At 48.9% G+C, this 71,327-nt stretch overlaps 2 protein-coding genes across 2 annotated transcripts in view; both read left to right on the plus strand.

The window, feature by feature from the left end:
- Positions 1-5,608, plus strand: part of USPL1 (ubiquitin specific peptidase like 1) — a gene marked incomplete at its 5' end in the record, with an annotated part of 11,937 nt that extends 6,329 nt beyond the window's left edge. Inside the window, 4 exons of the mRNA XM_084261388.1 lie at positions 268-397; positions 1,495-1,620; positions 2,277-2,437; positions 3,614-5,608. Of these exons, the coding sequence (XP_084117514.1) occupies positions 268-397; positions 1,495-1,620; positions 2,277-2,437; positions 3,614-5,520 (2,324 nt within the window). The 3' untranslated portion in view covers positions 5,521-5,608. The remainder of the gene's footprint in view (positions 1-267; positions 398-1,494; positions 1,621-2,276; positions 2,438-3,613) is intronic.
- A 13,967-nt stretch (positions 5,609-19,575) lies between these two features.
- Positions 19,576-32,771, plus strand: ALOX5AP (arachidonate 5-lipoxygenase activating protein; the record flags this gene model as incomplete). Its single annotated transcript, XM_084273975.1, has 5 exons — positions 19,576-19,690; positions 29,176-29,275; positions 30,466-30,536; positions 31,486-31,567; positions 32,609-32,771. Exons 1-5 carry the CDS (start codon positions 19,621-19,623, stop codon positions 32,769-32,771), a joined length of 486 nt encoding a protein of 161 aa, XP_084130101.1. The 5' UTR covers positions 19,576-19,620.
- Between the last annotated feature and the right edge of the window lie 38,556 nt (positions 32,772-71,327).

Genomic DNA, 71,327 nt, shown 5'->3' on the forward strand with positions numbered 1-71,327 from the left:
ACATGCTTTCCATTGTGATCAGTTTTTTTGTCCCTTAACTGTTTCTGACATTTTAGAGAGCATTTTCTTGTCTTTGTAACTATGGAATTGCCACTGATAACAACCTAACAACATGGGTCAATCCCTTTGATGTGAGGATTAGAAATAGAGCCTTGAAGGTGTAACTGAAATTAAAATCATAGCAGTAAGCTTATCTTCTTCCTTTTGAAAGTGCTGAAAGTTGATTTCAGATACTCAGTGACTGTTTTTTCTGCCCCATCTTTGAAGGTAAGGAGGAGAGTCCAGTGTTTGCACTACCTCTACTTTTACAACTGGATCAGCAAGCTGAGAAATTATTCTTACATTCATTTTCCTGGAAGTTTGAATGTCTGTCTTGTGGCTACAAATACCAGAACCGGTGAGAGTTTTATTTACATAGCCTCTATATAACCATCCTACCTTCCCTTTCTACATCTGCATATAATAGTTGGTTTTCTTCAGATCTCCTGAGTTTTGCACAGTCTAAGCTTGTTGGTGAAGCTTTACATGATACTTTTTTTTTTCAGGCTAAGATTTGCAAATAATTAACTGCTATGTCATGTCTTAGGACATGACATATACTATTATTATTCTACAATACATATATTATTATTATTATTATACAATACTATTTTAAAATAGTATTAGAGGGATGTAGTTTCTTGAGAATTGGTTTAGTTCTGTGTAGCTGCAGGTACAAGCTAGTCATTTAAGCTCCTTTCAGAGTCAGCAGAAAAAGAGACACACTTTCAGAAGACAGCTCACTTTACTTGAAAAATGCCTGTTTCTCTCCACTGTGTCAGGTTTATACCATAAAATTCTAGATTCTCAAGTGAGATAGGAGTGATGCTAACTGATACAGCACCAGCTAATCTGTAGTCCTGGTTAATAGGAGCTGTTCAAGAGCCTTTGTTACATACTGTGTGGTTTTTAAAACATTGGAAAATCTAGGTTAGGTCCTTTCTGTGTCTCATGAATGAATAAACTGCCTTATTTCACTTTAATATCCCGTACATTGTATTTCCATACAATATAACCTCTGTGTAATCTCTGCTCTGAATGTACTGGGCTTTGAAAACAAGACCTTGTATAACATAGATGCTGAGGTAATTTGTTACCACTTCCTTCTCTCCTTGACATTCCCTATTAGCTAGTAAATTATATGGTTCCTGGTACAAGCTCTGCCTTACACTGGAAAGGAAAGGGAGATAACATGCTAAAGGAGAAAGAGGAGGCAATGTGAAATTGAAGGCCACGAGCTACCAGAACAAATGGTGACTGAGGCTGTTTGGCAGAACTGAATTCAGCACTGACTTTGATGTGACGCAGTCACGGTTGAGTTCATACAAATGGCATGTGTATATGAACAGAATTGGGCTTTGTCTTAATATTTTTATAGCTTTTTTCCTAGTAAATGTGTATATTTATTGTTTTCTGATCAGCAGCTCTTCTTTTTGTGTGTGTGTGTGTGTCCAGGTTTAGGAAAACGCTAACAACGTTCACGAATGCAATTCCTGATTGGCATCCACTTAATGCTGCTCATATTGGACCATGTAATAACTGTAGTGATAGATTTCAGAGGAGACAGATGATTTTGGAAAAGTAAGTTTGAATATGTGATCTTGAGAATGCATAGAATTCTGATACATTGTTTATTGAATGTCTCACTTTCAAAACCTAACTACTGTCTGGGGTTTACAGAGATTCTAAACTTTACATTCTGATAAATACTCACTTTTTAAGACTTTAGATTATTATTTAAATGCTGACATGGCAAATAGTGCTTAATAAACATGAAACATAGAGCAGTGTGCTGACCAGCACATGTGTTTGAGCCAGGTCGTAAATACTTACTGCCAAGTAGTAAATACACACAACTGATATCCAGTGTCAGCCTCTCTGCAGTCCCTGCTGTTGGTGGACAAAACTGTCCTGTGATCCCCTGTTTACTAGTTTGAATTGGGAACAGTGTCCTTTCCTACTATGGTTTTGGCACAGTTGTGTCATGTTTTTTCCACCTTTTCCACACTCCCCAAATCCCTCATGTGTTAGGGTTTTTTTCATCTTATCTATATAAAAATGGAATATCCAATTGAGGAATTCCTATCCTATGACTACTGTGCAATCTGAAGAGTCCTGTGTGGAAGCAGAATAGTAAGGGCAGGACTGCATACCCTTTGGGATGCCTTCCTTTTTCATCAGGAACTTTTGCCACTATTTTGCTGTGATAAACTGTTTCTTTGTTGTTTCTTTATTAGAGTACCCTTGATATTAATGTTACATTTCGTAGAGGGCTTGCCACACAACAACCTGAAGAGCTATTCATTTCAGTTTGAAGGAGACACCTACCAAATAACATCTGTTGTTCAGTATCAGACAGATAAGAAGCACTTCATAACCTGGTCTTTGAATACTGATGGTAAGAACCCTAAATTCTATTATAATTCTTCATGAGTCTAGATCAAATCCTGTTTCAAGGCTTATTGCACTAGTCTCAGCAGTCCATATTTGGTAACAAGGATTTCTTTTGTTAGTATTCTAAACTTCCTATTAAAATTTTGTGGATAATTGTGGGAACTCTGTTACTGAGGGTGAATGTGCCAGTTTGGTTTAGCTGATTTGTGCAGTGGTGTTCTGTCCTACACTGGACTCACTGACAGAAGGTGTTTGGGTAGAGTTGTTTCCTTTCATAATTTTGTAAAAGTTAAAACACACAGTCTGAGCATGGCTGTGGGACAAGTGGTATTGGTTATTTTGAAGCCAGTTATTAGTCCATTTTTGACTGGAAGTGAGGAAGTGTGTGGAACTACCAGCATGAAGTTTCTTTTAATTTCTGAACTTTACTGCACCTGAGAGGCACATCCAGTTCAGAAACATTACTTTTGGTATGATGGTTGTACCATTGATGGGAACTCCATAATGAATTAAATGTGTAAATATTTTGATTCTGGTGCTTATGTAGAGTGAATGGAGTGCAGTCTTATCGAGTGTTCAGGCAACATGAAAATTGTCTAAATCATACCACCACAATTTAAGAAGAAATAGGAAGAGGAAGCATCTGGAAAGTGCCTAGTTAGGAGCATCCTGTACTTTATATATATATATATATATATATATATCTTTTTAAGCTCTTACAGCTATAAAATATTTGCTTGGGATCTACAAACAATTTTGAGATGATGAGGCAGATTATTAAAATGAGCAGTTTCTCTTAAACCCCCTGTGCCTCCCACCCAGGAAATGTAAAGGTCTGCAGAGAAACCTAATTTGAGAGGTGGTTCTTCCCTCAGACACATGCAGATATTTTCAGGCAAGATGTCAGCATCATTAGCTCAGACAAGAACAAGTTAGGTTTGGTTTTTTGTTGATGTACTCTGACCTCTAATAATACTGCTGCAAATTTGGCTTGTGTGTGATCTTTTTACAGTGGAAATCTCCCAGTTTTCTCCAATGTAATAAAGAATGGAGAAAACCCCCTTTATTGTCTGCTTGTCAGGGGAATGGGTCAATAAAAATATTTGACAAGTGTCTGAGGATAGTGACTTCAATTTAAAAAGTCTCTGAGTCTCTACACTGGTTGCTATTTATTTTTCAGGAACTTGGCTTGAATGTGATGATTTAAAGGGGCCATACTGCAAGAGACATAAAAGATTTGAAGTGCCTCCTTCAGAGATTCATATTGTTATCTGGGAAAAGAAAACATCCCATGTGCCAGAAGAACTGAATTCACAGTTCCAGAGTAAAAATATTGAAGATTTCCCTCTTAATAATGTACCATCAAATTCCACAGTGTTGCACTGTGGTTTCGATACCACTGCAGACAACATACCTGCAGAGCATCACAAAGAGGCTTCTGCAAGAACTCCAGAGAAGAAACAGCAGTGGGTAGCTGAGGATGAAAATGCTGCTCGTCCTGGCTCAGAAAATGTGGCACATGATGAACTTGTGACACTGATACTTGAAGAAATTCAAGTTGACTCAGAAGGTAAATTGCTGCCGAGCAGGCAGATGGTGGGAAGTAACCTTGCTGTAGAAATGGGCACACTGCAACAGCAGGAACCAGCTTTGTCATGTAACTCTCTGCAAACAGGAGTGTTTGCTGGAAGTAGCCTAGCTATGAATGAAAAAGGCATGTTATGTGAAAATCCCAGCATTTGCTTCCCTCTGGAAGAATTGAACCCCAAAATTATTACTCCACCTGTGCCCAAAAACCATGGCCCTGACTCATCTGATTCGTCGCTTGCTCAAAGAACGGATGACAGGACTAATGTACCTATCAGAGAACACAGCTTAAATTCACAACTGCAGCTAAACAAGAAGTCATCACTGGTAGAGAGTATTACACAGAAATCACCTGGCTTGAAAGATGCAAGCCAAATTGGAGTTAATTCTCAGGTTGCCAATCCTGCTGCTGCCAATAATTCCATTCAGCCTTCACACAAAGACCAAAAAAGAGGATTTGTAGGAAGCTGGGTAAAGAAATTATTAAGCAAGAACACTTCTTTCATGCCTTCAAGTGCCTCAGCTCTCAAGAATGAGAGGAGTTACAAGACTCCCTCAGTGCAGAAATTAAGCGAAGTGCGGTTGCCGGTTAAGGGAGCAAGCAACTTTGGTGGCTTTCAAAGCAGAGGTACAAACAAAACAACAGAGACCCCAAAGGCAGTCGTTTCTCAGAGTAATAATACTCATCCCTTACCAAATTTCAAAGGATTTTCTCAAAACACTCGTCTTCCAACAGGAAGTCATGCCACTGTTGAAAACCCAACTTGGAGTAAGTCAGGAAGCGTGTTGGGTACCTCAGGTAAAGCGACTCAGTCCCATTCACCCAGTTGTAACTCTGGGAAGGTGGAAGAGTCAGACAGTGACAAAACAAAAAAACTTCGCCTCAAACTGTTACGAAAACTTCATGCTAAAAAGAAGAAGCTGGCTTGTCTGGACAGGCTGGCAGGGGAGCAGATGAAGCATGAAAAGCCTGTGAGTGGGGATGTCAGCACCCCGGCACAGGCTGAGCCTCACAACGACAGTGAGTTACTGCAGAGCTTTTTAAGGGAGCTGCAGTACCAGATCGATGTTGCAGATAATAAATCTGAATTTAATGGGCACTCTGTATCAGGCTGCACCAGCCAGAACAGCAGTGATGAAATACTGGCTGAATTACTCTCCCCTACTTCAACTGTTGCTTCCTTAGAGGCTCCAAAAAGTGAAGATGAGTGTATGTATATGGAGATGGTGAACAGCAGTGTGGCAGCAACAGTGGCCGATGAGAAGACCAGTGTGCCACGTGCAGCGCTGACAAGTGGTGACCACAACTATTACAGTCCTGTGAAGGACACTGATTCAGGACTTCTGACAACAGGCAAACCCTGTGTGAAAAAACTTCCTTTTGAAAGCCCTACAAGGGAGGATATCCTTGAAGACCTGTTCTCCATTTCAGCACCAACCTCAATGGCAGGGGACCTGGATTTACCTCATTTTGATGAGACTCTGTTTGAAACGTTGTAAAATACTCAGTTTCTTCGTTTTAAGGGTTTTTTTAAAATATTATGTATATTTTGCAACAGAGCACTATTAAATTATATTTTCTAAGTGGTTTAATTGCACACTGGCTGTACTTGAACAATTCCCATTTGAGGTATTTCTGTTCTTAAAATTTTACTGTAGCAGACAAGGTTTTAATGCATTTTATCTTTCTGAGAGGCATCAGGTATGATGATGATGATTTTTAATTAGTGCTCCTCTGAGTCTTACTTTTTGCTGCTAATATGGAAAACTTACCCATATTCTATTGAGTGTGAGAAATAATAAACTTCAGTAGTCTTGATGATGTAACAATGTAGGAAATACTAATTAGGTAGCAGTGATTTATTCTACAGGATCACCCAGCTCCCAACATCGTTTTGTGTGATGTTTAAAAAAAAAAAAGATAGTCCCTTCTGTAATCAGAGGTGTTTACATCCTTTGATACAAAGATCATCTGCAATACTGAACAGGAGGCTGGTGTACTGTTAGGAACTCTACTCTTCTCACAATTACTGCCCTTGGATCCAAGGAAGGATGGATAAATGATAGATATCTCCTACTGAAACGTATGCCATGGCCTGGGTTTTCATCCAAGGTAACTGAAAATACAGTTTGGCAGAATATGCTTCTGAGCCAGGTTATTTTTAAGTAAGATTAATAAAATTTGGGCCAGAGTTTGCAACACTAAAGAGTATCAGATGTAACTTTCAGTTACTCATACGTGTAAATTCACTAATAAAGGTTTCTAAGAATGGAAGTCAACTACAAGTTAGCACCCCTTACCATCCCCACTAGTTTTGCATGGCTGGAGCAGTGCACCCCTGTCTGTATGTGAAGAGTGCCAAGGAAGGGGGCAAGGGCACTAGGAAGAAAGGGATGGAAAAGGTGGCAAGGCAGCAGTGAGTAAGTAGGGGGATTCACAGTTTGGTGTTTCTGGATTTGTATAGCTTTCATTTTACTAGATGGGAGTCTTTCTAAATCCACAGACACGGAGCTGAGGGTATTATATGCTAAATTAGATTAGCTGTACATTTTTATTGTCCTTGGAAATAACAAGGATTTTGTCAGCAAGGCTTTGGGCCATTTTCTGCATTTTTTCATTGATTTAGATCCCCAGTTCAAAACATTTGGTCCTCAGCCTCACTCTTCCAATAGGTGCAGTTGAACATAGTTGTTGGTACAATGCATGGCTATGGGTTTAAATGGTCTTGGAATTGCCTGAACCAGGTTTAAGAAGTGGCACTGAAGTCACCTAACCAAGCGTGTTTATCAGCCTGCACTTCAGATAAAGAATGGTTTCATTCTTGAAATGCAAGTCTTTGTAAAGAACTCAAGCTCCTTCTTTGTTACAAGCCTTGTCACTGGTAGTGTTACAATGGATTCTGGTGTTGCTGGTTGAAGTGTTTGCCTGTTTGTGACTTTCCCTTATTAAAAAAAAACCCAAACAAACTTCCACAGTGCTGGCCAAAATCAAAGTTTGATTTTATCAGTCAATAAGAAGACTCGATGGGGGCTGATAGGGTTTTCTAACCACTGTTTTCTATGTATGTGCAAACCACTAAAAAGCAGCAGGTCTCACTACCCAGACTATCTGATGTGGAGATTTCCCCAGTGAGTGGGGAGCTGACTTTGAAGGTAAATACTGTCTGTGGCTTGCAGCTACCTGCAGCTGCAAAGTGGGTCCTCCTTCACCATGGGCTCAGGACGTGGTACAGACCCAGGGGTGAGTGAAGCTGTGAGCCTGGGGTTGGTGTGATGAAGAATACGCAGGGCTCCGTGAGGAAAAGACCCCACTGGAGGATGGGAAGGTCCTGGTGTAAGCAATGCAATAAGGTTCAGAGCTGGAGATGAAAGCAAGTACAAAACTGAATCTGTTAGTGCTGCGAGTTCTGTGCTGCCTTTTTTTTCTGAAATCATTAGCTAAAAGTGACACTGCAGATGGGTCTGTTAATGTTTCACTGCCTCTGATCCTGTGCAAGGGAGAATTCAGCTGAAAACCCCATCAGCAAAGAAACGCTTCGGTGTGTTTCAGTGATTACTGCACCTTCTGTTTTGGGACTGGTTTTACAATGCAGCTTGTTGTTTGCCATGGAGAGAACGCTGCCTGTTACCTTTCTGTCAGTTAGAAATACACTAGGTGGGCGCCCAGCCAAAACCACCAGTGAGCAAAGTTGCATTTTGGAAGTTTATCAGTATTACAGGGTAAATTTCTAATGGGTTTGTGTACTTCAAAGGGATTATATTTCACATGTTTCTTCCCGTCTTGCACCTTGTCAGTCTGCTGATTTGGGAAAGGCACGATCGTGGCACTTGGAGATTGATGACTTTCGAGTTCAGAACCAGCACAGGGGTGGAAGCAGCGCTCTGATTCAAGACTTACTACTTCATGATGATTTCCAACAGGTTTTATTAAAAAGAAAAGGCTGCCTGCTCTCCTCCCCTCCTTTTGTCGAGCTTTCCACACTGGGTGGTGCTGGGGAGGGGATCTGGGGGGGTGATGGGCTGCTTGGGAAGCAGAGTTTGTGGCAGCTGAGTTTAGGGCAGTTTAGAGGCTCCAGAAGGCAGCAGTAGGAGCTCCCCTTGGTGTTGCTGAGCTCCTGGCAGGAAGCATTTTAGGAGAGGGAGGTACACTGGGTGTCTGTCCACCCTGTGGGATGTTTCTTCATCCCATCCCGCTTGTTGGCAGCCTCAAAACCCAAATTCCTATGGGGAGATGATGGAGACTGAGGAAGGGGAATCAGCTTTTTAAAAGGGTAGACACTGGCAGGACATGGGGGGTGGAGTGAAGCTAAAGGAAGGAAGGTTTAAATTGGATATTAGGGAGAAGTTCTTTCCAGAGAGAGTGGTGAGGGGCTGGAACAGGCTGCCCAGAGAGGGAGTGGGTGCCCCATCCCTGGAGGTGTTCAAGGCCAGGTTGGATGGGGCCCTGGGCAGCCTTGTGTAGCTCCAGGCTGGAGGTTGGTGTCCCTGCCTGTGGCAGGGGGGTTGGAGCTCTGTGATCCTTGGGGTCCCTTCCAACCCAGCCCAGTCTGTGATTCTGATTCTGTGATTCTTCTCTCATCCTGCCTACAAGAAACCAGCCTGTCTGCAGAGGAGCTGCCAGGATGGGTTTTTAGCTGGAAACCTGCTAGAGCACTGTTCTGGAAAAATCATTGTTGTGCTCATTACAAATCCTCTTTTGATCTTGCTGTTTTTCATGGCTGGCTGTTGGCATTTATTCTTATTCCTTTAATTACTCCCTTCCTGACAGCGTGGCGATGAGAGCGATTGTGTCTGTGTTCCTTTTGCAAAGCTCAACAGCTGCTGTTCTCCGGGTGAGCCCCTTCGTGCTCAGAGCAAAGCATGTTACCTTCCGAGCCGCTTACGCAGCTCTAAGCGTGTGCTGAGCTTTAAAGTCCTGGAGGATTCGGTCTCAGAGTGGAGGAGCTTACAGTCTAAGTATAGATCTAAGGTGGAGTGTGGGCAGAGCAGGAGGAGGAGTAAGGTTAACGGGATTACAAGGCTGATGGAAGTTCACAGCACGCCTGGCTTTGCACCACTACGCACAAATGCGGGGTGGTTCTTCAGCGGGGAAGTGATGAAGCTGTGAGGGGCAAGAGAATGTGTTGGAGCCCCTGGGGCTCACCAAAGAGAGTGAATGGGGGGAAAGGAGTTTCAAGAAGCAGGCCTGGCTGTTTTTTCCTGTAGGACTGGTAGAATAACCTGTTGGGACTGGAAGCCTCCAGCTGATGTTCTCTGGAGAGAGGCTGAAGAAAACCTCAGGAGACGTTTCTCCCCAGACATGGGTCTGTATTACTCTTTTATCTAAATTACAATCTAAAGGGGGCATCCAGAATGCCCAAGGCAGGGTTTGGGCTATCTGTAATCCTGTCCAAGTTCGAAGCGAGGCAAGTAGGCAGCTTATTAAATAACCTGTGAGCTGTAAGGGTTGGCGCTATGTTAGGAAACCTGTCGCAGAGGTACATGGTGAAGAAACATCTCCCCTTTCCTCTTTAGAAAAACGAACTTGTGTCCTGGTGACCGGTCCGACTGCAGAAACTTGTAGTGGAGAGCTGAAGAGTGGGAGAGCCCCAAATTATTTTACATCCCAGCTCCCTCAGCCTCAGGGTTCCACTCCATCATCTTGGTGGCCCTGCGCTGAGCTCTTTCAAGGAGTTCTATGTCCTCCTTGAACTGGACACAATACACCCGGTGCAGTCTCAGCAGGGCAGAGTAGAAGAGAGGGACCTCTCTCAACTTCTGATGTTACCGTTAACTGGCATTATATCCAGCCAAAACTTCAGTGGTTCTTGGGTGATCTGCCCAGACCTGTGCTGCAGCTACAGCTGCCCAGGCCCCGCCACGACAACGCTGACGTTGGGTGACAGCATCACACTGGTTTTAATCACAGAATCACAAGGTTGGAAAAGACCTTTGACGATCAAGTACAACCATTCCCATCCTAAGCTCAACCAGATCCCTAAGTACCTCAGCTACCCTTTTCTTGAACACATCCAGGGAAGGTGACTCAACCCCCTCCCTGGGCAGCCTGTTCCAGCCCTGACAACTCTGTCAGGAAAACATTTGTTTCTAATGTCCAATCTGTCCCTGCCCTGGCACAGCTTCATGCCATTGCCCCTTGTCCCATCTCCTGTCCCCTGGCTGAAGAGACCATCGCCCACCTCTCTACAACCTCCCTTCAGGTAGTTGTAGGTGGGGAGAAGGTCTCCCCTCAGCCTCCTCTTCTCCAGGCTAAACAGCCCCAGCTCCCTCAGCCGCTCCTCAGAGGATTTGCCCTCCAGCCCCTTCCCCAGCCTGGTTGCCCTTCTCTGCACTCGCTCCAGGACCTCAATGTCCTTCTGATGGTGAGGAGCCCAGAAAATGCTTCTCTCCACAGCTTTGTTACGCTGTGCAGGCCGCGGGAGCTGAGACTCCACCTTTCAGTCACCTTTCAGGTAGCCGAGGGACGAGCCCATTTACTGAGGGGCAGCTTGTGTGGGGCACGAACCCAACCGTGCCCAGCCCAGGGCCTCCTCCCGACACAGCCTGAGCGCCAGGCCGGGCCGCAGCCAGCCCCGTCCCGCGCTGGGACGCGGGCGCTGCCTGGCCGTGGGGTGCGGCCCGTTGTTGCCTCAACAGCGCAGGCGGGTTCCAGATAAAAGAAACACGGAAAATGACGTCTGCCGTGAATGGAATTTAAACAAAAACTTGGTGTTTCCGCCCGGTTTCGAACCGGGGACCTTTCGCGTGTTAGGCGAACGTGATAACCACTACACTACGGAAACTCCCGCTGACTGCCACCTCCTCAGATGCCGCCCTTGAGGGGTCGGACAGAGCACGTGTGGGCGGGAACGACAGACCTCGGCGGCCGTGCCAGAGGACCCGCTCCGCATGAGGGGAGACGCCGCGACTCCAAGCGTGTCTCAGACAGCAACCGGCGGCATAAGGGCGGCGCGGGTCGGATCCAGCCGCTGCCACACCTGCTGCCCAGGGAAGGAAAAAGACGCCGGGGGTACGAAAAGTAACTCCCCGTCCCTGGGTGGGCTCGAACCACCAACCTTTCGGTTAACAGCCGAACGCGCTAACCGATTGCGCCACAGAGACTCGCTGACTGCTTGGCCCGCCGAGCCGCTCCTGATCCCCGCGGCGGCCGAGGGGGTCGGTGGGGCCGGGGCGGCGGGATCACCCCCAGCGCCCGGCTGCTCTTCTCAGCGCCCTGCGAAGCGGCTCCAGGCTGGAGCGATCCCCGACAGAGCAGCTCTGTCCTCCTGCCGCTTGGCGTTGGCGGGCTGGGTGCTTGTCACCGGCTTTGGTGGCTGTTTGCTGCTTCATCTGAAAGACATTCCACCCCCCACACCCTCCCCCCCGCCAAGGGTTTGTCTTTCCTCCTTGTTCTTCCCCTAAGAGGGAAGGAGCGGGAAACAGGAGCCAGGCAGAAAAAGACTGGGCTTAGGGTTCTGTCGGTTGGTGGGATAGTTGGGGGTGGGGGGGCTGAAAGCCTCTCTCAGGGACAGACCAGCTGGTGAGGAACCTTCCAAGGACGAGGAGGACAACAAGGAGCATCGGCCTGTTACTTCACAGATGGCTGAAGGGCCCAACATCTTGTCTCCCAGTAATTTCAGTACCAAAAGGGCTCGTTGTCACCCGAGACTCGAGGAACAGAAGACAAAATTCATCTCCGGTTACTCAAAGCCCTCTGGTAATTACTTGCAAGAACTAATGGAGAGTGGAAACGCTGGCAGAAATGAGTCAGGGCCAAGGAGACATCTCACAGGGGAGGGAGCGAGGGGAAGACCCAGGGCTCTGCTGCTCAGGCGGCCTCTTTCAGCACTCAAAGGTCTCTAAAATGAATTATTAAGGAGTCAATTCGCAGCCACCCAAAAGGTAAGAAGGTGGTAAGGACAGCTAATGTGAGTTGTAAAAACCAACTCCTGCCAAAGGAGTGTCATTTCCTTCAGGAATCCCAGGTCCCAGAGAGAGAGGAGAAATGCTGTAGGGAAGAGGTACCCTTGGTGGAGAAGGGTCAGGTCAGGAGATACTTAAAACACCTGCATAAGTCCATTGGCCCTGATGGGATATACCCACAAGTGCTGAGGCAGCTGGCAGATGTCATTGAAACGTCACTCTCAATCATCTTTGATCAATCATGGCAGCTGGGAGATGTGGCCATGGAATGGACATGTCATCCCAGTCTTCAAACAGGGCAAGAAGGGTGAGCTAGGGAACTACAGGCCTGTCAGCCTCACCTTGATCCCTGGGAACGTAACAACCCTGGAATCTGTCTTCAGGCACATCAAGGACAAAGAAATCATCAGAAGTAGTCAGCATGGTTTCACCAAGAGACAGTCATGGTTGACCAATATAATAAACTTCCATGATGAAGTGACTGGCCTGGTAGGTTCAGGGGGGTCAATGATATTGTCTACCTGGACTTGAGTTGCCATTGTCTCCTGTAAGATCCTCATAGAAAAGCTGTTAATGCACAGGATGATTAGGCAGATGGTGAGGTGGATTGAAAATTGGCTGAACAGTTGGGTGCAGAGGGTAGCCATCAGTGGCACAATCTAGTTGAAGGCCATTAACTGGCTGTGTACCCCAGGGATCAATACTGCTCAACCTCTCCATTAATGGTCTGGATGATGGGGCAGAGTGTACCCTCAGCAAGTTTGAAGATGTCACTGCTCAGAGGAGTGGCTGATATCCAGAGGGACCTTGATAGGCTAGAGAAATGGACCAACAGGTACCTCAACAAGAAGTGTGAACTCCTGCAGCCGGGGAAAAAAACAACTCCTTGCACCAGTACATGCTGGGGACACCAAGCTGGAAAGTAGTTTGGCAGAAAGGACATCAAGCTCAAATTGAGCCAGCAATGAGCCTTTGTGGCAAAGAAGGTGAATGCTATCCTGGGCTGCATGAGACAAAGCATTGCCAGCAGGGCAAAGGAAGTCACCCTTCCCCTCCACTCAGCACTGGCGAGGCCACATCTGGAGTGCTGTGTCCAGTTCTGGGCTGCCCAGTAGAAGAGAGACATGGTCATACTGGAGACAGTCCAGCAAAGGGACATGAAGGCGATGAAGGGACTGAAGCATCTCTCTTTTGAGGAAAGACTGAAAGAGCTGGGACTGTTCAGCCTGGAGAAGGCTCAGGGTGATCTCATCAATGTATATAAATACCTGAAGGGAGGATGCACTGAGGTTGGATCCAGGCTCTTCTCAGTAGTGCCCAGTGACAGGACAAGAGGCAGTGGGCCCAAAATGAAACACAGGAAGTTCCCTCCAGACACCAGGAACCCCCTTTTCACTGTGAGGGTGACCAAACCCTGGCACAGGTTGCCCAGAGAGGTTATGGCATCTCCTTCCCTGGAAGTTCTCAGAAGCCACCTGGACATGCTTGCTCCTGGTGGCCCTGCTTGAGCAGGCAGCTGGACCAGATGACTTCCAGGAGTCCTTTCCAACCTCAGCTCTTCTGCGATTCTGTGAATTCCTCTCATGACAGGGTGACTGTTCCTGGGGCTGTCAGGGGGCCACCACAGTGACACCACATGGTATCACAATGGCTGTTGAGAAGCTGCTGCTTGGGAGCAAGGGAGGGAAAAAAATGACAGAGAGGAAATCCCCATGAGGTGTCTCTGCAGCACTGAAAACCCACTAATTAATAAGTCCCTGGGAAATCAGGGGGCTTTGCAAACAAGGGGCTGTCCTAGTCCCTGCTCAGTTCCCTGGTCTCCCAGTGTCAGAGAAAATACTGAATCTTTAGATGTGCCCAGGTTAAGAGATGGGTTTCCAGCACCCTGATGGATGGGCTGGGATTCACACTGGTCTCACTACATTGCAGTGACACCCCAGGCTCAGGCCTCTGAAATTTAAGAAGGATAAGCCCAAACAACCACTCTGGGGAAGGCAAGCACCCACCACCTGCCCAGAGAGGTGGTGGATGCCCCGTCCCTGGAGGTATTCAAGGCCAGGTTGGATGGGGCCCTGGGCAACCTTGTGTAGCTCCAGGCCTGGAGGTTGGTGTCCCTGCCTGTGGCAGGGGGGTTGGAGCACTCTGATCCTTGGGATCCCTTCCAGCCCATGCCATTCTATGATTCTATGATTCTATGACAGCTCTGTGTCGCCTGACATTTGCACACTGGAGCTTCACAGGGAGCAGCTCTTATATTATTAGGAGGCACGCTAATATCGGAGATATTAGGGGATATATTAGATATTAGGGGGAAGTTGGAGCTCTATGATCCTTGGGGTCCCTTCCAACCCAGACCATTCTATGATTCTATGATTCCCTGCAGCCGAGCGCTGAGCAGAGGGCAGGAGAGGAGAGATGAGCATCCCCAAAAGATATTTATAGATCTGTGTCCGCGGCCCTTTCCTCTTCCACGTGAAAGCAGTCCTCTGAAAGGATTATTTTGGCTGGCTGTTGGGAGATTTCCAGAGGAGGAGATTAATGTGCGGGAAGCCTCGCGGCGCGACTGGAAAGCGCTCGCTGGCTTTGCACGTTTCCCTGAGCTTGGTGGCTCGCTGTGCCAAGGTTATCTTCCTCTGACAGCAAGATGTGGATGTCAGGCAGCGGTGCAGCAGGAGGAAGGGCTGGGGGCTGACATCAGCTGCTGAAGCTCAGGGTTGCCTACATCTGGAGGCCGCAGCTGGGGGTTACAGTAGATCATAGAATCGTAGAATCATAGAATTGTAGGGGTTGGAAGGGACCTCAAGAGATCATGGGGTCCAACCCCCCTGCCAAAGCAGCTCCCCAGCCCATATTGCACAGACAGGCGTCCAGATGGGGCTGGAATCTCTCCAGAGATGGAGACTCCACCACCTCCCTGGGCAGCCTGTCCCAGGGCTCTGGCACCCTCACTGGGGAAAAGTTCTTCCCCATGCTGGTGTGGAACTTCCTGTGCTCCAACTTGCAGCCACTGCCCCTTGTCCTGTCTCCACAGAGCACTGAAAAGGGGCTGGCTGATTCCCCCTGCATTCCCTGCTTAAGATAATTATAAACTTTAATTAGGTCCTCCCCTTAGTCTTCTCTTCTCAAGGCCTTCTCAACTTACTCAGCCTGTCCTCATAGGGGAGATGTTCCAGGCCCCTAATCATCTTCGTGGGCCCTTCTTTGGACTCTCTCCAGGAGATCCCTGTCCTTTTTAAACCAAGGATCCCAGAACTGGACACAATACTACAGGTGGGGCCTGACCAGGGCAGAGATGCTGGTGCTGTTCCTCAAGGTGTCCATCCCTCCCTCCTTTTTGTTTCTGCCTACCTGAGAGAATCCCCCTATTTCAAATGGCCAAATGGGGGATGATGGAAGGGGGTTTGCACCAGTCTTTCTCCCTGGTGGAGAGTGTTCAGGTGGTGCCAGCTTTGCCTGACCCCAGACAGTGATCCTGTGTGTATCCCACAGAAGGGGAGATAAGAGCCCCCCAGATGTTTAGGTCTCAGGGAGAGGGAACAGTTTAATGTGTGGGTACAGCAGAAGCTGCTTGCAGGGTCATTTTGGCTCCACCTCAGGCTTCCCAGCTATGCCCCAGGTTGCAAATAAATTGCCAGAGTTGCCTTCCATCCTGCAGCTATTCCAGCACCAACAGGTCCGAAAAGATAATACTCCCTCCCCAAGGGGTTTCTGCTCTGCCCAACCATATTTACAACAGTGTTACTCTGCCATGGTAAAGGGATGGGTCGTCTTCTCCAGTGTCACTCACACCCTCTTGATTTCCTCTGCTTTTCCTTAAGCAGAGCCCTCGAGTGCTGTTGCCCTTAAAGTCCCCAGACCTGCAGTTTGTATTTTAAGGCAGCCATACCAAACAGATTCTCACTGGCAAAGCTTTTTTTTCCCTCCCTACACACCCAGAAATCAGTTTAACAAGCCCTGGAATTGATGTGCCCTGTTTTGCCCCACACATACGTGAGGGATGACTTTGGAGCAAGGCCAGCAAAGCGCTGGTGCCACCAGTGGGTCCTGCAGTGCCAGGTGGTGTCAGGGGGCAGGTGGGAATTGGAAGGAGCAGAGCAGAAGAGCAAAACAGGGATGAGAATGAAGCAAGAAGAGCTGAGCAGCAGGAGGGCAAGGAGCAGGATGAGAAGGAAGCAAAGGCATCAACAAGCCAGCCCTTGCAACCTGGCCAGTACATGGCACGGGCAGGGAGTTTGGTTCAACCAGCTGGGGAACCTGCTGGCATAATCTCCTAGTATGATTTTATTATTAGGGTTTTTTTCATTATGGCATTACTTTTCCTGCCCCCTCAACATTAGGCTCCTGCCAAACTGAATCCACCTTTGGGAAGCCTAGGAGAGCAGGGAAGCATCTGCATTTTCGTGGCAAGTTGGAGCCGATATCCAGAGCGGGTCCATCTGCTTTTACTGCCCCTTGTAAAGTGAAGCCACAAGCTGCCTGGGAGGTTTACACCAGGGTAACACAGGCAGAAGGAAGAGAAGGATCAGTGCCCTCTGTGGGAGGACAGCTGGGAGTCCTGCTGCCTCAGATGCCCTGAAGACTTGTGCTGTGTCCTTCACCCTCTGGGGTCAGCGGCTCTCTCCTGCTTGCCCATGTCCATGCACAGGTCCTTTCTTCATGGTCACAGCATTGATTTCCACTTGGACAATGTCACTTTCTTAATTCTGTAACCACTTGTAGGCGATGGGCTTTCCTCCTCAAAATACTAGGAGAAGCTAAGTAAGTAAGAAGTAGGATAATAAGCTAGTAAGTGGAAGCATTAAATACTACCCCTAAATACCAGCTACAGTTCTGTGCTCAGGAGACCACAAACCATAAACTTTGATGCTCTAGTAAGAAAAGACCATTTGGGGTGGGGGGAGAACTTCAGTGTGAATGGAAACGTTCCCAAAGTGGTCTTTTTGTTCTTGCATTTGGATTTTTTTTTTTCCTAAAGTGAATTTGGCAAGAGTTAAAAATCTGGAGAAAATATCACAAGCCAAATCTAAACCTAAACACTGTTTATGGCCTCGCTTCCCACACAGTCCTGTTCACGTAGAGTGCAGAGCAGCTCTCCCAGAAAGGAAGCTGTTTCCTATTAACAGTAGGTCACAACTCACAGTGTTAATCACCTACCTCTCAGCCAGCATGTGTCTGTATATTTGCTTGTACCCAAAGTGCCTCAAGAGTTTTCCATATCTAATGGATACAGCTGAAAATAATTTGCATGTTAGAGGGACTGGATAAAAACACCATTGTGGGTAAATGTGTCTCCACTGAACAAGATAGATTTTGCAGCTTGGCTCCTGCTGGGAACTCCTACCAGGCTGTGTCCCAGGAGAGGTAACCAGTTATAGAATCATAGAATAGAATCACAGAATCGTAGGGGCTGGAAGGGACCTGGAGAGATCATGGGGTCCAACCCCCCTGCCAAAGCAGCTCCCCAGCTCACATTGCACAGACAGGCATCCAGATGGGGCTGGAATCTCTCCAGAGATGGAGACTCCACCACCTCCCTGGGCAGCCTGTCCCAGGGCTCCCTCACCCTCACTGGGGAAAAGTTCTTCCCCATGTTGCTGTGGAACTTCCTGTGCTCCAACTTGCAGCCATTGCCCCTTGTCCTGTCTCCACAGACCACTGAAAAGGGGCTGACCATTCCCCCTGCATCCCATACTTCAGATATTTATAAACATTCACAAGGTCCCCCCTTAGTCTTCTTTTCTCCAGGCTGAACAGTCCCAGCTCACTCAGCCTTTCCTCACAGGGGAGATATCTGTCCATGGTGTGGATTCCAGGCAGTACTCAGACCTTCTGGGTGGTGGAGTGAGAGCCAGATGGGGCAGAAGTTGTCTAGGGCTCAGTCTGGTAAAAATATTACTTATTTAACTTCTGTTAGTGTTCAAACCCTACTAAAGGTACGAATCTTTCACAAGGTTTTTTTCCCTGATCAGAATATTGGCAAAAGGGAGCAGAGTAGTTGGGATCCGCAGGTGATGTGCACTTTTTGGGTGAGGATGCTCTCCAGCTGAGGACAGAAGCTGTGGGACTTTCTGCACCCATCCAACACCGCAGCCTGGGCTTTAACACCGCAGCCTGGGCTTCCAAAACCGCAGCCTGGGCTTCCAACACCACAGCCTGGGCTTCAACACCACAGCCTGGGCTTCCAACACCACAGCCTGGGCTTCCAAAACCGCAGCCTGGGCTTCCAACACCACAGCCTGGGCTTCCAAAACCGCAGCCTGGACTTCCAACACCACAGCCTGGGCTTCCAACACCGCAGCCTGGGCTTCCAACACCGCAGCCTGGGCTTCAACACCACAGCCTGGGCTTCCAACACCGCAACCTGGACTTCCAACACCTCCATCATGGAGCTGAAGCCGAGATGAGAACACATTCAGCCATATTGGGCTACAGAAACCAGGGAACAACAGTGGAGTCTGAGCCTGTAAAATGCTGAATACTGACAGCTGCCATTGTCTTCCAGGGAGTTATTTTTTTGAGGGGGTGGTGTGGGCAGAGGCAGGACCCATCCTTGGTAGTGAAAGACTTATATTTGTGCCTACCTGCGATGCTCATGGCATTTGTGCACTGCCCGTTCAAGTACACCAGATGGATCAGGAGCTTTTCCTTGTGACCTGGCGATGTGGGGTCTCCTCACTGGTAAGGCTGATGGAGTTGTGACCAGGGAAGTGTTGGGAAATACTCCACGTCAGGCTTCCCATGCCTAGCTAACTAACTGTTGGCATAACTAACTTCACATAAGCATCTAAATTCACCAAAACCTTAGGGCATGAGCTATGATTTCACACAGATATATTGACCTTCTATTGATGGAACTTTTGCCTACCTAAGTGAAAGGAAGCCCCAGAGCAGGTTTAAGCCAGAATATAAGGAAGCTAAAAACCTCAGCAGAAGTGTCAACTTTAAGAGACAACAAAAGAAGTTGCCCACCTAGAGACAAAGAAAAGACCCAGTGAAGAAGGGGAAGACCCCAGACCCTAATAGTACCACTGGTCTGAACTGTCACCTGCAGGAAAGGGAACTGTAAGGGTATGATTGCCCAGGAATTAATTTTTTTGGGGAGTCCCTCTGCAGAGACACCCAGCTCCAGCTGTTACAACCCCTGCCCCATCAAAATAAGTGGCTTAGAGCCTGAAACCCTGCCGTGGGAAACCTAGGGTGAGGAAACTTACTTTAACAGAGGGCACACATCTGAGAGCAGCAGCGACACTGAGTCTCACCAAGATTATTTCTCCTCCCAGCTGCTCTGTGGGGTGATCGGGCACTTGCAGGCAGTGACATGATCTCAGCCTGGCCACACTGCCTTTCCGCTGCTCCACACAGCTAGCCGAATGCCCGGGCGTGCTGTAGATAACAGGGCTGTAATTCTGCTCCCTGAGCAGGAAGGGCAACAGATATCTTTCCACAATATGTATCTTCTTAGATCACAGGCAGACTATCTCTCTTCTCCCAGCTTCATCTGTGTACGATGAGTAAGTGAGCCTGTGGCTGCCGTTGCTCTGACAGGCGCCCGAGTGCAGGGTGCTGCCACTCTCCTGTGAAGCCATAGGAAGTGTTTCGTGATTCGAGATAAGAAAGACCTTCACTTCCTCCTTCTGTGCTTGCAGGACTGAGCTGCTGCTGAGGCTGCACCGTCCACCCCGACGGCCCCTTTGCAAAATGGATCAGGAGACCCTGGGAAGCATTGTCCTGCTGGCCATTGTCACCTTGATAAGTGTTGTGCAGAACGGTAAGGCAGAAAAATTCGCATTTATTTAAGGGCTGAAAGGAAGTTCAGTGGGATGTATGCTGGTCTGATCTTTGGATCTCTGGTTATAAGTCTGTGTGTGCTTGGGCATGACTTCGGCTTTAGAAACAATCTTCTAAGCACGTAATTTTGCGTGCTGATGTGCAGTTATCTTGGAAGTCACAGGGTCCTATTCGGCAGTACTCGAGAGCGAGTTTGTTATATATATGTCAGGTAATGAAAGGGTTCCTATGCTGGGGTGCAGGGTGGCAATATGCATGTAGGTTTGATGAGTGGGACCTCCTTTCCTTGCTAAAGACCCTCATGTGGGCATCCAGGGCTGCTCTCCAGCTGGACCCCCACCGCCACGGGCAGGGGCCAGGGCCCCGAGGGGCTGTGATGGGTCAGACCTTTGCACAGAGCCAGGTGAAGGGGCCAAAACTGCACCAGCTCATTGTAGGAGTCTGTTTGGGTGGTTGGTGAGCAGGCAGCTCTCCTGCTTTCCTGCATCTCCAGATCCTAAAGTCCAACAGATCTCAATTGACTGCAATCCCAAGGGCACTGCCCATTTCCTGCCATGGGGAAGTTACAGCTTTTAGCTCTTATCCAGACCTGTACAATCCACCCTGTTACCCAGGGGTCTTAAAATAAAGCAGCAACTTCCTCTTGTGCAAATCTGGTTTTACCTTGGCCGTTGCCTCTTACAAATACTTAAGATTTTAGCAGAAAGTTCTCCCCAGAACGCAGAGAAGGGAGGGAGTTTTGCCCCAGCTGCACTGAGATTGCCCAGGCTGAAGGAGAGTCAGCAGTGGGATGAGGGGGGAGGCAGGACCGAATGCTAGAAATCTTCTGTGGATGTTTCTTTGTACAAATGGGAGATTCCCACTGGGCAGGAACCCCACCTTCAGTCCTAGGAAATGGGCTATTCTTGGGCTGCTGCAGAGAGGGGAAGTGGTGGGAGCCTCAGCGTAAGCCTGGCTGCCAGAGAGCAAAAAAAGAAACCCGACCAGACCAATGATGTGAACTGGTCTGGTTTTGACATAGGCACTTCATGTCTCATTGTTTAACTCCATGCTGGTTTCTGGTAAATGCACAGTGTGTGGGGTCACCAGAATATGGCACGCTGTGATCAGAGCACGTGCTGCAATTAAACAAGTATGTCACCTACACATTTCTTGCTATTTAACCAGGAGACTTCATGTACAGGTTTATTCCTCTCACCCTGAAAGCTGGGCATTTGCCTTCCAGCCTGACAAGCCCTCTCACCTCAGGGAAATCTGTCTGTGAGATTATTGACCCAGTGGTTGCAAATGGGCAGCGTGGTGCTTGGCAGAGGGCTTAGTGTGCCAGGCACAAGTGGCACACAGCCCTAAACCATGACTTCAGACCTTGCATCATCTTGATTTCCTCTTCCTAAACTTTCTGTCTAGAAAGACTATGCAGCCCTGCAACAAATGCAACGATTACAGCAGTAGAAATGCTTGTCAGGGGATGTCATTTGTGCTGAACTCTTGCTCTGGCTCTGTTTCACCAGAGCACTTGGGTCTCTGCTTGACAGTCTTTAAGTATGTGAAGTTGATACCACGTAAATTTGGATTTATATGCATTTCTACTTGTGGTGCAGGGTTAGAAAAGAGTTGGGGTGGATGCTGTTATTACCAAGGCTGGAGGTGGGCTGTGGTGCTGCCCCAGTCTGATGCCCATTTACTGTCACCTTGTTGTGTTGGGAATCTCCATGCCCTACAGAGTGACTCATGTGGCCGGATGCTGCAGTCACAGATGTAGCTCTAGGTTTTGTTCTTGTATCAAAGAGATGTTGCAATTCAGCAGCTTTCAGGGCAAATCAGTGGTCATCACTGAGCAGGACAGAATGGACAGAAGTCAATGGAAAGAGCAACCTGAATGTTTGCCAGCACTTGTCAGGTTGGAGGTTCAGCATGTGGTTTCTGTCGGCATCAACTGGTGAAACAACCAGGCTTGGACTGAACTCTTGTACATTAACTTGATCGGAGTGGGACTGATGTGGTTCAGGGTCAGAGCAGCCTGTGCAGCCCTGAAACCTCAGGGCATCCCTCAGGGAGGTCATGCCTGACCAGCCTAAAGGGAGAGCAGTGGATGTTGTCTACCTTGACTTAAGCGAGGCTTTTGACACCGTGTCTCACAGCATCCTTGTAAACAAGCTTAGGAAGTGTGGGTTGGATCAGTGGACAGTGAGGTGGGTTGAGAACTGGCTGAATGGCAGAGCCCAGAGTGTTGTGGTAAACAGCACAGAGACTGGTTGGAGGCCTGTGGTGTTCCCCAAGGGTCTTATTGAAGATGTTCAGCTATGATCTGGACAAGGGGACAGAACTGGGAGGAGTGGCTGATACGATGGAAGGCTACGCTGCCATCCTGTGAGATCTTGGCAGACTGGAGAACTGGGCAAAGAGGAACCAAATGAAGGTGAACATGGGCAAGTCTAGGGTCATGACCTATGAGGAATAACCCCAGGCACCAGTACAGGTTAGGGGTTGACCTGCTGGGAAGCAGTGTTACAGAGAATGACCTGGGAGTCCTGGTAGGCAGCAAGCTTTCTGTGTGCCCTCGTGGCCAAGGAGGCCAGTGGTACCTGGGGTGAATTAAGAAGAGTGTGGCCAAGTAGAGGGAGGTTCTCCTCCCCCTCTATTCTTCCATGGTGAGGCCACATCTGGAGGTCTGTGTCCTGTTCTGGGCTCCTCAGTTCAAGACAGACAGGGAACTACTGGAGAGAGTCCAGCAAAGGGCTATAAGGATGATGAGGGGACTGGAACATCTCTCGTGCGAGGAAAGGTTGAAAGGGCTGGGTCTGTTTAGCCCAAAGAAGAGAAGGCTGGGAGGGCATCTCATCAATACTTACAAATATCTAAAGGGCAAGTGTCCAGAGGATGGGGCCAGCCTCTACTCTGGTGCTCACTGACAGGACAAAGGGCAACAGGCACAAACTGGAACACAGGAAGGTCCATCTGAATATGAGGAAAAATTTCTTCACTGTGAGGGTGCAGGAGCACTGGGACAGGCTGCCCAGAGAGGCTGTGGAGTCTCCTTCCCTGGAGATATTAAAGACCCATCTGGATGTGATCCTGTACAACCTGCTTGAGGTGACCCTACTTTAGCAGGGGGTTGGACTAGATGATCTCCAGAGGTCCCTTCCAACCCCACCATTCTGTGAATCTCCTGGTACAGCTGGACTGAATTAAACCACTCACCTCTAGCATTGCTCTGCTCACTCATCTCATACCAGCTTGTGAAACCACCCTCCTGCCTTGAGGTCCAGAGTCAAGAGCAGGAAATACAACCATGGTGTTGCAAGTCGCGTCACACTGTACTCCCTGATTTCCACAGTGCCAGGTAAACAGGAGCCAAGTGCTGCTGAGATGGGAGCACAGACTTCATTCCTTCTTTGCCTCAGTCTTTAATAGTAAGGTGAGGTGTTCCCTGGGTATTCAGCCTCATGAGCTGGAGGATGTGAGACAGCAGAACAAAACTCCCATGATCCAGGAGGAAATGGTTAAAGACCTGCTAGGCCAATTAGACATCCACAAGTCTATGGGGCTGGAAGGGTTCCACCCAAGGGTATTGAGGGAGCTGGTGGATGTGCTTGACAAACCCCTTTCCATCATCTACCAGCAGTTCTGGGGAAGTTCCATTTGACTGGAGGCTGGCAGATACTACAACCCAGTTACAAGAAGGGTCAGAGGGAGGATCCAGGAAACTACAGGCCTGTCAGTCTGACCTCAGTCCCAGGGAAGATCATGGAGAGGGTCATCTTGAATGCTGTCACGCAGCACACACATGACAGCTGATTGATCAGCCCAATCAACAAGGGTTTATGAAAGGCAGGTCCTGCCTAACTGAATTGATTACTTTCTATGGCAAGGTGACCTGCTTAGTGAATGAAGGAAAGGCTGTGGATGTAGTGTACCCTGACTTCAGCAAAACCTTGACACCATTTCTCACAGCATTCTGCTTGAGGAACTGGCTGCCACTGGCTTGGATAGGCACACCCTCTGCTGGGTAAAAACATGGCTGGATGGCTGGGCCCAAAGGGTGGTGGTAAATGGAGCTAAATCCAGCTGGAAGACAGTCACCAGTGGTGTTCCCCAGGGTTCAGTCCTGAGTCCAGTTTTGTTTAATATCTTTATCAATGACCTGGATGAAGGGATTGAAGCTCCCTCAGTAAGTCTGCAGATGACACTAAGCTGGGAGGAAGAGTTGATCTGCCTGAGGGTAGGGAGGCTCTTCAGAGGGATCTGAACAGACTGGACCGATGGGCTGAGACCAATGGGATGAAGTTTAACAAGGCCAAGTGTAGAGTGCAGCACATGGGACAGAACAACCCCCTGCAGCGCTACAGGCTGGGGGAGACTGGCTGGAGAGCTGTCAGGAAGAGAAGGACCTGGGGGTGTTGGGTGACTGCAGGCTGAATATGAGTCAGCAGTGTGCCCAGGCAGCCAAGAAGGCCAATGGCATCCTGGCTCATATCAGAAACAGCGTGGCCAGGAGGTCCAGGGAAGTGACTGTGCCCCTGTACTGGGCATTGGTGAGGCTGAACCTCAAATACTCTGTTCAGTTTTGTAGCTCTCACTGCAGGAAAGACGTTGAGGTCCTGGAGTGAGTGCAGAGAAGGGCAACCAGGCTGGGGAAGGGGCTGGAGAGAAAATCTCATGAGGAGCAGCTGAGGGAACTGGAGATGTTTTGCCTGGAGAAGAGGAAGTTGAGGGGAGACCTTTTCACCACCTACAATTACCTGAAGGGAGGTTGTAGAGAGGTGGGCGATGGTCTCTTTGCCCAAGTGTCAGGTGATAGGACGAGGGGGAATGGACTCAAGCTGCACCAGGGCAGGTTCAGATTAGACATTAGGAAAAAGTTCTTCACTGAAAGGGTTATCTGGCACTGGAACAGGCTGCCCAGGGAGGCAGTTGGGTCACCTTCCCTGGATGTGTTCAAAAAAAGGGTAGAGGACAGGTACAGGTGGACTCACTGATCTCAAAGGTCTTTTCCAAGCTAGTATTCTGTGACCTGCAGTGAGGGGCAACCCTGGATGTGATCTGTCAGCTCTGCTCTGGTCCTCAGCCCAGCTGAACCTTGGCCAGCCAGGACTCAACGTCTTGGGCTTTTTTCTGGGAAGATACTGAGAGCCTGCAGGCAATATGGGTTTGACAGGGCTAAAGAGCACAGAACTGGGGAACCACTTTCAGGACAAGAAAACTCACTTGAAGCAGGAGTCTTTACCTCTCCATACGATGGTGAGATGCTGGGCTGCCCTCTGATTCACTGCCCTCACCTTCGGGGTCTGTGTGGTTCTGAGGAAATACAGCCACTGTGGTGAGTTGAAGGTAATCGACCCAGGAGTCTTTCCTAGCTAAGAGGTGGACACCTGTCCTGATTTTTGGCTGGGATAGAGTTAGTTTTCAGTACAAGCTGTGAGGGGACACAGCCAGGACAGCTGACACAAACTAGCCAAAGGGGTATTCCATGCCATATGACATCATGCCCAGTATGTAAGGAGGGGAGCTGGCTGGGAGACACAGTCTGGGCATCAGGTTCTGGGTGGTAAGCTAATTGCTTTGTGTATCACCTGCTTTGCATATTCTTTCATGAGTACTGGGTTGTTATTTTCCTCTCCGTTTGCTGTTCCAGTAAACTGCCCTTATCCCAACCCACCAGATTTACCTTTTTCTTCTGATTCTCCTCCACATCCCACTGGGACACACACACGATAAGAGTGGGTGGCCTCATGGTGCTAAGCTACCAGCTGGGACTAAACCATGACAACACCTCATGTGAGGTGGTTGTCTGAGCTCTTTCTGGAGCCGGTAGTGAAAGTGGGATGGTTTTTCTCATGCCAGAAGCTTTCTGAGGGACAGACTGACCTCTCAAGGTGCCTTTCTTAGGTTTTTCTCTGTAACCCACTGTTTACAGAGGGGAAACATCCTGTTCCCAAGCACTCCTCGATGTCTCTGAAGTAACGTGTGACAAAGTCCCATTCAAAACATCCAGAGTGCAAGTGTATATGATAACCCTACCTCTGTCCTTTGTCTTACTGCCCAACCCTATGCCAAGGATCCTATGGTGGTTTGGCCCTGGCTGGAGGCCAGATGCCCACCAAAGCTGTTCTACCACTCCCCTTTTAAGCTGGACAGGGGAGAAAATAAATATTGAGAGGCTCAGGAGTGAGATAAGGACAGGGAGAGATCATTCCCCAATCAGTGTCACGGGCAAAACAGACTCAACACAGAATAAAAGAAAGAAAACTCTAATTTATTACACTGCACTGCATACGGAGTTGGATAATGAGAAGTACAACCTGATCTTAAACCACCTCCCCCCACCCCTCCCTTCTTAGGAGACTTTATTCATGACTTTGCTCCCTTTTCACCCCACATTGTGGCACAGGGAGGGGCAGGGAATGGGGGCGGTGCGGGGGGAAGTGGGGCATTCCCCACAGGCTTCCCCTTCTGCTTGCGTTTTGTTTTCTCTTGAATGTGACTCAGAGAGGCTCCGTGACCATTGCTGATGGGCTTGGCCTGGGTCAGTGGCAAGTCTGGCCTTGAGCCAGCTGGTGTTTGCTCTGTCAGGCCTACAGGAAGCTTCTGGCTGCTTCCTGCAGCAGCCACCCCTGCAGCCCCCCCCTTCCTCCAGCAGAACCCAGCCACGCAAGACTACCACAGAGCCACATACCATGTCAGAGGTGGCAAGAACTTCCAAGAAAGATGCCTGGAAATCCACAGATAGATTCTTCTCAGAAGACCCAACACCCCCAAGCCTGCCCAGGAAAGCTGAGAGAGCACGGGATAGATGAGTGGACAGTGAGGTGGGTTGAGAATTGGCTGTTGAACGGAGCCCAGAGGGTGGTGATCAGTGGAGCAGAGTCTGACTGGAGGCCTGTGACCAGCGGTGTTCCCCAGGGCTCAGTGTTGGGTCCAGTCCTGTTTAATATCTTCATTGATGACCTTGATGAGGGAACAGCATCCACCCTCAGCAAGTACCCGATGGTACAAAGCTGGGAGGAGTGGCTGACACGCAGGACACTGCGCTGCCATCCAGAGAGACCTGGACAGGCTGGAGAGCTGGGCAGGGAGAGACCAGATGAGGTTCCACAAAAGCAAGTGGAGAGTCTGGCACCTGGGGAGGAATAACCACTGGAATCAGTACAGGCTGGGGGATGAGCTGCTGGAGAAGAGCTCTGTGGAGAAGGACCTGGGGGTCCTGGTTGATGACAGGTTGGCCATGAGCCAGCAGTGTGCCCTCGGGGCTGAGAGAGACAATGGGATCCTGGGGAGCATCAGGAGGAGTGTGGCCAGCAGGTCACAGGAGGGGATCCTCCCCCTCTACTCTGCCCTGGTCAGGCCCCACCTGGAGTGTTGTGTCCAGTTCTGGGCTCCCTGGGATAAAAAGGACAGGGATCTCCTGGAGAGAGTCCAGAGGAGGCTACAAAGATGATGAAGGGCCTGGAGCATCTCCCCTGTGAGGAAAGGCTGAGTGAGTTGGGGCTGTTCAGCCTGGAGAAAAGAAGACTAAAGGGGGACCTTATGAATGTTTATAAATATCTGAAGTATGGGATGCAGGGGGAATGGGCAGCCCCTTTTCAGTGCTCTGTGGAGACAGGACAAGGGGCAATGGCTGCAAGTTGGAGCACAGGAAGTTCCACAGCAACATGGGGAAGAACTTTTCCCCAGTGAGGGTGCCAGAGCCCTGGGACAGGCTGCCCAGGGAGGTGGTGGAGTCTCCATCTCTGGAGAGATTCCAGCCCCGTCTGGACGCCTGTCTGTGCAATATGAGCTGGGGAGCTGCTTTGGCAGGGGGGTTGGACCCCATGATCTCTCCAGGTCCCTTCCAACCCCTATGATGTTATGATTCTGTGATCCCACAGGCTGTGCACCAGGATTGTCACCACCCATGCTTCCAAGCTCTTGTCCTTGGTGACAGCTGTCATGCTGAGCATGTCCATGGATGGCTCTTGGCATCGCAGAGTCTCTCTGCAGCAGCATGCTGGCATTTGGGAATCACAGCATCACAGAATTGTTTTTATTGTGAGGGACCTTTCAAATTGTCAAGTCCAACCGTCACCCTAACCTGCCAAAATCACCATTAAACCACATCCCTCAGCACCACATCTAACCATCTTTTAAATACCTCCAGGGATGGAAACTCCACCACTTCTCTGGGCAGCCCATTCCAATATATAACAACCTTCTCTGTGAATATTTTTTTTCCTAAAAGCCAATCTAAACCTCCCTTGGTGTAACTTGAGGCCATTTCCTCTTGTTCTATCACTTGTCACAAAGGAGAATAGGTCAGCCCCCACTGAGAGATCTCAGTGGCTGTGCTGCTGGATGGTGTCTGCTCTGGTTCCTCTAAGAGATGACCAGTGCACTGCACTGGTGGCAGTGGGAGGGTCTGCAGCCTGGCTCAGAGTGGAGATGCTGGCTGAAAGCACTGTGGGTGTCTCAGGAGAAAGGCTGTATGCACCCAGGGAAATCACTCGATGTTGGAAGGCAAAAAGTACATAAGCTTTGAGGGATGGTAATGGAAGTACAAAAGACCTCCTGGTACCATCAGTGAGGAGGAAAAAAGGGAGGTAACCCTTCAGATTCCAGGGATGAAATCTTGCAGCTTAACAAGTTTACTTATATTGTTATAGCAATATATTTCCTGACAGGTTATCTTTTATATGTATCTTTGGTAATACTCTAAACCATAGAGTGATTTGGGTACACCAAAAAGGGATGCATGGGAGTACAAAGCCTGTAGGCTGTCGGGGCTCTTTCTGGGGTATTTAGACACATGGTTGATGGTCTCTGGTTTACTGTCATCAGATAAAACATGTTTGTCAAGCTCATGATACATTACCTCGAGGTGCTGCATTTTTGCCACAGCTAACCCCCCAGCACAAGAGTGTTGCTTGGAAGGTGGATACATGCAATATGGACACAGAGCATTCAGCCATCAGGACCAGGTTTTCAATGGGCCTTTCTGGAAGGTGAACCATCCATGCAGGATGTCCCTGGTTTGGCAAACGGGTATCAGTAGGAGAGAAGAGACTCCCTTGTCTCTCTGCTCTATTAGAGAGTGAGGGTTGGGTTTGGCAGCTCTGACTGAAGGCTTTTTTCCCTCCGGGGGCACAGAGGGCTGAGTCTGGGATGTACTGCAGCAGACAGAGGTGCACTGCCAGAAGAGCAGTGTGGGGATGAAGCAGGGCTCAGAGGTGAGAGAACCTGCTGCCAGTCATATCCTAACACACGGGGACGCCTGAGGTTGCACCACACTGCAACCTTGCACAGAGGGATTGGTTATGCCTTAGTGACAGAGCGAGCACGCCGGCCACATCCTGCACCTCCACGCACCCACGTCCTCTCCTGCCATCCAGCCTGGATGCTTATGAGAACAGAGCTGAGCCCACAAAGCCCAGCTTCTGCAGTATCTCCATATTTCATCTTAGATCGAATATTCTGTGGTTTTTTTAACAGCTTTTTTTGCTAGCAAAGTGGAGCATGAAAGCAAACACTGCAATGGCAAGGGGTTCCAGCGGCCAGGATCCTCCGCCTTCGACCGTGTCTACACTGCCAAGTGAGTAGGCAAGCCCTGAGGGGACAGTGGGGGCAAAGTGGGGTTGTTCTCTCTTCTTTAAGGTTTAATTGAATTCCTTTAGGGGTCTGGAGGTGGCCTCCAAATACCCTCAGATGACAACGTTGTCCTCAATCCCCTGCTGTGTGTATTGTGTTCAGACCCGTAGTTCTCCAGTGTGTTTGCTGGTGAACCCAGCTCCCTTCGGGGTACCCTGTGCTGTATTTGCATTGGACTTGCAGCCCCTCTGTCCTTCAATTTGGGAACCAGTTCACTCAGCAGTAGCTAGTGCTGGAAATGTGATAAAAGTACTGCAGCTTGCAAGGGAAGAGCAGGCAGAGAGATGCCAACGTGCTGAGGAGCAGGCTGGTGCCAGAGCTGTACAAACCCTGGCAGCTCCTTCAGCACGTGGCTCTCTGCTTCTCCACCACATCCATACCTCTTGTCTTTGACATCTCTTCAGAGAGAGCAGAGGGGGAAATTAATTCCAACCCAGAAGAACATAAAATATTTTTTATTACCCATGAAGTCCTGACAACGAGCTTGGAACTGGATGGGACGTCCAAGTGCTGCCCTTCCCAGGTGGGCAACCTCTGCCAAGGGCAGAGTGCTTCCCCCTTGGAAAGCATTCCCAGCTGAAGGCAGCAGCTGGAAATCACTCCTGTTGCCCTGCAAAGGCAAGTTAACTCTGTGGGATGCTCCTATTTGTGGGGCACTTCTCCTTTTGTTGGTTTTGTGCAGCTTTCAGTGCCAATAACTTGGTTAATATGACTTAATTACAAGGATTTTCCAGGCCAACAAAGCACACAGTGTCTATTATCCGTGCGCCACGATCAAACAGGTTAGAGGAGGAAAGCAGCTCACAGATGCCAGGCATGTGCACGAGGCAGTTTATTTTCCTCATCAGGCAGGACAAAGGCATCCATTCTCTGAGTGAGGAAACAGGGAAGCAGCCCTGTGGGTGAGGCAGCCACCGTGTTTGGGCACGGACACGCCAGCCCAGCCAGCCCTTGGCACCTGCCTGCCCCAGGACAGCTGCAGGTGGGTCCAGAGTCTCCCACCACTCTGGGCTGGAAGCTCACCCACGGTGACATTGGCACAGCCCACATTCACCATCCTTTGCTGGTGCAGCACGTTGATTTTGTTTGCATTTCCCCCATGTCCTGATTTCTCTCTGACAAATTCCTTTCTAGCCAGAACTGCGGACACACGTACCCAACGTTTCTGGCCATGCTCTGGTGCGCCGGCCTTCTCTGCAGCCAAGGTAACACATGGGAGGGCTTCCCCTCTTAACCCCACACTGCTGTCAGCAAGAGATGATGAGAATTTTGGGGAGTATGCTTCCAGGGTCTGTATTCTCCTGCAGTGGTGGGGCCAGTCTCACCTGTCTGTTCTGCAGCTACCCGTGCTGTTTAATTAGCAGCACGCTCCCTGACTCAGTTAATGCCAACAGAAGTGTTCCCAGACACAATTCCTAACAGTCTGGGCCAGGGATGTTTCCCATATAGGCATTACAGATGAGACACCTCTGTTTTGGGTGGAAGATTTACTATGTGGATGCTGGATGCCATGTTGCTCACACCCAGGACTGGAAAGGGGCTCACTCATGTGTTTGAACTGCCAGAGCTGCCAGCCCTTCCCAGCGCTGAGAGCAGCCCAGGAGTATTTACCTGCATTTCTAAATATGATCCCCTTCAGTGCAATTTGAGTTGTCCTAAAGTTAAGCTGAGTACTTTCCTGGGGTCCATGGCAACTCCTCCTGCAAGAGAGGAGTTTCTTGACCAGAAGGACTTTTGCCTGCAGGTTTGAGAAAAGCTAGACTAAAGCCCCTTTTTATGTGCTCAGAAATTACTATTGGATGTAGTATATCCATCCACCTGCTCCTAGAGAAGGGTGTCTATCCGCTGCCTTTTGTTTCTGCTGAAAGCAGTGCCTGAGCTGGCACCCTCCATCCTGAGCCCAGCGTGACCCACGCTGGGTCTCTGCAACTGCAGGCAGGATTGCACCCACCAAACCCTCCGAAAAGCTGGTGTGAGGGCAAGGCAAGTGCCCCTTTTCCCACGTGAAGATCTCTGCCCTGCTTCCAGTGCTCACGCCTTAGCCCAGCGCTGCAGGTTCCCTTTTCCTGATCCAGCCCAGGCAGCAGATGGGAACAGTATGTACAGTGAGACCCAGGCCAGTGTCTGTAACACTTTGTTTTACCTTTTACCCAGCTCCTGCTGCCTTTGCTGGCCTGATGTACTTGTTTGTGAGGCAGAAGTACTTTGTGGGCTACCTGGGGGAACGGACTCAGAGGTAAGGACTTGCAGAGCCTCCTTGAAACAACTGGGATGCAGCAGCAGCAGCGCACCCAGGATGCTTTCACTTCCACAGGCACAGCAGCTCGTGGTGCTGCCTGTGACAGCTGCTTGCACAGGGTAGCAGAGGAAAACCCCCCTTCCTTTTCTGGGTGCACAGTAGGAGCTGTGGGAGATGCAAGGGTTGCAGCAGCACCAGGGTCAGGGGAGCTGCAGGAGGAACAGAGTGGCTGTGTCAGCAGCTCCTGCTCGTGGCCCCTGCAAACCCACACATTTGCATGTTTGTGCTGCTGTTTGCACAAGGTTGCCTTTCTACACTAGTAAAGCTCATTACACACCTGTGGAACAAGGTTGTCCCACAGCCTGTTGCGGTTGGGAAGATACAATTCCTGCTGAACAGCCCCTTTTGTAAGCAGCAGCCTATGCTGAGCACAGGAGACTGAAGAAACAGATCCTGAAAACGGCATTTATGAGCTCAGAGCTGCCTTGCAATGCAAGACTGAGCAGAAATTTGCCCTCTCTGTCTCAGCCCCCTCTGACTTTCAGCTGGTCTCAAGAGCAGAGTCTGGTCTGAGAACTTCTCATGTGAGAGATGCCTGGATCATCTCCCCTATGAGGAAAGGCTGAGTGAGCTGGGGCTGTTCAGCCTGGAGAAAAGAAGACTAAGGGGGGACCTAATTAATGTTTATAAATATCTGAAGTATGGGATGCAGGGGGAATGGGCAGCCCCTTTTCAGTGCTCTGTGGAGACAGGACAAGGGGCAATGGCTGCAAGTTGGAGCACAGGAAGTTCCACAGCAACATGGGGAAGAACTTTTCCCCAGTGAGGGTGCCAGAGCCCTGGGACAGGCTGCCCAGGGAGGTGGTGGAGTCTCCATCTCTGGAGATATTCCAGCCCCGTCTGGGGGGCTGGGGAGCTGCTTTGGCAGGGTGGTTGGACCCCATGATCTCTCCAGGTCCCTTCCAACCCCTGTGATTCTGTGATTCTATGAGGTGACGTGCATTAACGAGCTGCTTTCCCCTCTTTCTCTCTCCTCAGCACTCCCGGGTACTTGTTTGGAAAGCGCATCATTCTGTTCCTGTTCCTCATGTCCGTGGCTGGAATACTCAACTACTATCTCATCTTCTTTTTTGGAAGTGACTTTGAAATCCACATAAAAACCATAACCAACGCAATCTCTCCATTGCTGCTCATTCCCTAGCTCCCTGCAGCGCCGAGGGGGTCAGTGTGCTTAACACATCGATACCCAGAAGCAGCCATAATTCAACTGTTTAAGAAATGAACCCGTAACCCTTTTAGATTGCTGTAAATCTCATGCTCCATGGGCTTTGTAGTTTGATTTAACCTTGCTTCTCCCTTCAGGAAAGAAGATTTATTGTGATCACTCGGCACGCCCGAGGAATGGTAACAACTTCCAGTTAATTCTTTTGAGTTTTTTTCCATAAACTGCAGCTTGCAAGCTGATTGCATGGCTGGAAGGGACATTGTATGCTTGCTTCTCAGCTGCATTGTACTTAGCTTACGTCTCAAAACCCAGGAGCCTCTCAGCATCATTCCTGACCGATGGATCCCGCAGTTATCCTCACACACGACCTTCCATGAGCATCCTGCCCATGAAAAGGCATGGGCCAGCCCCTTCACCTACCCTCTCCAGCACACTTGTTGATGACCAAGCCCCCCTGCTGCTGCAGAAGGGTGGCAAATTGGCCCCTGTCTGGTCTTCCCTGATAAATATTCATGTGCGTAAGGCTCCCAACACTGATCTCATTTACAGTTCAGCCTTTTTGTTCTCCCAGAGCTGTGGAAAAGGGGTCTTGTGTAAATGAGGAGCTGCTGCACTGACGGCGGGGTTGGTTTTGTTTTGCTTGGCTTTGTTTAATAAAGCACTCTAAAAGGATGGAATCTGTTTGCTCCCATCTCCTTTCCCCTGGCGTGTGATCCCAACGGCTCCTCCGCCGGCTGGTGAGCGGAGCAAGGAGAGCCACACCGGGCTCTTTGTGCAAGCTGCTGATGGCTCTGGGCACAGGACCCACACTTAACAACTCCCTTTCTATCAGCAAGTTCAGTGTTCTGCCTCTGTCCGTGCCCCTACCAGTCCCTGCCAGGGAGGGGTTTGATTAGGGAAGCAGCCTGAGGTAGGCAAACAGGCTGGCCCCATCTTTTTTAAACATTGGTACCCTATGAGCGCTTAAGCTCTTAAGCCTGTCTGATTACCACATGCAGGATGGATAAAGCTGTATTTTATGACTCCTCTGGGAGGGACAGAGGCTCCTCACTACGTGAGAAGAGGGTTTGCAGAGCTGCTGTCATAAGGAAGGCATAGAAACCTGCCTGCCTTTGTACTGCTCTGGCAGAGGGGTTTGGTGATGCCCGATGGAGCTTGTGCACAGTGGCTCTTCTCTGCACCTGACCATCTGCACTGCCAAAATCACCCCCACCCCTTCTTCCTTATCTTCCACAGGAATTTTAGATGTGAAAGATTAGTAATAAACATATCCATTGTGTGGTGATTAGCTAATAAATGTTCTTACTGGTTGGTATAGGTAATTAAAAAAATCTAATCTGACCTCCTAACCTATAGCTGCTGAGGCACCTTATTCCCAGGCACAGCACCTACACTCCTTCCCCCCACTCCTTCTTGAATGACTGTAACAACCTCTGAACCCTGCTTCACACTGTGTTTCGCTGCTGCCCTGTCTCCATAGCTCATCAGCAGCCACACGTCCTTGGTGGTGACCCACCACCCCTCTGCCCTGCGGTGTCAGACCACCAAGGCTGCTCAGGAGGAGAGAGGTAATCTCTGTGGCCTGGAGTTACAGAGCTCTTCTGCATTGCTGGCATCAGCAAAGGTTCACGCTGCCACCACCATTATCCAGCTCAGAGGAGGAGATAGTTTACCAGCACCTGTTAGTCTGGTCTCCATGAGGTCTGAGACTTGTTTATGGACACCATGACCTGTGGGAGCTGGCTCTCCCAACCCTACATGTTCACCTTGTAGGTCTCTTCAGCTGGATGAGTCTCCCCTGATGCCTTCTTGTCCTCTATAGCAGGAAAGAGCTCACTTGAACTTCTCCAGATGACTCCTACTGGCATGAAAAGAGGCACTCTACCAACCAGCAATAAAGCACAGAGGATTCAGATGTCTATTTTGGATCAGATAATGTATCCCAGCAGTCCCAGTTGACTCAATGGTTAGTTTCTACATAGCTGTATTTAGGTAAGATCAGGTCATCTTCCTAGGGATCTAAGGCACATCTTTTGCTGTAATCATTTATTTTGCAAGAATATCTCCTACTTACTTCCTCAAAGCCTTTCTGATGAAAATGTAGGCAAAATCTGTTTGTCATCTGTTTAGAAATGGAAATGGTGATGGTATCAGAAAAACAGGTAGTGCAGAAACGAATGGCTATGTAAATTCTCCATGGCCATCACTGTGTTTGCCACGTTGCATGCAAGCCTTGTGGCTGCACTTTCCTTCCCACTCTTCCTATGACAGGAAGGAAACATCGATGTTATTTGGGCTCTCCCCACTGTGTTAGGCAGCTCTGCTTGGTGATAAAGCTACTCTGATCTGGGTGGTACCTTTTACCAGCGCTTTGCTACTCATAAAGCCACAAGCAGAGACTCGTTCCAGGGGGGGTTGCACTAGATGACTTTTAAAGGTCTCTTCCAATCCAAACCCTTCTGTGACTCTGTAGATCCACACACAAAAATACATACATGTTGTCACGATCCACAACCCAGACAAGACTTAGTTTGGCAGAGATTAAACCCCCTTGAGCTCCAACTGAACCTCAGATCGCTCTGGGTGGCTGGGGGTGGCGAGGCTTAACCCCTGAGTGACGTCCAGTTACTGGGTGTTTTATCCGGATAAGTTCTCAGTTCAGTTCTCAGAGAACAGAATTAAGACTCAAAAAGGAGTCAAGGTTGAGGTTGCTTTATTTGGCCCACAACAAATGTGTAGGGAAAGGGTGGAAGAAAGAGAAAAGGGTAGAAAAGAGAGAGAGAGAGAGAGGGAGAGAGAAAGAGTGGACAAGAAGAAGAGAAAGAGAGAAAGGGAGGGGGGTATATCTACCACCACGAGGCTACAGCATCCTGTCCTATGGCAGAATATTCTTCAGTGTCTCTGGGTCTGATGGAAGGGGAGAGCGTTCCCTCGTTTGTCCCTTGATGTCTTCATTCTCCATTGCTTCCCCTTCCTCCATGTTGCCTCGTTCCATGGCAGAATGCTCTCTTTTTGTAGTCACCACAAGCTTCCCCCTGGCTTGTGGGAATGCTTCAGGGTGGATGAGGGAATGTCCAATGTATGAATGGCTGCTCATGTTTCTCCTGATAGTGGAATGCTCTCCTGATGTGTGAATGGCTCCTGATGTCTGTGTCTCTCCTGATATCCTTTGGGTGGCTTGTGGAATAGTCATTAGGTCCTTGGAAGCCTGAGCCAGTGGTGGTGATGTAGTGTGCTAGTAATGAGGTTTGGTTATGTGAGGAAAAAGGGGGGGAGTTGGGGGGGACAGCTCTGTTGGCAATTATTAAGGTATATTTCCAGTACCTTACACATGTAAAAGATGCACAGACACCCCATATATATATGTCACATATACTCAAACTCACACAGACCTACTCAGCTGCTGGTGGCAGAAGTGGCGGTCCCCTCTGACAGCTCCTGCTTGCAGGCTCCTGGGCTTGGCACCCATGTTTGACACAGTGCCCAGCACACCAGCTCCTGCTCTGGAGCTGAGACAGTACTCAAACCACTGTCACTTTCCTGTCGTGCACTGGTTCTGCACATCATCCCGTTCGCCGTACTGCCGTGCTGGGGCTCTGCTCCACCAGCCATGCCCCCTGTCCTCACAAGGGCGTGTTGCTGTCATGCCGTGTGGCTGTTGGGGCATTGAAATAAACATGTTATTTGGGTGTGTATACTCATAGACACACTGTGTTTACTTATATCTGTGTGTATACATATGTACATATATATATAGAGAGAGAGAAGGTGCTGAGTCACATAAATGCTGGGAACTCTTCAGCAGGGAAGCAGGTTGCTCAGGCACCAGCCCTCTCGCAGCTTGCAGGCTGCGTACATCAGAGGCTGCAGGGACTGCTGGAAGCCAGGCTATGGCAGGATGCTTTTGATCCGCTGACAAAGGCCTGGAGTACACACACGATTCCTGCCACGGCAACGGCTGCTGCTTCCATACAGCACTACAACCCTCTAGCGGGAACTCGGGCCTATTGGCACGCCGCTGCTTCAGGCCGGGGCCTGAGTTGTTCCTTTGAGGGTTGAAGCATGACAGTGATGTAACAGACATCCTCATTTCTGAACAGCCTTGTTGCTCTTGAGTGATTTTGTTCCCCCACTTTTAAATTACTCTGGCAGGTGGGAGCCCCGGTGCTGAAGCAGGACCCCCCCCGTCCTACCCATCACAAGGTGGGCAGCCCTGCTTAGCCCAGGGTCTGAGCAAGCAGGTAAAATCCACATGGGAGAGGAGATATCTGTGTGCACAACCCACCAGGGTTTGCTGAATTATTCCCCAGCTTTCCAGAACTTACAGAATCGGCCTGGGCAGTATCAGCTCGGTCTGAGTCATGTCTACACCAGGCCAAGATTCAAAATGGGTCCCTGAGGATCGGGGGAGCAGTTCTGCTGGCTTGGAGGAAAGACTGTCCCTCAGCAGCTTCTTTGGCTCTTACCTGCTCTGAGATCACTCTCTTCTAGTGGAGCAGCTGGTTTAACATTCATAGGAACCTTCCACATGCCCTGTTGGCATGGGATGCTGCAAAGCATTGAGCACCAGCCCAAGTCAGCGCTGTGCCTTTTGCAGTCTACAGTGGGAGCAGGTTTAGGCCATGTGGGGGATGCTTAAGAATAGTCCACCCTCTGTAAGAGAAAGGGCAGTACAGAATGAGAATAGTGCTAAAACTAATCCCTGGGTGATTTTGAATTGGTCTCACGTCCCAGAGTGTGCAGAGTGCCCACAGAAAAGCCCCTTGGTGACCTGCAGAGCCTAGGAGTGCCTGTCCAGCACCCTTGCAGAGGACATGCTGACACTGGGGAGGGGGAAGGACTATGGAGGCTGTGACATCCCCTTGAGGCATCCAGGGGACATGTACAAGCTTCACTGTTCCTTTGGGTAATGAAGACTGCTCTTCCTGGGCTGTCAGGGAGGGTGCAGGATACCTCAGCTGTGGCTCCATCTCAGGGTGGCTCAGTGCCTCAAGGGGATGGGATGGAGAAGCATTCTCTGCACCACTAATGGGCTGTAGCAGAGCAAGAGCTGCTCTTAGCAGTGTGGCTGTGGGTGCCAGTAAAGCATGTCCTGTGGAGAGGGATAGCTTGAGCTGGTGCCCAACCTCTGCCCCATGGCATACCTGCCTGGGGGAGGGAGGCTGTGGGCAGGAAGGCATCACCTCTGCTCCATCCATCCTGCCTGCCAGAGCATCTCACTGCTCCCAGCCAGCACACAGAGACACGAAAGCTGGCAAAAGTGAGACTCCTGCCCCACAGGACAAATAGCCTCTAAAGCGAGTTGTTTTTCCCCTTTAGAGGAGAAATAAATAACTTTTCAATTTCAGCTGTGAGGATCTTCACACTGTGAGATGATTTCATCAGACAGATGAGCTCCTGGGGCTTCGTGCTGGCTGCTTACTGAGCGGTTTGGATGCCATCCAGTGGGCACTTCCCACTCATCCCCAAGGGAAGGGGACCGGCCACCGAAGGGCCAGCTGTGACATGGGGCACAGGGAGTGAACATGGAGTGTTTTTCAACTAATAAAGTGCAGGCCTGATGGCATTGTGGTGGAGTTAAACTCATGGTTCCAGCAGTGCCATCTCTGCCAGGTGGGAGCTGGTGGGGATTGCTTGCACTGGGACCTCTCACAGGGCCTGGGGATGCTTTGGGAGGCTCAGGAGAGGGCTGCTGCCTGCCCTGCTGCTATTTGCCACCACTTGTACAAGCAGACAGCTGTTTAGTTGTTCCTGTGTTGTCCCAAGAGATGGCCACCACTGCCTGCATCCCCAAACAATGTTTTCTGTGCTTTTGGCACAGCACTTCGGGGTGGGACAACACAGTCTGGCCAAGGAAGAGCCCTCTCAGTGCTTGGGGATTTAGCAGAGCAGCGTGAGGTCTCCTGGCCAGCTGCTTCATGCTTCTCCTTTGTGCTGCAGCAAAGGAATCTCTTTTAAGGGGCCCCACCAGCCTGCCCACTGCCCTCAGCAGAAGGGAGGGGACAGGACACATCCCCACCAGCACCTCCAGGGCCGTGGTCCCACTGGCTGCCATGTCCTGTGCTGTCCCACGTCTGTGGGGAATGTTACCCTTGCTGGTGGACAGATGCTGGTGGATATACTCACTTCCTTCTCCCAGACTAGACAGTTTTAGCCATAAACAAAAGCAGGCTGTCATCTATCAAAATTTAAGCTACAGCTCATTCTGGAGCCGTGTTTAACAATACTGTGGTGTCTTGGAGTGTATCTCACTGCCTGTGCCTTGAGCAGAGCAGTGCTGAAGAGCAGAAAATAACAGTTTTCATGGCATAACCCCACTGTTCAGCCCAGCTCTGATCTCATTCCTTAATTCCCATGTGCCTACTCTCCCTGCTTCCACCAGGCTTCCCAAGCATCCCCTTCAGTGCCAGCCCCACTCATCCAATGCTCATCCTCTGTCTGGTTAGTACGGAGCTGCCTGGTAAAACAGTGCAGGGAGTTGATCTGTCTAAAACCAATCTTCCCTCCCCCCACCCCTCACCCTGCTTTATTGCCTTGTTTTTAATCCAGCTCAGTTCTCTGATCCCCTTTGCACAGGTGGGGACCCTGACAGAAATACCTGTGGGGTTTCCCCTTGCCTGGTGTAAGTTCTGTGCTGACGTTTTATGCTTGAGGCACGGGTATGTGGGTAAGGTTCCCTTCTTCTCATTCACACTGAGTTATTGCAGAGTTACCCAGAGGCCAAATCACCCCTCTCTTACCTCACACCATCCGTGGGATCCACATGGCATCCCATGCATCACAGAAAACCTGACCATGGCTGGGTTCTGCAAAGCTCACAACCTCTGCTTCACACCTCTGACAGCGATGACCCTACCCATGACATACCTGTGACACAGCTAACACATAACAACCCCCTGCAGCACTACAGGCTGGGGGAGACTGGCTGGAGAGCTGTCAGGCAGAGAAGGACCTGGAGGTGTTGGGTGACTGCAGGATGAATATGAGCCAGCAGTGTGCCCGGGCAGCCAAGAAGGCCGATGGCATCCTGGCTTGTATCAAAACCAGTGTGGCCAGTAGGTCTGGGGAAGTAATTGTGCCCCTGTACTGGGCATTGGTGAGGCCACACCTTGAGTGCTGTGTCCAGTTCTGGGCTCCCCACCATCAGAAGGACATTGAGGTCCTGGAGCGAGTGCAGAGAAGGGCAACCAGGCTGGGGAAGGGGCTGGAGGGCAAATCCTCTGAGGAGCAGCTGAAGGAGCTGGGGCAGTTTAGCTTGGAGAAGAGGAGGCTGAGGGGAGACCTTCTCCCCACCTACAACTACCTGAAGGGAGGTTGTAGAGAGGTGGGTGATGGTCTCTTCAGCCAGGTGACAGGAGATGGGACAAGGGGCAATGGCATGAAGCTGTGCCAGGGCAGGGACAGATTGGACATTAGAAACAAATGTTTTCCTGACAGAGTTGTCAGGGCCTGGAACAGGCTGCCCAGGGAGGGGGTTGAGTCACCTTCCCTGGATGTGTTCAAAAAAAGGGTAGATGAGGTACTTGGGGATCTGGTTTAGCTTAGGATGGGATTGGTTGGACTTGATGATCTTCAAAGGTCTCTTCCAACCTTGTGATTCTGTGATTCTGTGAAAACCCTGTCTGGGCGTGTCACAGGGACCAAAAACCCTGCCAGTCATTGCATGTCCCTTCCACTGCTGGTTTAATGACTCCTGGGCTGCTATATTTCAGAAAAACTACTTTCATTTCTCAAATGGGGCCTTAAGTTTGCAATTTACTTTCTCCTTTTGGAGGAAGTTGCAAGATTTGACCCTTCTGATAGGGCTTTGCTGGTGGCAGACAAGTCTTGGCTCAAATTTAAAGAGGTTGCTTCTAAAACATCAGCTCCAGCTCCCTGGAAAAACTCAGTTGAACATTTCCTGTTCACACACAGACCAAAGCCTTTTATGAAAAGGGAGAAGAGGCAGGAAGGTAGATACACCCCCTACCCTGGCACAGCCCAGTCTCAGTGGCAGGCAGCCTGGACTAGTGGCTGTTTGGTCCCAGGAGGTGCCACCAGTGTCTCCATCCCATTGGAGCCACCACTTCCCCTTCATGCAAGTCCCTGAGCCCAGTCTTTCTCAGGTGCCTCAAGCCCTGAGCACAGGGCTCACTGCACTGTCACCTCAATGGTACCAAGCTCCAGCATAAAACATGTTTGCAAAGAGGCTTCCCTGGCCCCTGAGGTGCTGAGTGTCCCACGTTGCCTCTTGCTGCTCGGTGGGCGGCTGCAGTGGCTGGATGCCCCCTCACTTCCATTCCCTCTGCATCCCCAGACCCTCTGTGACACATCCTGGTTTTACCCCCACGCTGTGTGGTCTGAGGAGCCAGCAGCGTGTTCAACCTCCCAGCGTGAAACAGCAGGACCCCACTGGGACCATCAGGTGTTGGGTGCAATGTGGTGGCTGTTTGCTCCCTGTGGGACACAGAGACGTTCCTCACGTGGCAGTGGCAGCCCCGACCTGCTCTGTGTGACAGGCAGGGCTGCTCCAGGTTAACCCTACACACTGATGAGCGGGTGTGAGGGGATCTGGGAGGGCCTTCCCTCCCAGGTGACACCACCATGCAAATAATGAATCACAGAGTCACAGAATCACAAGGTTAGAAAAGACCTTTGAAGATCAAGTCCAACCATTCCCATCCTAAGCTAAACCAGATCCCTGAGTACCTCATCTACCCTTTTATGAACACATCCAGGGAAGGTGACTCAACCCCCTCCCTGGGCAGCCTGTTCCAGGCCCTGACAACTCTGTCAGGAAAACACTTGTTTCTAATGTCCAATCTGTCCCTGCCCTGGCACAGCTTCATGCCATTGCCCCTTGTCCCATCTCCTGTCCCCTGGCTGAAGAGACCATCACCCACCTCTCTACACCCTCCCTTCAGGTAGTTGTAGGTGGGGAGAAGGTCTCCCCTCAGCCTCCTCTTCTCCAGGCTAAACAGCCCCAGCTCCCTCAGCCGCTCCTCAGAGGATTTGCCCTCCAGCCCCTTCCCCAGCCTGGTTCAAGTGGAACTTCCCCAGTCTGCCAGGATTGCTGGTAGATGATGGAAAGGGGTTTGGCCAGTGGAGGTCTAAGGTTGCACATCACATGGCAAGGCTGCAGCATCACACTGCACTGAACACATCTGACAGCTGGCAGGCACTGGAAGGAGACGGTTCAACCCTTGCTTTCCCAGTCCCAGTCCCAGTCCCAGTCCTAGTGTCACATCCCCGCCTTTGTGTCAGCTCCAGAACCCAGCAGATCTTTCCTCGAGCCACTCCATCCCCTCAAGTGGCACAAGCCCACACGTTCCTGTGGGTCACAGCAGCCTGCACAAAAGGGTCTGCGTGGCCAGAGCTGCTGTAAGATTACTTGCAGGGTGGGAAGCAAAGGGTGCAGCCTCTGCCTGTGGCTCTGAGTTGTGTTCAGCCCCACGTGGGTACAGTTGCCCTTTGGATGATGCCTGGGTGGTTACGGTGTAGGACTTGGGATGATTGGTGTCATCCCAGGCAGGTTCAAATGCAGCCAGAAATCAGAGGAGGCTTGGGGAGCACGGCTGTGTTTGCCCTGTGGTTACACCTGTCCACAGGTATCTGCTCTTGGCCACCATCAGAGGCAGGATCACATCAACAAGGCTTTTGGTTTTGACTCAGTACAGCTCATCTTAACATTTTGATGAGTTCCAGTTCCCAGACAGTACTGCAAAGCTCTCCATGGCTCTCCACCAAGGCCAGGGGAACAGAGTGGTGATATGTGCTGCAAATCAGTTAAGAGACACCCTGCCAAATCTGTTCCTTTGTCAAGTGATTCAGCAAATGACTATGGGAGGGTACAAGTGGGTTTTATTTGTGTAGCATGAACAATTCGGCACTGTAAAGGAGAGATTAGTCCACAGGTCCTCAAGACTGTATCTGGGCAGGGCTTGTTCTTCCCCTCCACCAGCAGATGACCACCAATCACACACAAACCTCAAGCCTGGGTGACACCAACCTGCTCCAGGGCTTGCAGTGGAGAATTAGCCTCCTCCCAACATTTCACATGGAAGGGGACCTATCTGCTGGCCTGGATCACGGTCCTTTTGCAGGAGCTCTGCATGGTTGCAGCCCCAGAGATGAGATAACAGCACTGAGGTGAGTGTGAAAAGGCTCCTTATAACTTTGTTGTGTACATGGGTCCCCCATGGTGACACTGAGCAGCACCCCGCTGAGTGAGCACCCATCCCATTGGTATCCCCTGTCCCCCTGAGGAAGCTCATACAAGCAAAATCTGCACTGACCACCTTGTCTTGCTATCACTTGAAAGCAGCAGAGGGTAAAACCTCCAGGATGTGTCTTTCCATGCCCAGAGTCACTGTGCTGGCTGTGGCCAGAGGTTGCCATCTCCTTGTGACTGTTCTCTCACCGCCTCATGCTCTGTGCCACCTAAAGATGATCCCACCACTCCCATCCTGAGGTTCCTCCACTGCTGTTGCATGTCACTGCTGGTGCTCAGCACCCTCTGCCTGGACCTAGAGCCCATGGGACATGGTGCTGCCCCTCCTAATCTTGGTTATCAATGAGAAATATAGCGATGCAGCCAGTGGCAGCAGCTCTGCTTGGAGCCAATTGTGTTACGTGGCAGCTGGAGGGAGAAGGAAGCCAAGCTGTGTCTGAACAGGGGGCTCACACCAACCTGCACTGCTGGACCCTCTGCAGCTTCAACAAGACAGTGAGTGGTGGGGACAGCAGGCTGGAGCTCTCACTGATGGAAGAACCAGCATCCTGGGACTGATGTGCCACCTTCACCCAGTTGGGTTTTTTTCATACAAGTATGGTAGGAGCAGCCCTGGAAGGAGCTGTGCCAGAGGCACGAAAGGCAGAGTGCACACCCCCTGCAGTGCCACCCAAAGCACCTCAACCCTGCCCCACTGCACCCACTGCACCCACTGCACCTAGTGCTCAGCCTCCTGCAGCACAAGTGCCACCGAATGCAGGCTGAGGGCAGACCCTGATCAGATGCATGTCTCCAGGAGAACCAGGACGAGTTCTGTGCCAGCATCTGAGAAAGTGTGGCTCAGAGAAACATTTGGCAAGAACATGAATGCTTCCCTCCCTTCCTCCCTCCCTTCTGGGCTGAGAAAACGCAGAGAATGATGCAGCAGCTGCTTCTTCAGCGCAGCCTGTGCTGCAGCTCTTTGTTTCGCAGCAGAGGAGCAGCAAGCCTGGGAAGGGTAAGCACCCCAGGAAGCATCTATATGTGGGCAGCTTCTGAAATCTACTCCCTACCAGTCTGCAATGGGCCTTGGCAGGTGTCAGTTGGACAAAGTTTCATAGGAGTTTTATTCCCAATGTGGCAGGGTTCCTCACTGTTGATGGCTGGGGCTTTCTAACCCACAGATCAAATGCTAATTGGCTTTTTTCCTCTGCTTGAGTATTGTAATATGTTTTACTCTAACAAGGGAACTGAAGTTCATCACTGGTCCAGTTTCTTAGGCATTTGTTATAAACCTCAGCAGAAATTAGTGTGAGGTATGTTTAAGATAAGCAAATAGTTGTGGTATCACAGAATCACAAGGTTGGAAAAGACCTTTGAGATCATTGAGTCCAACCATACCTGTGCTCTGCTAAACCATATCCCTCAGCACCTCGTCTACCCATCTTTTAAATACATCCAGGGCTGGTGACCCAACTGCCTCCCTGGGCAGCCTGTTCCAGTGCCAGATAACCCCTTTCAGTGAAGAACTTTTTCCTAATGTCTAATCTGACCCTGCCCTGGAGCCGCTCGAGTCCATTCCCCCTTGTCTTATCACCTGACACTTGGGCAAAGAGACCAACACCCACCTCTCTACAATCCCCTTTCAGGTAATTGTAGGTGGTGAGAAGGTCTCCCCTCAACACTGTGGAAGCTGTACAAGGGTCCATAATTCATTCTTTATGGTCACCATCCATGTAGCTAAAACTGAAGTGATGGCATGTAGCCACATGTCTTTGCCCTGGTATCCTGCTCGTTATGCCAGAAGACCCTACTGATCACATTATGCACTTTATTACTTTGCCATTGGCAAATGTCTAGTAACATTGAGATTTTGGCTACAGGAGCCTTCCAGGACTAGATGTGCCTCAGGTGGAAGGTGCAGAGGACACTGAAACAGACCCAGCGCCAGTTTCTAGCAAAGGACCCCTCTGCACAGTGGCTGGGGGGCGGGAGGGGGAATCCTGCATCTCAAACACTGCAGCCATGGACACAGATAGGTTAAGTTGGGACCAGCTACCTCACACACTCCTTTTTGGCCTTGGCACATATTATACCACTCAGGCCAGTGCTCTTCCAACAGGTTGCAGGATTTAGTGCAGTTCCTATTTGATCAGGCAGATCCCCAAGGAACCATCTGAATAGCAGAGGATATGAGTACAGAATACGAAGGGATCACGTGGGTCATTAAAGCCAGTTCCCCTGTTGTCCCTGGAAACCATATAATAGACATTTAATCCAAAAAGGCCCAACTACCTCCATTCTTACTCCCCTGTGCAGCCAGAGCCTGTAACACGATATTAAAGCCGTCACTGAGAGCACATTTCTTGCTGCAAAAAGGCACAGCTCCCAGAAAAGGGATATTCTCTGGTGTCTTTGGCCATAATATATTGGTAGGAATAACACAGTTCCTAGCACTAGCACTTCACACAGAGCCAGGCTTGGCATTTCCCCAAACATTTTCTCAGCCATTTTAGAGATTTATAACTAATAATTGCATAGCTGGATAAATAATTAGACTCTGAGGTTTTGTCTTAGCTTTTTCCTTATAAATAAATCCCTTATTCACCAGCTGTATTAAAACACCTGTCAGTGGCATAATGTGCATTTCATACCAGTGACTCGCTTCTTTCCTGCCTGGGTACATTGATTTTATTCCCATTATCTGGGCTCTTTTATTTCTGTAATTATCAGGCTGTCTTTCACAGACATGCATCTATTCTGCATGCATGGCTGTGTACATCATCCATAGGGGGACACTGGGGATGGCTCACATATGCAAACACACCTGCACAAACTGTTTGAGAGGAGCTGGTCAGCACCAAGCAGAAACCCATCATGAAAGGATGAAGCCTTCCTAAATTGCACCTGGTTGTCCTGAGGGAATGCTGAGATGTGGCAGGGCTACAGCAGAGCCACTGAAGGAGCACTCTGAAGGGAGCACAGTGATCCCCCACAATGAACTGAGTGTGAGCCAGCAGTGTGCCCAGGCGGCCAAGAAGGCCAATGGCATCTTGGCTTGTATCAAAAACTGTGTGGCCAGTAGGTCTGGGGAGGTAATTGTGCCCCTGCACTGGGCATTGGTGAGGCCACACCTCGAGTGCTGTGTCCAGTTCTGGGCTCCTCACCATCAGAAGGACATTGAGGTCCTGGAGCGAGTGCAGAGAAGGGCAACCAGGCTGGGGAAGGGGCTGGAGGGCAAATCCTCTGAGGAGTGGCCAAGGGAGCTGGGGCTGTTTAGCCTGGAGAAGAGGAGGCTGAGGGGAGACCTTCTCCCCACCTACAACTACCTGAAGGGAGGGTGTAGAGAGGTGGGCGATGGTCTCTTCAGCCAGGTGACAGGAGATGGGACAAGGGGCAATGGCATGAAGCTGTGCCAGGGCAGGGACAGATTGGACATGAGAAACAAATGTTTTCCTGACAGAGTTGTCAGGGCCTGGAACAGGCTGCCCAGGGAGGGGGTTGAGTCACCTTCCCTGGATGTGTTCAGAAAAAGGGTAGCTGAGGTACTTAGGGATCTGGTTTAGCTTAGGATGGGAATGGTTGGACTTGATGATCTTCAAAGGTCTCTTCCAACCTTGTGATCCTGTGAACTCAAACCCTGCAGAGGAACTGTTGGTTAATGTCTAGAAATACCTTCAGAAGGTCCTTCCAGTGTCGGTAGATAGGGCCTGGCGGTCGGAAGATTTCGGGCTGTACGGAAAGGTAGGACCCCCCCATCTCTTTAGGTAACCAATAGTAGGTAGCCGGTGAGGTAAGCGGACGGAAGTGACATCCGATCCCTGGGGTATAAAGCCCCGCGCCCCTCTCTAATAAACGCCATTTGCCGTCCACCACATTGGTGTCTGTGAGCTGAATGGACCGTGCTGCCAGAGTGTGGCGCCGTTGCCGTTCCTGAACCAGGTCGCCATGCCTTACCAAAAGGCAACAAATGGTGCCGGAAACCCGGGAGACTCGCCTGCGTCAGGTGAACGGCGGCCGGGCGGCGGGACCAGCCCGGCGGAGGGGACGCCCTCGGACCCGCAAGGAGGATGGAAGCCCTTGTGAAGGTCGTATTGGTATTGAGTGTGCAGTGGGATATTGAGTGTAAGGTTAAAGATTTTATTCTCGCCGTTGCAAGACTTTTGAAAAATCGGGGTCATTGACCAGCCGGTTGATATTCTCCATCCTAAGGTGTGGGTTAAATGTACTAAAGTTTTAGCCGAGGAAACTATGTCCTCCGGCAGTGGGAAAAATCTGAAATCGTGGGGGAGAGTCGTGCAGGCACTCCGAAAAGCGATACAAGAGCAGGACACTTGGAGGGAGGCGAAAGAATGTTTGCCGGTCATCCCAAAAATTGGGAATCGGGGCGGCCACACAAACTTTGCAGCCCCCAGACGGTGATAAGCCTGCTGAGCCCAAAGATCAAAAGGGCGATATGCCTCGTAAAAGTTCATGTAAAGTATCATTGGTTTGTTTTCCTCCAGCCCCTGAACTACAAGGGACAGCAATATGACGTGATTTGGATTTTTGCAATTGGACAAATTCAAATTGTTAATTAATGTCTATCTAATGTTAACAGTTCTTACTGACTATTGCAAATGCAATTTGAAAATTGTTAATTGTTTGAATGTTTTGATTGTAGCTATTGAGCTATTGCGCACACATTTTTCTTTTCCTTCCTCCTTACTTTATCTCTATCCTCTATCTATCACGGAGTACCATCAATAAGATGGCAATGTTGAGCCACGGGGTGGTGTGACATACCGTGTCCCTCAACGAATGCCTGTACCAGTGGACTTATGTCTCAACATTGCTGAAATATTGCATTAAGATGCTTGTAAAGGGTTAAGGAAGACTTGCTAACAGGATAGCTTGAAGTGCCCTAGCTGTAACCTCCCATAAACAATGGCTCGCTTGAAGGCCTCTGCCTCACTGATAAAGAAGAAACATCAAAAGGGACGTAAGTTTGGGTCTAACACCATATCTTAAGTAAATTACACACTCAAGGACTATGTGCTCTGTGGAAATAAAATGACTTCTTTGATGAGTTCCAGCACCCCCCTCCTCCTTATCTGTTCATGAATTCCTTGCTTGTCTCTAATTGGCCACGAATGCAGGCAAAGCATTCCACTTTAACTAGCTCAAGCTCCCCTTTGTCCTTGAAGGTATACAAAACCTGCTAAATCAAAACTTGTAGTTTGGATCAGAGTCAAGGGGTAACTGAGTCTGCGCAAGACAGAAGGTTACTTGCGGTGATGGAGAGGAGCCATCCGACTTCATCCCCACGACCCTCAACGACCACCACCAAACAGCAGTGTGCAGGCGCAATGGGGAGGAGTTAATGGAAATCACTTCTTGGGGCACATTTTAATATGAAGTGGGATGAGTTAGGAATATGTACAGGGGTATGAGGTAACCTAATGAATAAGTATCATTGTTAGTGTGCGCATGTTGCAGGCTAAATAAAATAACTTAATCCTTGACTCAGTTTTGAGTCTTAATTCTGTTCCCGAGAATTGTGAAGACCTCCTCATGATAAAGCACCTAATTGGACATCACTCAGGGGTTAAGCCCAGCCGCCCCCAGCCACCCAGAGCAATCTGAGGTCGGTTGGAATGCAAGGGGGTTTAACCTCTGCCAATGCCGTTTATCTGGGTGTGGATCGTGACATTTTAATAGCGTAGTCAGCAGGATTCTCGGAGAACAGAAAGGTGTGAGGTCCTGAGAGTGAATAGGGGAAATTTGATACTTACTCTCAGGATGTATTGCCCCTTTGAGTTGTATAGAATGGCTGCTCCTATGGCAGTCGGTAGAAGTAAACAAACAATTGCTGTTAAGCAAGAGAACTCCTGCATGTCACACAGGAGACCGGGGTTCCATTCCCCAAAAGGGAGTCCTTTTTTGGTGACATTGATTTATTGGTATCAACTTCAGATATTGCTAAAAGGAACTGAGTTTTGAAAATTGATTTAAATTTGATGAACTATTTGTGTGAGTGAAATGAGTTAACTCTGGTGTGAGTGGTGAGTGACTGAGCTGCAGCGTAATTGCGAGAGAGAGAAAAACCTTTTCGTAACCGTTGTTGTGCTTTGCATATGCAAGAAATCTTTGTGCCCGGTACCGTGTGTTGTTTGAATGATTTAAGTGTTTGACTGAGATGCAGTCTGACTGTGAAGCGAGTGTGAGTTCTGATCTGTGGTTCTGTGTCTCCGCAAGGAGAGCAGCTGGAGACAGACAAAACGAGTGGCAAATTTAAGCTGTTTGTGTGGACAGGAGTCAGACTATGTGTTGAGAGTGTCCCTGTCAGTAGGAGATGGAATTTTGTTATCAGAAAGAGAAGCAAAAGGGAAATAATTACGGAAGGTATAGAAAACAAACATAATCGTCTGTGGACCATGGGATGGCGAAAAGGCATTCCCTGAGAACTCATGATGGGGTGTCAACAGATAAATTGGAAAAGTTAGTACAAAGACAAGCAAAAAATCCACAAATCAAGGTCGAAAATCCTGTTCCTAGTGCTCTTTTATTGCATTTAACCGTGTCCCCCAAGCTGCCAGGAGGCTAGCTCCTTCGTCCCCTTATAAGTGAGTGGGGGGCGAAGGGTGTATATATATATATCAGAAAACTCACTGGAAACCACTGATGTGATTTACTGATTACTTGTTTTGTAGAACCTAAGTTAATACCTGTAACATTTTTGGTAGACACTACAGTTTATCTCCACACTTAGAAAAGAAGATGCTATCTGCATAGTTTTATAAGAAATTGCCTTGTTGCTGCCTTTAACATTAAGGACTCACTGTTCCCCACCTCTTTTTCTCACCTTGCTGTTTTTTCCTCTTCTCACCGAGAAGCGAATTTGTTTATTTTCTTTCCAGGGGGAAGAAAGAAGTCACAGTGAGGATGCCTGCCTTATCAGCTGTGTTTATCCCTGCCCTCATTTATGGGGGTAGAGAGAAGCCAATGGAATGTAGCAACTCGCATCTTGCAATGTCGCTTATCTGATGGGTCGGTTTGCAGCGTTCACGAATTAGCTAACTCAGAGCAAGGCTGGTTACGTAGCAAAGAAAATGGAAAATAACAGGAATTGGTATTAGAGGAAATACAAGCCTCAACTCAGCAGCTGGAGTACAAGGCAGTTGTAAAAGATCTGTCGAGATTGAAATAGGTGGAACACAAAATTAGGAGGAAAAATGAGTGGCCTCCCAAAAGAACAAAGCATTACAGGCTGGCCACGTGGAAGCCTAATGAATTGATAACAGGGGCATGGGAATGTTGGCTATGTTATGATGCTTATCCCCCTTACTATGAGGGTATTGCCCTCAACACTCCTTTTAGCTACTCATCGAAAGATAACCCGACTCAGTGCAAGTGGGATACACCACGGAGAGGAATCACTCTGGACCAGGTTAAAGGCCAAGGCATATGTTTTGGTAATGCCACTTTAGCGAGCTGGAACAGCGCGGTCTGTGCAAAAACGGTTGCGATCGATAGAACCTATAAATGGGCAGTTCCATCCGCATCAGGGATGTGGATCTGTCATCAGACAGGTCTAACCCCCTGTGTGTCCATTAAGCGTTTTAACTCATCAACTGACTTTTGTGTACAAGTTTTGATTATTCCCAGGGTCCTATATCATTCGGATGAAGAAATGAGCCATTACTGGGGAGAAGCAGACAACAGGATCCAAAAGAGAGAAATACTGACAGCACTGACAATAGCAACACTGCCCGGCCTGGGAGTAGCTGGTACAGCTACGAGAGCGACCGCTATGCTGAACCATCACCAAGACCTGGCTCGACTACAAACTGCCATTGACAAAGATCTGCAAAGACTCGAGGAATCTATGACCCTTCTAGAAAAATCTGTTTCTTCACTCTCAGAGGTTGTCTTGCAGAACAGACGAGGACTAGACCTCCTGTTCATGCAACAAGGAGGCCTTTGTGCCGCCTTGAAAGAGGAATGCTGCTTTTATGCTGACCACACAGGATTAGTCAGGGATTCGATGGCTCAACTGAGAGAAAGGTTAGCTCAGAGAAAAAAGGAAAGAGAGGCCCAACAAGGATGGTTGGGATCATGGTTTAGTTACTCGCCATGGCTAACCACCTTAATATCTACCTTGTTGGGACCAGCTGTAATGATCATAATAGCACTGATTTTCGGACCCTGCGTACTGAACAAGCTCACAGCATTCGTCAAGAGTCGTCTAGAGAGGGTTAACATTCTCTTTGTAGAAAACAGACAGATGCTTTAAGAAAGTAACCACTGAGCACTACCCCTACTGTTCTGTAGTTGTCCCTAGTATACCCTACTGTCTAAGCTACCCCTGACTATTATTCACTTAATGTGCCTTATGCTACTAACATTATAAGCTATCACTATTATAAGCTATCAATATTATAACTTATCACTATTATATATTATTACTAACATATTGTCAATATTATCACTATTATCACTATTATATATTATCACTATTATTATCACTATTATGTATTATCACTATTATATATTGTCACTACTGTAGTCCAACACTGTTATAAGCTATCACCTTTTTATATATCAGTATTGTGTGTCACTTTTGCACTTTGCACTATAAGAAGTTTTAGTGAGCACAGGGAGGGGGGAAATGTCGGTAGATAGGGCCTGGCGGTCGGAAGATTTCGGGCTGTACGGAAAGGTAGGACCCCCCCCTCTCTTTAGGTAACCAATAGTAGGTAGCCGGTGAGGTAAGCGGACGGAAGTGACATCCGATCCCTGGGGTATAAAGCCCCGCGCCCCTCTCTAATAAACGCCATTTGCCGTCCACCACATTGGTGTCTGTGAGCTGAATGGACCGTGCTGCCAGAGTGTGGCGCCGTTGCCGTTCCTGAACCAGGTCGCCATGCCTTACCAAAAGGCAACATTCCAGGAAGGAGAAGATTAAGCAAGCAGAGGGCTGTTGCAGTGCTGAGCTCTCATGGGACCTGCTATTAGCAGGTACATATTAAGCACCTAAGAAAATGAGGGATAAGACCAAAAAGAGCAAAGTTAGCAACATATTTGCCTCTCAGAAACCTACACCACTCCCATTTAATTTCATTCCTGGTGTTCCCAAAAGTTGCACAACTCCTTAAAAATCAAGGGCAGGAAAACAGGCACCAGGTTAGATTTATAAAAGGACAGGCACCCCCAGCACTGGGAGGGAGATGAGCACGTCGCCTTTTTGTCAGCTGGAGGCAGATTCATGAGAAGGAGGATGTGGGAGGCTACCAGGGCTGTTCTCTGCCCCATCCCACTGCTGCTGCCTGGTGTGGCACATGCTGTGTGTCACGTCAGCAGGGCTCTGCTGCTCCCCATCGCTACCACAGCCGTATCTGGCCCTGTTTTCATTTCCCCTGCTGTCAGTCCCTGGTGCAGCTTTGTTCACTCTCCCTGTCTTCACTCTTCTCTCCAGTGAGGTGAAATCTCTCTTCCAATTTAGGGAATGCAGTTTTGCAGCCCACAGGAATTATTAGCATCTGCTTAGGCAGTGTCCTGGGTGGGAGGAGTCAAGGCAAAAGCTGTCCAGGAGTCCACAACTGACTCTTTATGTAAAGAGAAACGTAGCTCAGAAGACCCAGGAAACCCAAAAGCCTCTCTGCTCTTGGTTCCCTTTCTGGGTGATTTTGTGAGCTAAATCCAATCAACACTTACAAATACCTGAAGGATGGGTGTCTAAAGGAAGGGGGCAGACTCTTCTCAGTGGTGCCCAGGGACAGGACAAGGGGCAACAGGCACAAACTGAATATGAGGAAACTTTCTTCACAGGGAGGGTGACAGAGCCCTGGGACAGGCTGCCCAGAGAGGCTGTGGAGTCTCTTTCTCTGGAGATATTCAAGACCCATCTGGATGCATTCCTGTGCAACCTGCTCGAGGTGACCCTGCTTTAGCAGGGGGTTGGACTAGATGATCTCCAGAGGTCCCTTCCAACCCCTAGCTGTGAATCTGTGAGCTGCAGCAGTGGGTCAGAGAAGACCTGTGACCATTACTGCATCTCACGGCGAAGACTGAGTACTGCTGACATGGACATGAGTCCACCTGACTTCTTTACTGAAAAACTGGACTTTTGTGACAGTCAACTTGATATTAGAATCATAGAATCATAGAATGGTCTGGGTTGGAAGGGACCCCAAGGATCACAGAGCTCCAACCCCCCTGCCACAGGCAGGGACAACAACCTCCAGGCCTGGAGCTACACAAGGCTGCCCAGGGTCCCATCCAACCTGGCCTTGAACACCTCCAGGAATGGGGCATCCACCACCTCTCTGGGCAGCCTGTTCCAGCCCCTCACCACTCTCTCTGGAAAAAACTTCCCCCTAAGATCTAATCTAAACCTTCCCTCCTTTAGCTTTAGTCCACTCCCCCTTGTCCTGCCATTATCTGCTCTTTTAAAAAGTTGCATCCCCTCCTGCTTATAAGCTCCCTTCAGGGACTGGAAGGCTGCAATGAGGTCCCCCCGCAGCCTTCTTCTTCTTGTTGGAACACAAGAGCAACTGAAGACATTGGTTTCTGGCCCGTTGTCTTGTGCCTCAGTAATGACCATGGGCAAGGGTGACAAATCACGTGCAAGATGTATTTCTTAATGATACTTACTGCTTTTTGTCCACCTGAAAACTTTTGGTACGACACCAACAAGTACCAATAGTAAAGCTAGGGGGAAAACCATTACTTTTTCTATATTTTTTTCTATGTTTATTCTAAGGACAGCCAAATTTTGCAGCACACAGTTATACAAACCAAGCTCTTAATGGGTTGAGTAAAACAAAAACAGGCTGTAAGAACTCAATACTGTTTCCTCACAGCTACATTAACAGGTCTAAGCTTTGCATGAGGGGGCCATAGAAATGCTTCTACAAACCCACAGGATGCAATGGAGGGGCTGGCTCAGCCATCTGTGTTCCCCTTCCCAGCACCCCAGCCACACACTGTGCTTGTATTGTCAGACCTTGGGAGACCTCCTTGGCATGGGCATGGGTGGACACGTTTGTGAAGGCTCCCTGCGTGTGCTTCACTCATGTGTGTCCCCTTTGTAGGGGCTGGTCTGAGCCAAGTTCCAAGGACTCTGCAACACTTGTGGCTTTGCTGGCTGGTGGGAGGGTCTGTTGCCCCTGGCTTTTGCCAAGGGGTGGCAGAAAGCAGCCACTTCCCCACAGCCACAGCAGGGCTGTCAAGAGGTGTCGGTAGGTGGCCAGCTGCTGGAAGGGGGCCAGGAGTTTCAGGAAAGACATTAGTCATCACATTTACCGGAAGAGTCTTTGGTAACCACCAAGTGCTTGCCTGGCCCTAGGAAGGTTTTGGGGTTTTCAATGTCATCGGCATGCTGGGGGGGGGGAGTTATTTTTGCTCTTACCTTGTGCAATGCCCCAGAGAAACTGTGCTGTTAGCAGCCAAACCTGCCCTCGTGAACCAGGCAGCCATCCCCACAGAGCTGCAGACACAGCACGGCTGCTCCACTGCTGCACAGCCTTAGCAAGCTGCATGGGCAGCTCCCTCAGATTGTACTGAGACACCACAGGCACTGGAGCTCATCCGGCCCCTTAGAAAGGCAGTGGTGTGATAAAGAAGCCAAGCTATTCTTTATGCCACTAGCTCCCTGTGTGGGTTCACTACAGAGGAGGGGATGAGGGGGTCATCCTCACCTGTATCATAGAATCACAGGGGTTGGAAAGGACCTCGAGAGATCACCAGGTCCAACCCCCCTGCCAAAGCAGCTCCCCAGCTCATATTGCACAGACAGGCGTCCAGACGGGGCTGGAATCTCTCCAGAGATGGAGACTCCACCACCTCCCTGGGCAGCCTGTCCCAGGGCTCTGGCACCCTCACTGGGGAAAAGTTCTTCCCCATGTTGGTGTGGAACTTCCTGTGCTCCAACTTGCAGCCATTGCCCCTTGTCCTGTCTCCACAGAGCTCTGAAAAGGGGCTGCCCATTCCCCCTGCATCCCATACTTCAGATATTTATAAACATTCATAAGGTCCCCCCTTAGTCTTCTTTTCTCCAGGCTGAACAGTCCCAGCTCACTCAGCCTTTCCTCATAGGAGTAATATTTATCATAAATCTTCACATAACTAGAAGAACTTTCTGTCTAAGGTCTGTGCTGGCCCATGAGGACCACTGCAATAAGATGTAGTCAGGGCAGTGTGGTGGGAACAGTCAAGCTCTTCTCTTCATCACAACCGTTAGTTACAACCTGACCTGGACAGCCCAGGGAGCTGTAGCAGTTTTGTGATTCCCTCAGGCTAAATTAAGGTTAAACAACACCAAATGACTCATTAAGCATTTTACTTATGGTAGAAGCAACCTGAGCTTGGAAAGCATAATGGTAGGTGGTGTGGCCTCTTATTGAAACATTTGTAGGAAGAAAAGAGAGGAAAGGGGGGGACAAGAGACATACCTAGAGAGATCTCACCACACTTGGATCCTGCAATGCCAGTGATGGATGTGGCAATTCTCCAGTGATGGGTGTGCATGTGACTCCTTGGATTTGTGTCTTTTATGGTCTAGTCCCCACCTTTCAATTGCTCCAGTCACATCCCTTGAGGATTTATATGGTTCTTGTTCCAGAATCTTCTTGGTCTTCTGCTCAGGTGCCATTACTGTGGGTGGTCTCGAGGGGTCTTTTGGGTGGTCGTGAGCCTCATCCTTAACTCAATTCTGTATGACCAGTGATCAGAATACAGAGCTGCACATCCTCCATCACCCTCTGTGTTCCCTGCTAACCAACTTCTCCTTTGTGGTTTATTGTCACTGTGTAGATCACACCTGTTTCCCACCACAGTGTTTGACACACACAATAACCCTTTCAATCTTTCACACCACCCTGTGGCTCAGATGTTGTCAGTATCATCTTCATACAGGGTGGTGATTCTCACATGGGTAGAGGAAAGAGAAGATAAGTCACAAAATCTTACACTTTACAATAGTAGAGGCAAGTCATCAAGAACAAAAATCCACCTCCCAACATTATAATAAGGTTTAAAGTCCATTTGGCCCACCCTGTAAGTCTCAGTGAATTCAGGTGTCCTGGTTTTGGCCAGGATAGAGCTAATTTTCTCTCTAGCAGCCAGTGGAATACCATGTTTGTGAGTCAGGATGAGAGCAGTGCTGATCACACACGGATGTTTTAGTTGTTGCCAAGCAGTCAAGGACGTTTCAGCTTTTCATGCTGCCCTGCTAACGAGAAGGTGGGGGGCACCCAGGAAGCTGGGAGGGGACACAGCCAGGACAGGTGACCCAAACTGGCCAAAGAGGGTCTTCCATACCTATTACATCATGCTCAGCATAAAGGGGGGGCTGGTGAGGGGAGAAGTGCCCAGCTCCAGGATGCATGGGTTGGGGATGGTCTGGGTTCAGGACAGGTCTGAGCTGTACAGCCCAAGTTGTGTGGCTTGGTGAGAAACTGCATGGTGCATCACCAGTTTTGTATGTTATGCTGTAAGTCCTGTTAACTGTCCTTTCTCCCTCCCTTTGCTGTCCCAGTAAACTGTCCTTATCCCAACCCTCGAGCTTTGTCTTCCTTTATTTTTTCCTCCCCACTCCCCTTTTTGTTTTTTTCCTTTTTCCTCTCCATGGTGGGGAAGTGAGGGAGAGCAGCTGTGTGGTGCTTAGCTGCTGGTTGGCTAAGCCATGGCACCAGGAGAGAGGTGAGCTGTGATTTAGGGTTCAGCCTTGAAACCAGTCCTTTGGCTGCCTTGCCTGGAAAAGCTCTCTGGTCTCTTCTGACACCTTCCTAATCCTCTTTCGTGCTTCTTCCAAGGTGGTAGTTGTGTTGTATATGGTGAGACAGCAGTCTCCATTGGGAAGATGTAACATCACACACACCCTGGTCTTTAAATGGTAACATATCCAAAGATAGTCTGTTTTGTAAAGTCATTTAGATACCTGTTTAATCTGTAAATTAATTACCCTGAAAGTATGATTGGTCAAATTGCTTAGGATGTGAACTTGCCAGGTCAGATTTTCTAGGGCAAATTGGTGCCTTTTGAGGGTCACATATGGCATAAATATATTTTCTACCATCAGAGATGTTGTCATGCCCCAGGTATAATGATCAGACACTCAGACTCCGTGCACCACCCACTCAGGTCATGCCTTGGATCCATCACTTCCTCTGTGTCTGCTCAGGATGAGGCACTGAGAAATCGAACACTCTAGAAGGACACATTGTAGGAACTCCTGTTCCCCATAGTAATCTGGCATCTTGTCTCACAATAGGATACAAATACATGTTTCCATTCAAACATCCCCATAATGTTCCTTGTGGGGCAGAGTACCATGCAGTTCCACATGGATAACTATCACCTCTGAGTACCCAAGTACCCTGTAGGTCCCTTTCCACACCTTCAGTGTTCTGGACCATGGATCATGGGAATATCACACCTAATCACAGTACTGCCCATTTTCCAGGTTCCATCACACCTGTTGCCTGAATTTTGGAAACCCGAGGAAGGGCAACTCCAGCAAGTACACGTATCCTGTGGTGACCTGCAGATGCTCAGGACAAGAACATTCTGGTTTTAAAAGGTGGCACAATCCCTCTAGTACTGATTCAGTGATCCCTTCTGTGGGTGTCAGTGGCTATCCAGGTATGGAGGCCCTTCCCATTCCATAAGCAGAGAGGGGGTTCTTGCAAGGGATGCCTTTCACAGAATCACAGAATTGTAGGGGTTGGAAGGGACCTGGAGGGATCATGGGGTCCAACCCCCCTGCCAAAGCAGCTCCCCAGCTCATATTGCACAGACAGGCGTCCAGACGGGGCTGGAATCTCTCCAGAGATGGAGACTCCACCACCTCCCTGGGCAGCCTGTCCCAGGGCTCTGGCACCCTCACTGGGGAAAAGTTCTTCCCCATGTTGGGGTGGAACTTCCTGTGCTCCAACTTGCAGCCATTGCCCCTTGTCCTGTCTCCACAGAGCACTGAAAAGGGGCTGGCTAATACCCCCTGCATCCCATGCTTAAGATACTTACAGACATTAATTAGATCCCCCCTTAGTCTTCTCTTCTCCAGGCTGAACAGTCCCAGCTCACTCAGCCTTTCCTCACAGGGGAGATGCTCCAGGCCCTTCAGCATCTTTGTAGCCTCCTCTGGACTCTCTCCAGGAGATCCCTGTCCTTTTTATCCCAGGGAACCCAGAACTGGACACAATACTGCAGGTGGGGCCTGACCAGGGCAGAGTAGAGGGGGAGGATCCCCTCCTGTGACCTGCTGGCCACACTCCTCCTGATACACCCCAGGATCCCTTTGGCTCTCTTACCCCAGGATCCCATTGGCTCTCTCTTGCCTTTCTAACCATCATGGCACTGAGTACAAGCAGGAATGATCGTGTTGCACAGTTCCCAAGTAGCAGGCCAACCCCCTCTACCAGTTTCTCTGTAAAGGTCTTTAACTCCTGAAGGACCATGTTTCCTGTGTAACCACTGTAAGAGATGCTCCCACTGTTCTTCATCAGCTTCTGCTGCTAATGTCGCCAGGCAGGTTAGCAGATCTACCTGATTATTCCAAAGATGGGCTGGGTGATTCCCCTTTTGGTGTGCAGCTACACATCCCACCAGGAAAGCTCCCTGTTTAGCAATATTTCAGATTGCCTCCCTTGTTTCTTTTCATCACACAAATACACGGTTAACTTCTCACTGATTTCACTCCCAGAAGGGGAGCCACTCAGTAAGTCCATCCTGTAAACACAGCATAGGAATCCATATCAACAAGCATGGGTTCTTTGTTCTCACCCTCTCCCTTTGCCACACTCCAAACTGCTATCAACCTGAGCACTTGCCTCCCCTTCCTTTACAACCTGCTCCCCCCAATCAACATGCATTTCCATACCTTCCTTCTCTTTCTGAGTGTGCATCAGTAAAACACACCTTCTTCAGGTAAGGTTTGAACAGAAGAGCTGGTTTTATAGGGGAAGGGGTGGGTCTCTTGGATGGATTCGTTATAGGAGGACTTTTCTATCTGGAGCATCTTAGGTGCTCCTTCTTCTATCTTAGGCACTGTGCACGCCACTTCCTGACTGCCTCTCCCCCAGGGGGAGGGGTTCCAGCCAATTCTGGTTTCAAAACCCTAAAAGGTCCTCTTGAAATGATTGGTTGATGCCATATGATTTTTCTCAGCTTCCTGCAAAGCTGGGCTAACCACTCTGAGGCCCTCCTCCCAGACTGAATGACGTTTCCCTGCATCTTTACAACTGGGTGAGTAAAATCCTGTGTCAGACCCTCAGCTCCACCTTGCCACATAGGGTTGGATTGCCTGGGAACTGCAAACCCCTACTCAGTATGGAATGGGTCAGTTGGGTGTACCAGCCCTGAGACCTGAAATTCCCCAGCCTCAAAACTTAACTGCTTTAAGGCTTCTTCATGAATGGGGGGCCAATCCCAGGTAGCTCTTTTGCATGTCAAATCGTATAAGGCATGGGCTATGGTGGAAAAATCTGGAATTAGTTTTCTCCAACTAACAGCAGGCCTAGGGCATGTTGTAACTCCTTCTTATTTCCAGGCATTTTTACTTGTCCAAAGGTAGTTAAGGTCTCAGGGGGAATACATACTGTTCCTCCTTTCCACCAAATACCCAGGAATTTTCCCTCAGAAGAGGGAAACTGTGCTTTTTCTGCTAGGATTTGGAGCCCTAATTTTTTTAAATGGTCAATTATTTCAGTTTGAGTCTATCCTACTGCAGTGGCATCAGGGCCACCAATCAATACATCATCCATGTGCTGATACAGCCTGACCCCCCTCCCTGGGAGTCACCTGGGCAAGCTGATGGTAAGCAGTGGTTGGTGAGTGGTTGGTATCCCTGGGGGAGAGGTGTAAATGTGAATTGCATGTTTTGTTGTGTAAAGGCAAAGGGGTCTCTGCTTCCTGTAAGGGAACCATAAAAAAACTTATCTTTCACATCAATGATTGCTAAAATCTGATGGGCTCATGCCTCTACTGAGGAACCAATTTGGCTCTGTTAGGCACTGCAGCTGTTAAGGGACCTGCATTGGCATCCAGGCGCCAGTAATTAATTGTTAATTGCCACTTTCCCTTCAGCTTGCAGACTGGTCACACCTAGGAGTTAAAGGTGAGTGAGTTGGGATAATTATCCCTTGTTCCAGGAACTCGATTATTACAGGGGGTGATCCCCTCCCTTGCCCCTAATAGCAAGGCATAGGGTTTCACATTAACTGTTCCAGAAGGAGGAAGTGCAGGCACCAACTCTAAAAGCCTTACCAAAGCCGTGGGGAGTCCAAACTTCCAGACCTTTCTTTTGAACCTCCCCATGCTCTCCCCTTTAATAAATCCAGTCCTAAAATGTTTGTGGGCAGTGAGCCTAATATCATTGTGACTTCAGGAGGGGATGTGTCTCCTGGCAGCCAGCACCTGACTTGGGCTGTTGGCTGTGACTTAGAATTAAAAACCAAATCTGTCACCCAGGTTCAGTTTTTGTCAGCAGCTCTGCCATTGAGGGTGGCAACATCTGTCTAGAGAGCTGACATCTGGGCTCCTGTAGATACTAAAAAGCTGACTGGAGTCTTAAAGGAGCCTGGGGGAAAGATCATCAGCAAATCTCCTTTGTCACTTTCCATAAGCCTTCTTAAAGAAGGTCTGTCCCCCAGCTCACTTTCTGGGGATGGTGGTGAAAGTTTCCCAACTCGGGGGCACTGGAATCAATCAGCTCATTCTCCTGGGGTTGTCATCCTGCGTGTCATTCTGTGGAGTAGAAAATCCTCTGGTTTTTAGGGAGATGGGGTTCCCTTTATCTTGTTCCAACCTTTCATCAAATTTTCCAAGTTGCAAGTGGGTAACCTGTCCATCAACTCACATGGGATCCCTTTTGAGCTGCCCTCTGATATAAAATGTATATCTTCTATTACTGACAGGAGAGGGTGTGTGCTGTTTTGACCTTGTTGGGGGAGGAGGTGGAGAATTATGTGAGGACTTATCTGTCATTCCCCTATTGCCTTCCACCCTTCTAAGGTCCACTTTGGATTTTATCTATCCCTGACCATTTGTCTCCTGTAATTAATCAATTCCTGTACTGCTTCTCCCCTTCTCCCTGGGGACCTCCTCTTCTCTGGAGTCAATGGGTTCTCAAGTGGTCTTGTAATTATACCGCCTGTAATTTCAAGATGTTGGGTAATCCACTTGTAAGGGGATGCAGCCTGCCAGGGTCTGCCACATACTGCATGGAAGAGGACTGCTGCATCAACTGGAGACACCCAGATTTCTGTACAATTGTAAAATATGACCTGCTGTAGGCACTTTAATTATGAAGGGATCTCCCCTTTCCATAGGGAACAGTCCACCCATTCAATATGTTACTACTCTTTTGGTCAGACATCAGGGTTCTCTATTGTCACCTGTGGACATAAAACCCCCCAGTAAGCAATACTTTCCATACGTATTCAGTATCCATTTCTTGGGCTCCCCACGAATACTTTTGCTGAATTTTAGCCAAATCACTGGGGGAATAGGGAATGATGAGGGTAGAAACTTGCTGAGCTCCTCCATGACCACATCCACAGTCTTGGTTTTAAGTAAGGGTCACATTAGGGCTTCCTCCCTTCCAAAGGAATATATTTCTCTTATGTGTTCTATGTCTTTAAGAGGGTATGACAATTTTGGTTCTTTTCTGTCTTCAGAATCTGCACCCATATTTGGGAATGAGTTTCATCTAATTGCCCCCTTGATACTCTTTTCCACTCCTAAGCCTCTGTGGGTATGTAGCCTCTGGTTAGCCACTTGGTGGCAAGTTGATCAGAGAGAATCCTTGCCTCATTTTTTAATTGTTCCTGCAGAGTCTTCACTAGATCTCAAAAGGACTTTTTTGCCCCCCCTTCTGCTTGTTGGGTCATTTATCCCATTGTACTGCCACCAAGGTAGCTCCTAAAACCATGCAGACCAATGTTTTCCCATTTCCCTTACTCAACCTTCATTCCGTGGAACTTCTGGCTGCTACAGCTTGGGGTTCAAGCCAATTATTATGGGCCCAACTCATAGAATCACAGGGGTTGGAAGGGACCTTGTGAGATCAACGGGTCCAACCCCAATGTCATACCAGGGGGAGAAGGTTGGGCATCATAGCCCTCTAATATGTCCAGGAGAAGGGTACAGTCTACACCTGGACCTGCCATGATGAGTATGCAGTTATAGGGATCAGATCCCTTGTCAGTCTTCTGAGGACCTCCCCTCTGAGAGAGTGAAGGCAGTAAAAGCCTAGTCTCACTGATCACTTCAGCACCAACGAGGGAATCCTGCTCCTGACACCAACTTAACAAATGTTACGACCCGACCTGGACAGCCCAGGGAGCTGTAGCAGTTTTGTGATTCCCTCAGGCTAAATTAAGGTTAAACAACACCAAATGACTCATTAAGCATTTTACTTATGGTAGAAGCAACCTGAGCTTGGAAAGCATAATGGTAGGTGGTGTGGCCTCTTATTGACACATTTGTAGGAAGAAAAGAGAGGAAAGGGGGGGACAAGAGACATACCTAGAGAGATCTCACCACACATGGATCCTGCAATGCCAGTGATGGATGTGGCAATCCTCCAGTGATGGGTGTGCATGTGACTCCTTGGATTTGTGTCTTTTATGGTCTAGTCCCCACCTTTCAATTGCTCCAGTCACGTCCCTTGAGGATTTATATGGTTCTTGTTCCAGAATCTTCTTGGTCTTCTGCTCAGGTGCCATTACTGTGGGTGGTCTTGAGGGGTCTTTCATGAGCCCCTTCTTTAAATCCACTTTGCATCACGTCTGGCCATATATTGTGAAAAGAACACATCCTCTGTCACACCCTCTGTGTTCCCTGCTAACCAACTTTTCTCTTGTGGTTTATTGTCACTGTATAGATCACACCTGTTTCCCACCACAATGTTTGAGACATCAACACATGATAACACTTTCAGTCTTCTACACCACTGTGTACATGTCTGTAGCCTGTATTCATCCACAAGCCTTGCAGGCGCTCATCTATTTGGCTTATTGCAAGAACACATCCTCAGCCTGTAATTCTTGTTTAAAAAAACAAAAGGCAAAATAAGAATTATATATTAAAACCCGTGATTTACAAGAATGAGCAAGGTAGTGTTTAACCTAGCCAGCTAAATCTCCTTTAAATCTCTGCTGAAAGCCACAGGCAGGCTTCCAGCATGTGAGTCTTTCTTCAGTTTCCTAGAGTTTGAACAAGAGTTCAGCTGGGGTTTAAAATTACTGGGGGATATTGGCTCTTCTCCATCTGTTTTCCACCAGTTCTGCAAAGACTACACAAAAAATGGAAATGAACTTCCTAAAATTTCAAGACAGAGCAGTAATCCACCAGCAAGGTCGCACTGTAGAGCACACTTGATCTTTGGCTGTAGTGGGACTGGAGAAGTGTGAGGACCAATAACTGTCACATGTAAGGAAGAAGGAGAAGTTTGGGGACTTCACTTTTCATTAAACCCACATTGAAAGAAATCTGGAAACTGTAACCCCCCCAAATCTCTAGTTCAAACCCAAACTTTGGCAACCCTATAGCAGAGATATTTTCTAGCTAGAAATGTCAGTGCTTTTGCCCATGCACATTTCCAATGAAAGGGCCTGGATGCATCCAATACTACATATCATGCCTTTTCAATACGTTCAGTAGCTATTTCTGAACCTTATTTGGAATTTTTGTTTTGGGTGAGCATCTACCAGGCAGGTTGCATGTAGGTGCTCTCCAAAATTGGAGCCTGGCGGAGCATGGAGAGGAGAAGGTGGGCATGGAGAGAGCTCAGTGAGCAAAACAAAGCATTGTTGTACAGCTGGGGATGTTTAATGTGGGTGTGAACAGCTAATACACAAATCAATTGGGCCATAGGAGGCTGCAGGTTCAATTCCACTTACCATGTAAACCTTTCCCTCTGGGAACATTTGGTATATGTAGGTTTGTTTAACAGACCCATGAAGAAAGCTGAAGGATGGATATTTATCTTGTCTCAGGGCTGTTCAGTCTGTAGGATTCAGTTTTACCTGTTAGTTGGTAGCTGTGACTCTCAACCAGAGGATAAATCAGAGCTTCAGGCTGTGAACATGAACCCTGAGCTGCTCTGGGCTTGAGAGGAAGAGAGGCAGGGGTCTGGATGGTTACAGCCTTAGGAGAGACAGACCTATGGAGCAAATGTTTGATAGGTTGGTCCTAAATTGTTACAAATTTGGGTGGTGGCGAGAGGTTTCTGTTCTGCTGAAAGCCCTGACGATGCAGGTAGGCATTTCTGACAGCAGCAGGGCAGCTTTTGGCAGCTCCTGTGGATGCCCTCCTCCCTCAGCTGTGCTGTGTTTGTGGTGAAGCATAGAGATGGATCCTGGAAACTTATGGAGCTTTCAAATAAACTTGGGGGGAAAAAAGGGAAAACAAAATAAAGAACAGAGAGGTTATTCCCAGTTCAATATCAGTTTGCTTGTTTGGTCTGTGGTTCTATCCCAGGAATGTTAGTTAATAAGCATGTATCTGTGTCATGGCCATGAGCAATCAGCAGCATGAAGCTGGCACTGCTGCAGAGACCTACAGCCTGAAAAGTTAAAGCTTTGGCTGGTGCTTCAGCAAAGGCCTTAATCTGATCCACAGAGCAGCAAGTATGTAATGTAATGACACCGGCAAATCGTGTCCTCCCCCTCTTCCAAATTCTAAACCGCCATCACACCGCACTGGCCACTGCAAACAACCTACCCCTTCTCAGTAGGTGTGTAGGCCTAAGGTGGCATCACCCATTCCAGGCCTCTTCCAGCTCCCCACGAGCGTTCCACCAACAGATGGCAGCAGCCCTATAGCTAATGGCGCCTCAGGCACGGGTTGCTAATGGCGCCTCAGGCACGGGTTGCTAATGGCGCCTCAGGCACGGGTTGCTAATGGCACCGTGGGTACAGATCAGTCATGGCGCCACGGGTACAGATCAGTAATGGCGCCGCCGGCACGGATTACGTTCCCACCATGGCTCCTCAGGGTGTCTCAGGTGTTTCAGACCTTGGTGATGTGCCTGTGGCCTGAAAGGCACCAGATATCATAGAATCATAGAATTGTAGGGGTTGGAAGGGACCTGGAGAGATCATGGGGTCCAACCCCCCTGCCAAAGCAGCTCCCTAGGGCATATCACTCAGATAGGCGTCCAGACGGGTCTTGAATATCTCCAGTGAAGGAGACTCCACCACCTCCCTGGGCAGCCTATTGTCCCTGTAATGGACCAAGCAGCCGTGCAACATAAAGAGCCTCCACTGGCACCACTCTCCATGGCATTCTTGGGGATGGGATGGCTTAAATGAGAGCACAAAACATGGCTGGGTCCTACCAGAGACAGCAAAGGCTGCAGCCCCACCGGCTGTGTGGCAGCTGTCGTTCAGTGCCACCAGCTTCTCATACATGAGCTCTGTGTGTTTTATGTAACTCATTTATTTACACACAGCATCCACCCCCTTTGCAGCACTGCACTTGGCACAAAGCACGTGTAGGTGGTGGTCCTGGTCAAACCCCACAGGCACCTCTCACTTCTCCTGGCTCTTTGCCACTTATCCCGTGAAGGCATTTGGCCATTCACAGGCAGCTGGAGGGTTTTGCCTCCAAGAAACCACTTGAAACTCAGTCTCCTCAAACACAGGTTTTCTTTCTCAGCCAGCACTTACAGTTTATGCCCATTCTTTGTTTTAATTGCCCAGTGAAGTTGGCCATGCACATCAATGGTATACAATTCCTTATTGTGCAGCCATCCAACAGACACCCTACATATATGCATTTTGCTGCACGTCCAACATCAGCCTCAGGGCTAGGTGGGGCTTGCTAAACAAGGAGGAGGGAACCAGTAGGTTTGGGAAGCACTGGGGAGTTGGGTGCTGCAGGGCTGGCCCTGCCTTGGTGAATTTGCTTCCTTCTTCCCACCACCACTGTGATGGTCACTTGCCTCTCCTAGGCACTGACTGTTGCTTAAAAGTTTGTGGTCCAAGAGGAAACACAGGGACAAATAGGGAATACATGGGTTCTGAGGAGAAGGCAGAACTGGGATAGCGGGCCAAGAACAGACATCAAGTCAGCCTGGAGTTACTTCCCTGCTTATCAGTATACTTCTAATTTGAACTCAGGCCTCAAGCAAACAAGCAGAAATCTCAAGCCTGACTAACCCAATTTTACTCAATTTTTCAAAGCCCTTTCCTTTCTGACTGTTAAACATGAAATATCTGGAAAACTGCATTAGATGACTGAAAGCAAAGCAGAACAGATGTCAGTTAGAAGGTAATTTCTTAAGGGAAGTAGAAGAAACTGCCAGTTCACTGGTCCGAGTCTTCGTGGGTGACTTCAGCCATCCCGGTGTATGATGGACAGGCAACACAGCAGGCACAAGCAGGAAGTGTCTGGAGTGCACTGATGAGAACCTCCTGACATGGGTGATGGAAGACATGATAAGGGGAGACAATCTACTAGATGTCAGAATTAGGAACAAGGAAGAAATGGATAGGAATGTGAAGGTTGGGGCAGCATGAGCTGAAATGACCATGAGATGGTGGAGTTCAGGATCCTAAGAGGAAGGAGCAGAAAAAACACCAGGACCATAACCCTGGGCTTCAGGATAGCATACCTTAACCTCCTCTGATGGCTGCTTGGAAGAGTCCCATTGGAATATAGCCCTGGGGAGAAGAGGGATCCAGGAGAACCAGCTGATTTTCAAGGATCACCTCCTCCTGCATGCTCAAAAATGCTCTATGTTCAGATGCAGGATATAAAAAAAAAAGCAGCAGGAGGCCTGCATGGATGAACAAGGAGCTTCTCACAAATGCAAAACACAAAACAAGAAGCAGAAGAGTGGTCAGGTCACCCATGGGTAATACAGACTCTATTGGAGAGATCAGGGATGGGGTTAGGAGACCTGAAGCCCACATGGAGCTGAATACGGTGAGGAATATGCAGGGCAACAAGAAGGACTTCTACAGATTTATCAGCAGCAACAGGGAAACTGTGGGCCTGCTACTGAAGGGGAAAGGGGATCTTGTGAGAAAGGATGTGGAAAAGGCTGAGATACTCTATTCCTTCTTTGTCTTGGTCATTCTGGTAAGATGCCTTCAGCAATCTCAAGCTCCTAAGACTCAGGGGAGAGTCCTGAGCAAGGAAGAATTACTCTCACTGGAGGAGGACCAGTTGAGGGAACAGTTAAACAAACTGGACATGCAGAAATCTATGGGACCTGATGGGAACCACCCACAATTGCCAAGGGAGGTGACCAGTGTTATTACAAGGCCACTCTCAAATATCTTTGAAAGGTACTGGTGGTCAGGGAATGTTCCCAAGGACAGGGAAAAATTAAATGCCATCCCTAATTTCAAGAAGAGTGAGGAGAAAGGTCCTACAAGCTGATCAGACTCACCTCAATCCCTTGGAAGGTGGTGGAGCAAGTGATACTGGAAACCATTTCCAAAAATATGAAGAAGAACAAGGTGACTGGAAGAAATCAGCATGGATTTATGAGGGTTATGAAGGTGAAGTCATGCTTGGCAAGTCCAGTAGCCTTCTAAGATGAGATGAGTAGTGGATACGGAGAGACCAGTGGCCATTAATTATCCTGACTTGAGTCAAGTCTATTTTCACAGACAAACTCATGAAATGCAGGCTAAATATGTGAATGGTAAGATGGACTGGAAATTAACTGAGCTGCTGAGTTCAGAGAATTTTGATCAATAACACAAAGTCGAAGTGGAGGCCAGTACCAGTAGAGTACCCCAGGGTTGATACTGGGTCCAATACTGTTTAACATCTTAATGAATAAACTTGATAATGGGACAGACTGCATTCTCAAGAAGTTTTCAGAGGATACAAAACAGGAGGAGGGTTTTGTGGACCAACTGATCGTGCTGCCATTCAGGAGAACCTTGACAGGCAGGAGAAATAGAGTGAGAGGGATCTCACCAAGTTCAACAAAGGGTAGTACCAAGTGTTGGCCCTTGGGATGAATAACACCATGCACCAGTACACACTGGGGACCCACCAACTGGAAAGTAGCTTTGCAGGGAAGGACTTGGGATTCCTGGTGGACACCAAGATGACCAGGATCCAGTAACATGTCCTTGTGGTAAAGATGGCCAGCTGCCTTCTGGAATGCATTAGGAAGCACGTTGCCCACTGCTCAAGGAAGGTGATCCTTCTTCCCTGCTCAGCCCTGAGTTTCTGTGTCTGCGTTTGAGATCCCCAGTACAAGAGAGACATGTACACAGTGTAGAGTCCCTCAAAGGACCATGAAGATACTTAAGGAATTTGAGCATCTGATGTATGAGGAAAGGCTGAGGGAGCTGGGACTGTTCAGCTCAGAGAAGGAAAAGCTCTGGAGGAACTTATCAATCTGTGTAAATACCTGGTGTTGGGAGAGAGTAAAGAAGACAGGGCCAAATTCTTCTTGCTGGTGCCCAGTGGAAGGTCAGAAGTAATGGGTGCAAACAGAAATATAAGACATTCATTTTAAGCATAATAAACACATTTGTTTCACTCTACAAGTGATTAAACACTGGACTAGGTTGCCTGTAGATGTTATGGAATCTCCAACCCTGAGGACTTCAAAACCCATCTGGACATCATCCTGGGCAACCACATTTAGCTGGCCTTGCTTGAGCAGGGGGTTGGACTGGATAACCTCCAGGTGCCTTCCAATATCAGCCCTTCTATAATTGTTGTACTCTTTAAATAACCTTTCCTTTCAATAGAAGTCAAATACATATTTTTCCTGAAGTAAGAGCTGTGGCCAAGAAGTGACACAGAAAAGATGAATCAGTAGAATCTTATGATTTTAGAAAACGTGTTCAGTGATTTGGCTGTTCCTTAAAGTAATTGTGTGATTGAGTTGTGTTGGTGACTTTATTCCTTGGAAACAGAAAGGCTGCTGAATTCCAATCCACGTAAAAATCAGGCCTGCCAATACCCCAGACACCAGACTCATAACCTTCCTCCTCCATCACCATTTGGGCTAAACAAAAACACATTAGGCATCTTAATTAGGTGCATGCAGTCATCTTGGAAGGCGCATAGAAAATGACCTAATCCACAATTAGCTCACTGGGTCTGGTTTCTGGTGTGGGGGGGGAGATTTTCTTAGGCTCCTGATGATGCCGCGTTCATCAGTACACCTCTGCCAAACACCCCCGAGGCTGATGAGAATACACCAGCACACACACGTCTGCACTGTCCTTGTCCCTCCTCTCTTACCTGCGCAGTGGGAGCTCCTTTGGGGCTCTGCTTGTGGGTAACCTGGGCTCAATGAGACCCTCTTGACTCCGCTGCACATAAATAAACGCATCAAACTGCTGCTCCCCATCTCGTTTACGCAATCCCCAGGGGAGCGCTAGCAGGAGAAGAGAGATGAAAGGAAGCTCCCCTCTCTCAGCCCTCACTCGAAGGGCAGGTCCAGCTGTGATCTCTGCACTGCAAGGAGGACAACACTCATAGCAGAGCCTCCCTGAGCAGGGAAGAAGGGAGACAGGGAGATGCACGGCTGTGATCTGCACGGAGAGGAAGGAGGGGGAGAGCAGGGGTCGCAGCCGCGGGTCTCTCGGAGAAACGGGTACAGGTGTGCCATCCTAAAGGATGTTTCATTTGGCTTTGCTCTTCAGAGCAAAAATAAAGCAAAAATAAATCAAAATCAACATTCTGGGGTCTGCAGGTTCACTGAAAAACAGCCCAGCTGTAATAACAACAAATCATACGCAGCGCATAGCTCGGTTTTGCCTTCTGTAGGTTAACTGGAGAAGGTCACAGCAATCATGTTTAATAAAAGAAGGTTTCCTTTATTTCCTGGCACTGGCTCTGAGCAATTGGCCTCTAAGAGCTGCTTCCATAATCACTCCCCAGTTATTCTGTCTCTTTTCTGCTTAACATTCCTCAAGGCGCTTCCAGCCAAGTAGATTATTTCCTTCTTGGCATTTTTTTTTTTTAAAGAAATGAAATGATGTTATTAATTTAGCTCAGATTTCAACCAACACACATTATAAGTCTCCACAGATTGTATATTAGCATGGGAATTCTGAATACACAGTAATTGAAATATATTACATTCAAATAAAGTCTCAAGAGGGCAGCTTCAAATGCTGGTTTAATTCTATGGCTTTTTTTTTTTGTTGTTGTTTTAAAGTCTGTGCATGGTATGAAAATAAGTCATTGAGAGAGACTCTCCCTACACTGATGAACTAGTTCACTGTTTTCCTCTAATGGTACCTTGTATTTTCCCTTTGACAGCTACCCCAGAGCATTTGGTTTGATTATCAGCAGACCTTTAGGACTCAGTAATCCTGGCTGTCAGCAGTCTGTCTGGTGAAATCAGTCAGTATTTCATGCCTTGGCCATGGCATAGCAGGGAGCCACTTCTCAGTACCTGTTGAGGTATATTACCTGTAGCTACATCTGTCCTACCCAACCATGCTGACCACACACCCAGCCTAGCCAGAGGCTCTCCCGCAGCTCTACCTGCTCCTGACAGCCCCTTCTCCAGATGGCAGCAGGCTCTGCAGACACCCTTTCTTCTTGTCTGGACACTTTTGGGGTGTTCTTCACCAGGACTGCTGCTCTACCAGAGCTAGCAAGGGCCACCAGGCCTGCCAATGCCCACAAAAGATGATTCACACAGGTACAGCTGTCACTGCTGCCTACCCAAGGAAAGGTGATGGAAAGCAAACACTGCAGCTTGTCCTGGAAGCAGCGCTCACAGGGAGTGGGTGGTCATGCCTGTGACATGACATCATCACAGGCTCCATGGGAAACTGTCCATGTGTGGGCCTTGGCTGTTGGTGATGCTACCTTGGGGGCAGTCTTGTCATCACTGGGTTAGGATGCTGGACACAGAGGTGACATCTGCAAAAGGAAGGAAAACAGCCAGCTGTTTTCCAAGCCAGTGCTGTCCTGCTCAAAGATGCCCTGCTGCAAAACACCTAGATCAGGCTCCCCAACAGCTGAAGGGCAGAAACTTGAACCTTTCACCATCCTGTTACCCCAGAACCACCTCAGGTACTGCAAACATCCAGCGATCTCCTGCTCTGGTCGCCCTGGCACTTCTTCAGTCTAAAGCAATCCATGGACTGGGAAGGGAGGTGCTTCTGCTTCCCCTCTGTCCTGGTTTTGGCAGCTAATTTTCTTCCTAGCAACTACCATAGTGCCGTGTTTTGGATTTAGGACGAGAACAATGCTGCTAAGACACAGGTGTTTTAGTTGTTGCCAAGCAGTCAAGGACTTCTCAGCTTCTCACACTGCCCTGCCAACAAGAAGGGAGGCACCTCACTGCTTCTGACCCCAGGCCAGTTCTCCTGCCTGCACTCTGATCACTCCTGCTTGTACACCAAGCTCCTGCT

This window comes from Gallinula chloropus (genome assembly GCF_964237585.1).
Source record: "Gallinula chloropus genome assembly, chromosome: 1".
Classification (NCBI taxonomy): Eukaryota; Metazoa; Chordata; class Aves; order Gruiformes; family Rallidae; genus Gallinula; species Gallinula chloropus.